Source organism: Buteo buteo, chromosome 7, assembly GCF_964188355.1.
Source record: "Buteo buteo chromosome 7, bButBut1.hap1.1, whole genome shotgun sequence".
NCBI classification, from domain to species: Eukaryota; Metazoa; Chordata; class Aves; order Accipitriformes; family Accipitridae; genus Buteo; species Buteo buteo.
In genome coordinates, this window is record NC_134177.1 from 20,769,360 (window position 1) to 20,841,448 (window position 72,089).

The 72,089-nt window shown below is 44.6% G+C and overlaps 1 protein-coding gene across 3 annotated transcripts; it reads left to right on the plus strand.

Moving 5' to 3' along the window:
• Positions 1-2,057: 2,057 nt before the first annotated feature.
• Positions 2,058-40,502, plus strand: SCG2 (secretogranin II). 3 transcript variants are annotated; one of them, XM_075033261.1, is made up of 2 exons: positions 2,058-2,122; positions 38,230-40,502. In XM_075033261.1, the coding sequence occupies exon 2, from the start codon at positions 38,244-38,246 to the stop codon at positions 40,128-40,130; it is 1,887 nt and encodes a 628-aa protein (XP_074889362.1). In that variant the 5' UTR covers positions 2,058-2,122; positions 38,230-38,243; the 3' UTR covers positions 40,131-40,502. The 3 variants fall into 3 exon arrangements, with proteins under 3 accessions (XP_074889362.1, XP_074889360.1, XP_074889361.1); XM_075033259.1 differs by lacking the exon at positions 2,058-2,122 and adding an exon at positions 20,906-20,969; XM_075033260.1 differs by lacking the exon at positions 2,058-2,122 and adding an exon at positions 34,706-34,767.
• Positions 40,503-72,089: the final 31,587 nt, after the last annotated feature.

Genomic DNA, 72,089 nt, shown 5'->3' on the forward strand with positions numbered 1-72,089 from the left:
GAACATTAAAAGTATGACAAGTCATCATGAGTGAGAGGCAAGAGTGGCAGGATCTCACAGGATTCATGAATTCTTATAATTTCTGTTTCTTTTTTCATTATGCATCTCTGAGTGTTGTGGCTCATTAAAAGGTGTCGAGTCTTACAAATAAGTGTAGGAAAATTGACATTTAGGTTACCTCCTATCAGCCTTTGTTTAACAAAAAGCCACTGAAGGTGAATCTTCAACACCTCCCCCTAGCTGCTCCTTCAAAAACCCCTGCGCTTTCAGAAACCCATCCAGGTGGGAAACTTATTGTAAAGTTTAGGTATGGTTCTGTGTCTGAATTTATGCTGGACAGAGTAATGCTGTACTTGTGAAAGGATGAATTACTATTTTTTCATTTAGTTTACAGTCCTTTCAATAGACAATGCATTTTTTTATCCTTTGCTTAGCACTGTGCTGCATTGGAGTAATACAGCATGCCGTAATAGTACATTAGGCGTCCGGAGGGATAGGTTTATAAGGAAAGATTACAAGAGTTTAACAGTGTGAGCGAGGCTTTCAAAGATAGCCAGAGATGTTCCATCAACAGTCCCCTCAAAATAACAAGGCTCAATACAGTTCATAGAGAAAACTCCTATCCGTGCCTGTCCATGATGTTCTACTCCACTGAAAATGCATTTGAAAATATTTCTGTTAGCACAGCTCCTGTGTGAGGGGGACGTTGCTCTCACCCTGTATAAAATGACTAAACCCAAAGGTCTCAATTCTGCAGTTAATCCCTATGGTGGGATTTTCATTAACTTCGTCTGATGCCTTTATGAGCGTGGAGTCTGCATCATCATCTTACATCATTATATTTTTGTTCTAGATGGCTGCCAAGAACTTGTGAGCTCAGACCAGGTAAAAGCATCCTTCTGGGGAATTTGATGACATTCCTACTGAATTCAATAGTGTGCATGTTCCTTAGCGAGACCATAGTACAAATAAAATACAGCTGTTGATTTAAATGTCTATTAGGATTTTTCAGGGATTTTTTTCTTGAAGATAGCTGGTCTAGGTTAAAGTACAGTAGTGAAAGCTTAGTGTTTACAGCAGAAATAACAGGCTGTGCTGCAAGAGACTTAATGTTTGCTGTCATGGAAACCTGTTGCCTTGCAACATGACTAATGAGACCCAGGCTAAGGGAAAGGAAGAAGCTATTCTTGAAATTATTCTTCAGCAAACCCTAAGGAAGACCAGCAATATACATTAACATAAATTATAGTTATTTCAAGTTCTGTTGTCTAGTCCACTTAACGTTGTCTTTTTGTTTACTTACTTTACAGCTCTTGTAACTACATGTTTTCATACAAAGGATGCTATAAAATAGTTCAGAGCTAGTCCTTTGGCCGTCTAGAAGTAAATAGCATCTTATTTGCATTCCTCTTTCCCAGTACACTACAAAATTTGTCCAAGTTTTGTGGAAAGGACACACTGAAAACAAACTTGTGGCTGGTCTGGAATGCACCAGTAAGCCGGAGGATGGTTAGCAGTTTAGCTGAGGGGTTTTGCCTTTGGTTGTAGTTGTATGTTTTAAAGACAGTCCAGGTCCATGAGGTAGACAACATTTCTGTGTACATATCCATATGGAAAAATCTGGTTACCCCTGTGTGTCAGTGTGGTAAGACTGCTGCTCTCTGATGTTGAAAGGAAACTTGGTGTGGGGGAACATACAGAAGGTATCTTAAAGTTTATTTTACCCTTCTGTCATCTTCATTTAAAATTCCCTCTGAGAATTCTCTCTTCTGGAGCTTCCTGCTCCAAACACAGTATGTACCATTACACATCAGATTCTGCAATGGAGAATAAAGTTCTTTTCCTGCAAAGGTGAATTTCATGTGTCTGTTGTAAAAAACAATGCTGAATGTAGAATCCCTAGTTACACAGGGTGACAAATTCATTATGGATTGCTGTGGATTTCAGCTGCTGTCTGGACCAGGATCTTGCATGAATAAATTGTCAGCAGCTGTGTAAGTCTGCCTGCCTTGTGGAGATCACGATTCAGGGTCCTTCTGGAAGCTAACAGTGAGGAGTCAGCCTTAGCTGAGCAGAGCCAACAATGACAAATCACAGAGGAACACCTTCACAGCAGTTTCAGGTGAAAGAATATGTTCTTTTTTGTTTCTCAAGAGGGCTTAGGACGTGGTCCTAGGTGAGTATTATGCTGGATAACAGCTCTGAATTAACAATCTGACAATGTGGCAAGAAAGGAATACTCTGGGAAAAAGAAAAAGAACTGGCTGGGTTTGTAAGCTGACAGCTGCATTTGGGGCGAAGAAGGATATTTTCTGGTGTCTGTTAGTGACAAGGTGATCCTTGTTTTCAGAGGAAAAACTGGCTTGAGTAATCGGTTCTTGTTTGGCAAGGACTGACAAGAGTGTTAGGTTGGCAATGACAAGAATGTTCTGCTGGCAAAAAAGGTACTGCAGAGGGCAATGAAATATTATAAATTATTTTTGAATATGATAATAAAACTTTGATTCATTCTGGCTGGGTTAATGTGAGGAAACCTCAACATTTAGCATGACAGTTCTGTCTGAATGATGATGAAAATAATTAGTATGTCAAAAATGTTATGTTGTAATGTATACTCTAGCATTTATGTTTAAGCCTGGCATAAGAGTGGAAAGCCTAGGACCTCAAGAAATCTTGATCATCCTTCAGTTGCAGGCACGATCAGCTGCACCTAAATCATATCTGAGTGATGTTTTTCTAACTTCTTCAAATCAGCCTGTGGTGCAGATCCCAAAATGTTCGTGGACAGTCTGCCTGAAACTAAACTCCCCTCTGAGTTGAAATGCTCTTCCTAATGCCGGCTCCGATACTGCGACATAAGCCCAGAAATGCTACTTGTGACATCAAGCATAGATACAGAGATACCTTCATTACATTTCTCTTTGCAGCAGCCTCTTAAGGGGTTCTGGTTTGCTGTCTAACTCCCAGGTAATGCTGAGGGAGCGATGAAGTACAAGGACAGCTGTGTCTTCAGTATGGGGGTGTTGGGTGGTTTTAACCTTGATTCTGTTGTGTGAACCATATTCAGTTGTGGCTCATTGGTAGTCGGTCAGAAAATTTAAATAGCAACTAAACTGATGAAAACCAGAAGCACAATTCCTTTCTCTTTCTTCTGTTTTCTTATACTCTGAAACTGCTCGTAACAACTGTGCGTGAGGCCTGGATTCAGCAAGTACTTTGGGGTGTCCTCTGTTACAAGTGTGTAAGAATGCTCGGACTGCTTTAATGGAGCTACCTGCATTTTTGAGGTTTAAATTAATGCCCCTGCCTTGCTGGCTCAGCACTGGGGAAACAGCTGTTTCTTTTCAAATGTAGGAAAGGGGAGTTCTCTTCACTATTACAGCTCAGGAGTCATGCTTTAAGATAAAATTAAGGAGAAATAAAGTTTGTTTAAATTCTAACAGGTGATGGGTGTGGGGGGGAGGTTCCTGCACATCATTTTCCAGCTGGAAAGCAGCAGCACAGCTCACCTCCAACAGGCAGGGCTCTTCTCGGGGCGGGGGGGGCTTGGTGAGGGAACTTAAAATATGAAACTGGGTATGTTTTGAAGCCAAAGAAAACGGTGAACTGAGGCGTTACAAAAGGGCTGATTTCTGCCTTGCCTGGCTTCTCTGCTGGGGTCAGCAGGGCTGGGGCAGTCTGTGAAGTGCTTCAGCTGCCTTGAAGCGGGCACAGCTGGGCACAGCTGTCCCTGCGGGCGGGGGCCGGGGCTCAGCCTGGCCCCTGCGGAGCGCAAGGAGAGGAGCTGCGCCCGCGTTACGGTGCCTTTTGGGAAGGGGAAGGCAGCGTGCGCAGCCTGCGACAGACCCTGAGAACACGCCGCAGGTCGGGTTGCCGCCTGGCAGGACCGGGCAGGAATCGCTTGTGCTCGTCCTTCATCCCCGCGCTCCCCGCTGCACCGCGGGGCCCCGGGGTGAGCTAGGACGTGCAAAAGCTTTAAAGCCTTAGGTCCAACTTGCTGTGGCTTTTGCAACGGCAGTGAGGGCTGGGCTAGAGCTCAGACATGCAGTTTACTGAGACGCAGCTGTGCTCCGTGTAGGACTCGGCCTCGAAAAAAGTATATCAACTTCAAATGCTTTGACTCTAAAATTGTTAGTGTTTCACCGCGTGGGAAGGGCGAAGAGCACACGCAGACAGCTCACCTCTGAGAGAGCGTGGCGGTCGGGTTAGTCCCATTCGGTGTATAAGCACCCGAACAGTGCCCCAAGCCGCTGTGTTGGCTTCCAGAAGAAATGGGAGATGAAATCCTTTGGGACACTGGGAGGAGTGGAGGAGCGGGCTGGGAGATACAAGGGTTTGCTGTTGGTTGACTTGTCCTGCCACGCGCTAACAAGCTGAGCAGCCTGTGCATCCTGTGCCAATAAGGTTGTCCCAAATATTATAGCCATGTTGGAGCATCCAGTTCTCTCCTAAAGAATGGGAAAAATCTGAGACCCTAAATATTTGTGGATACTCCAGGAAAAGGAAAAACTAACAGGAAAGCAAAGGGGTGCTTAGAGAGGGAGGAGAGCCTCTGTTTTCCTTCTGTTCCTTAATGAAGATACAAGGACCATATTTGCTTATAAGAAGGTACTGATGGCAAAGATGGGGTTGTTGAGGGGGTTTTGGTCATTTTTTTAAATACTGACTTTCTACAGCTGCAGAAGGCTGTATATATCAGGCCAAGCACTAATAGTGCGGCACAAGTAAACAGGAGTGAAAGGGCTTACTGCTCCCTTTCTGCTCCCAGGTGGTCCTGGCCAGGAGAAGGAGGGAGGTCCTCCAGGACTCTGGCATGCAGCTTCCCCTTGGCACAGCTTGGGGAAGCAGGAGATCTCTTAGTCAGGGATGGCTGCCAAGAGCATTAGAGAAGTCCTCAGTGCCAGCTGGTGGCGGGAGCGATGGCAGCCTCTCCTGCTTCCAGCATCCCTGCGGGAGCAGGGAGCAGGGCAAAGAGAGGGTGAGTCGCCCGACAGGCAGGAGAGATCTTTTGCAAGAGGGAGGAGTAAGAAAGAGGTCCTTCCAGATGCAGCCTCCACACTATTTAGACAGGAATAGTTCCAGTAGTGTTATCCATGGCTTTCAACTCTTTCTGCTCTCTATTTCTGCATGGGCTGCTCCCCCCATACTCTCATTACCACTTTTTTACAACCCTTCCCTGTTTTCTCCAACCTTGTATTTCTTCCTTTCCTTTTCCTGCTGCTGCTCTTGCATGAACTCCCCTTCATCTCCCGTCTCTTCCTTTCTCTACTCACTTTTAACTGACTTTCCATGGAGGGAAGGAATGGGTCTGTCTCACCAGGGAAGGCAGAGCAGTGGAGCCCAGGAGCCATGTTCGGCTCAGCCCTCAGCTCCTGCTGCCAGCCCTTCTGTGAGCTTTTCCTCTCTTTTCTGCATTTCTTTCTGCCAAGAATGCAAAGTCTTTTGGAAAGCCTTATTTGAGGAATGACCATGTTTCCGGTATTGTATTCCCCCTTTGTCCTTCTTAAGTAATTACAGCGCTCGGTCGGTCTAGCGCGGATGACTTTTGCAATGCAGTGATGCTTTGCACGGTGTGTTACTGTCACTAGGTAAGATGGCAGCTAGGTGCTTTTTCAAACTGAAATGTTATTTAGGGCCTAAACTTAAGATTATGAGGCACGTGCAAAACTCAAGTCCATTAGCGCTTCATTGCTAATTGATTCTAGAAAGATAAGCAGTAAGAGTATTTTCACTCCTATTTTAGAGTGCTGGTTGTCCAGAGTTAACTCGGACACCCAGGGGCCATTTTTGCTGTGAACTTTCCATCTCTTTGCTGCATATCTATCTGAGAAAACAACTTCTGATTCAGCCTGCAGCTAGGCAGAGACCCCACCAAAAAATAAACAGTCAAACCAAGTCAAGGCTAAGAATACTAACAGAGCCAAAAGGTCATACAGTAAGCCCATTTCTGCAAAATGACATAAGGATTATGTTGAATTTTTTTTTTTTTTAATATAGGAGCGTGTTGGGCAGAGCCTCCTGTCACGGCAACTCTCGGCCTGTGTGTAACACTGTTTTTTCTGCATCTTTTATGTTACATATGTTTGGTCAGTCATTTCAGTCATCCTTGGGGTTTTTTATCATATCTGTGGCCTCACCAAGTATCAGGGGAAGGAGTGCAGGTGGGAGCACAGCTGTACTCAAGCGGCATTTTCCAGCTCTGGCACAAACCCCGTGTGTGCAGACAGCCCCCGCGTTGCCACGGTCTCTTTCCAAACCTCCACTTTCTCCCTAATTGAGTGCCTTTGGTGAAGAGATGGAGCTAGCAGCAGTATTTCTGCTTCCAACACCATGCTGGGGGAAGTCGGGAGTCGCGATGCTGCCCTCCAGGCAGCCAGGAACGGAGCTAAATATATCTCCTGTGCCCTGCCGCGGCGGTTCACGGCTGAAGAGCGAGCCGCTGCCGTCTGGGATGCGCTGCCGCAGGAGCTGGGCTCAGAGGAGGCTGAGGCTTGGCTTTGCAGCCTAAAGCTAGCAGAGAAAATGAAGTATCACAGATGTTAGTAATTAATCCCATGTAAGAGCTAAATCTCAAATTACCCGGCTTGTTTCCCTCTCCGTTACTTTGCAGATTTTCTGGGTAAAATGCCGTTGTCCCTGTGACAGAAGGACTTGCCGTCTGGAGTAAAAATCTGAATTTTAACTACAGACAAACAGCCCCTCTCTAGATTACTTCTTCTGCCTCTAACTTTCATGGCACTGGGCGCAGGTTTCTTCTCAAAGATAAGGAATCATGGCTGCGTTCACATGGGTTTTTTTCAGCGCATTTCAGTGCAACCTTAGTGAGGCATGGAGGCAAGGTGGGTCGAATTTGGCAGCACTGGGCTCATCGATGCTTCTCTGCATGTCTGTTTGGGCAGCCTTATGGGGCGTTACTGGGAAGTATTATCTGGGCAATTTCAAGGACTGCTTAACAGCTACTTCGGGTTGTGTAAACATCTTGTGAAAGTACTCCCACCTTGCTATGAGCACTGGGTGCTCACCGCCCCGCCGAGCTCTGCTGAGTGGGGAAGCGTTCCTGCGAGATGCACAAGCAGGGTTTACTAAAAGGCCTAATGCTGGGGGTTTGTTTTGATTTTTGAGTCAGTATCTAATAAATCAGCTTGCCTGAGGAGGTATGTTTTATGTTTTTAGCATTCAACAGAAACGTTTACCCTTTGAAGGAGCAGGCAGTGTGTCTGCACGGTGTAACTCTTCAGGCAGCAGCAGCAGAGATGACCCCTGACCAAACCCCGTGTGTTTGGGAGGAAGTTCAGGCTGTTATGTTGATACCTTTTTTTATCTCTTTAATGAAACCTCCTTCCTGCCATTTCAGAGGAGAGGAGGGTTTGACGTCATGTGCTGATGAGTCACTGCTTTTAACAGGCCAGCAAGCAGGGATTGAGAGTGCTGTCTGGAGCAGTCGCTCTGTTAATCATTCACAAAAAGCCCAGAGAAAGCTCAAGGGGAATGCTTGTGAATAATTAAATTTCTGTTTTCATTATGAAGATGCAGTTGAGTTACCTGGATCTGCTAGAACGCAGGTATTGGGAAGTGAGGGAGGAGGACAATGATCTCACCGATTTACTGATACCACTGTAAATAGCCTTTGGATAGTCATCGGTGTCAGTCAAGCATCTACATGATTTAACAATTTCATGCAAAGCTTATGCAATATAGCTCTGGCCATCAGCTACATCTCACTTGCTGCAACCACTTCAACCATACCCATGTTTTCTAGAAGAGACTTCTTGGGGAAGAAAATGCCCTTGGTAGGGCAAGGCATGGATTTTACTGGAAGGCTGAAGATCTGGCATATCTCATAGCCTAAATTCATGTATTCTCAAAGGAAGCCGAGTTGTCCAGGTTTGTTCACTGATGATTCTCCTGCTCATAAAAACCTTCTGGGGATGACTCCATCATTTTGAGTTAATGCTGAATCAGTATCTTGGCAAGATATGTTGCACTCATCCTTGTTGTGATGAGCTTTACTCATCCTTGTTGTGATGAGCTTTAAACTTCAGTTGCCAACATGCAATGATCATAGAGTTCATTAGATTCTGGTTTGGATGAGCAGGACTGTTATTTCAGCCAAGGTCCAAACTGGATAGATTCCTACATGGTGAATTATTCACTGCTCAACTCTTCCTCTTCTAGGTTGTTTAAGTGTCTTAGACAAGAGCTGCTGCCTTTTACCCAGAGGTAGAATAAGATGGGCAGTTTTTCTCCCAAAGAAATCCCATCCCCTAAGTGGTCGGTTGAAGCTGCCTTAGAACAGAAGCATGCCACTTGGCTTTGACAAAATGTTAGATTTAGCTTCACCTACACAGTTGGAGTGGTGGGACCATTAGGGGAGTGGGATTGCTTATAAACATTTACTTTAATTACCTATATGATGTGAGTAGAAAGTTGTTATTCTGGCTGACAGAGGAATAATGAGAAAAAAAACCACACTATGAAACCATTTGAGTCTGAAGAACCTTTCTGTCTTTGGGCATTGTTTTCATGGATTTATGATATCCCACCAAAGTTTAGGCAGAACCTAATTAGCTACAGCCATTGAAAGAGCAAAATTTTAAATAATTTGTTGAAAATGGAATATGTTTTTCTTCTTTCAGCACTGTGGCCAATTTACTGTGGATTTACCATCTTGAATTGATTAGTAGAAAAGTTTAACTGATTATATCAACTTCTCCATACGCACATTAGAGCCAAATTTTAAAGCGTCTTACCACAGTAAAATGCACTTATTCAATGGGCTGCACTATTCTTGATAGATGGAAAAAAAATGTTGATAGCTGAAACCAGATAGTATCACTGTGGAAGAGAGAGTTACACTAGAAATGCAATAGCTAATGATTTGCCATTTCTGTAATGGCAAAATTTCTGGAGCCCACCTCTCCGTCTGCAGGTACAATGGCCAGTCCAGACCCTCTCAGAAGAGTTGGCCTCCTGGTGGGGTAGAAGAGTGGGGTGGCTATTTAGATAGTTAGGGGGGACAGCAAAGGACCAGCAGAGATGATACATGAAATCTTATGGGGGGAGCAGGGGCTTTCATTGGAATGGGTTGAAATCTGGGGTGCCAGCAACAGGCTGACTGTCCTGAGCTGGGAAACCAGAGCCAGAAGGATGGGGAGAGTGGTGGGCTAAATAAGCAGCTGAGATGTAGCTCTTCTGAAAAGCAGCAGAAGTAGAGATAAATGAAGGCCAAGGGAACATTGGAAAGGCTTCTCTGCAGACCTGTAGGAATTGGTGTTGGTAGAGAAAGAAGGAGGCCCCGGCTGAGGAGTTCAGAGGATGGCTGGACTGGCTTTTTCCCAAGAGGACCGGAGATGAGACTGAGCAATAGTAGGTGCTGCAACCAGGACAGCTAATGTGTCAGTGTGGTGATTTTGGGGTTGTTAAGGTTTGTGTGCTGTCTGTGAGCAAGTGAGAGATGGTGGGTGTACCTGGGTCATCACGTAGCACAGGAGACTAGCTGTGGAGAGACTGGGAACAAACCGGGACTAAAGTGGGAGAGCAGGATGGGAAAACCAGAAATGCTGTGCCCTTTTCACAAGGGTTACCTGCTATCTATGAGGGGACATGGGAGGGAAAATTTTGGACTTCACATGGCAGAGCAGAAGCACTGAAGATACTGTAAGTGAGCAGGTTGTATTTAGCTTTTCAGATCCATGCTGCAGCAGGTAGGGTTGTCCATGCAAACCCATGGAAGATGTGATCAGAAGGAAGTGATGTTTGCACTGATTTTGGCAGTGGTAGAGCTCAATTTACAGATGTTGACAGTGAGAGATTCTGTATATACCCTGTCCCAAGCGATCGGAGATCATGAACCAAGTGTGTGTCTTCACCATAGAATTGCAGCCTGAGAAAAAGGATGCCCAAGGATAGCTGATTTGTAACTTTGGTCCTGTGGCACATCCTTCCCGGAGCTCTTTTTGTTTAACTTCTGCCTTCTGAACCTTTGAAATTCCTCTGTTCGAGTTCCTATTAATTTTAAGGCCTGGAGAAACTTAAATATTGAAAGCTGTGATTCTAATGAATTAATGACTTTTTAAGTATAACTAGCTTTACTAATAACTCCATCTATTGTGAGATTTTAATTCTTCAGCATCACGAGCCACTGAGTCTGAGACGTGGGATAGAGCCCAGTTTGAATATCAAAGCTTAGGGTGGTTATTTATACTAGCAGGGGAAAAGGTATCAGCAAAGCAAATCGTGTTTGCTGATGGAGCATAGTTTGTATGGCATACAATAATAATGAAGGTCATCTTTCAGAGCAAAGTTGCTATTGAAAAGTTAAGGAATATTGAAAATAGAGGCAATCAAGCAGGAACTTACAAAGTATGAGAAGAAAACAAAATCAAAAGGAGGAAAGCAGTTAAAATCTGAAAAGAACACTGTTTCTGAGGCCTCATGTCAAATGTTGATTCTACAAAAGATGCTTTTTTTCAGTTGCTCATTAAAAAGGGTCCTACTGAAGAGTTATTTTTCCCTGAGAAATCAGACGCATTGTATAGTTGCATATCATATTAAAAAAGAAAAGATTTCTGCAAAGATGTGGATGCAAGAAAGCAATAAAGCCTGAAGAAGTTATTAAAAGCCACCCAGAGAAATTGGCCATGTGAGGTGTATACAAAACCGAGAGGCAATCAGCAGCAAGAAATCTTCTGAAACACCAAAGCCTAAGTCTGCACGTAATCCTGAGAACCTGGGAGCCTCTGATCTCCCTCTCCTGGAGGCCTTGCCGTGTGGATGAAGACAGCTGATGCCCTTTGCTCTGACATTTCTATGGCTGGAGGCATTCTCTGTGGGAAGGGCTGGCAGGTTTAAAAATAAGTTTGAAGATTTTCCCTATTCTCCAGCCACATTTTTTTCTCCTAATTGCAAAGCAAGTATAGGTTGGTTTTTTTTAAATAACTGCATTCAGTCAGCCATTTAATCTCTTGTTCTCTGTGCCCAGCAAAAAGGGTGGGTTTGTCTGGAAAAATAATAATTGGAGAAAGATTAACACAAGGGACCCAAACTGTCTGCAATTAAATGATGGGCTCTGGAACCTTTCACCAGCCTAGGTCAACAGTAACGAGAAATTGTCCAGTGAGTTTTGACAAAACTTGTGGTCTCAGGGCAGTGTCCAGGGGTAGGTACCGGCCCTATGACATGAAAGAGTGGGTATTCCCTCCCTCAGGCTCTCTCATCAGAGCGCAAGCCCGTCTGCTCGCCTGCCCTCGTGCTCCTCAGCGATCACAGTGTTGTAGGGTAGGAAGAAGCACAACTGGTTGCTGGTCAAAAAATCAGATTTCTTCCCTCGCTTCTGGCATCTCGATTTGTGCTTGGGAGAGCTCATTGAGACTCCTCGAACCTGCCGGCTCTCCAGGGCTGCAGTCAATGTCTTACTGATACGGCAAAGTGTTAGGGAGTTCTTGTAATGCCATAGCCTATTATGTTAGATTTGTCATTATTAATTATTGACAGAGCGCTCAAAGATTGGATTGTGATATTTCTGTTCTTCGTTTCTTTTATAAGAGAAAGAACAGTTTCTAAATTTAAATTTAAAAAGTTTAACTTTGAAGAGATGCCAGTTGTCCCATGCCTGAGGCTAGGTTTTTTTCTTCTAAGGTCAGGAATAAGTTTCTCTTCCAGCTTCCATCCTTGATCCGACAGCACGTGATATACAAAGACTCTATGTCCCATGTAAGGCAACACATCAGATAACTCCAACACATCAGCTACAAGCTGTTCTCACAGGTACGGCACCAAAGGCAGAAGAGTAGTTCTGACTTTAGTGCTGTTATTAACTCCACCCTGCTTCTCAGAAGTGACTAGCAGGCATCCTCAGAATCTGTCACAGCTTGAGCCAAGGCTCATAAAGATGGAAATACCTGTTGCACCCCTGCTCTGGCAGCCTGATCTTGCCTGTTGCGAGCACTGTCCTTCTGTGTGTTGCAGCAGGGATTCTGAGTGTCCCCGTGAAGCTGTTCTGCATTTCGAGAGCACGGCACTTTATCTCCTGAGAGACAAAGACGTGCCTTTCTCTTAGATCCCAGCCTACTGGAAAACAAGGTCAACCTGATTGTTTTGGAACAGATGGCTTCTTCCATGTAGTGGCATTTCCCTGGCTAAATGGAGCCTGACTATACATAAATATCAAGTGCAGCTATATGTGGATTTATAAGTATAGTAGCAAATCACAGGGTTAGGAGAATTTATAGCTGCTGAAATATGACCAATTGTTTTCCAAAAAAACAGTCAGCACTTTAAGAAAACTACTAGTTTTCTTTATTTTCAATAGTCATCCTTTAAACTAAGCTAAGCTGGCAGGTGACAGGTTATCCCAGTCCCTCCTGGGAAAGGTTTTCAGTGGAAGATGACTGGAAGCAACTGCACAAGAAGAGCTTGATATATTCTGAGCCATCTCCCCCTGTGGAGTGAGGTTTTGTTGGGTTCTGTGGAAATGTGAGCTAAACCACATCTGATCTGTATACTAAAACATGAGATTGACTGTGAAGCATGGGTAATGAGGCTGGAAAGAGTACAGGTGGATTAATTGGACACAGGAAGACTAACTTACTGCTCCAGAGTAAATGCATGCTGTTGTCAGTTTTCCTTGGTTTTTTCAGAATATGGGGAATGCTTGTGCCCCAAATTCTTGTCTGTCTGTATTAGAACATGCTTGGTGGGAGGGTAGGGGGAGTGACCTACGTGCCTTATGCAAGAGAGCTTTATTTGAGATTTCCTGTGTTTTTCAGGATGTCTGCATGCTTTTCCTGGTCCCCCCAAAATAATTTAGGTTATATTAATTAATTATTTCAAATAATATTGTGCAGGAGGGAGGAGGACCATATAACCTCCAGAGGCCCATTCCAGCTCTATTTTCTATAGTTTTAAGAAAGTGGGTGACACCAGCAGTGAATGTCACTGATGCAGGCTATTTACCCCTCTGTGAAAGAGTTAGCTCTGGCAGCGTGCGGAGAGCCCTGCCTTTGCATGGGTGGCATTCAGAGCTCTCCCCTCCAGCTTTATCTCATTAGCTTTTTTCAGAAAATACAGCAGAAATCTAATCCAATCACTTCGGCGTTCAGGCCCTGGCTCAGCTAGGACACTCCAGCTCAGTAAGGAGAGATGCTGCTTCGTGACTCATTTCCTCTCCTTGGCCACAGTCTCCTTGGCCTCCAAAACACCGTGAACTATGTTGATTTAGCAAGCCTGGCTTAAAAATGTACAGGTTTTCTTTGGCTGGTAGGTCGTCGCTAGAAAAGGACTGAACCACAAATACAGGGACTTCAGAGGGGCTCATATATGAGCTAGAGCTGAAATTCTGTTTCATAGCTTAGGCTTGTTTCCAGAGCAAACCAGAACTCAGGTCTGCATTTTAAATACTGTCAGTCTTGTCTGTCAAGTACCAAGTTCAAGCATACAGTCAAGCAAGGACCTTGAGCTAGGTATCTCCGCTGCGCCTAGCCGTAGTTCACATGCCTTTGTGCTTGTGCGTCCGTGCAGGAGGGGAATAGCCCGCTGGAACACCTCCACCCTGCCTGTTTGGCAGCCTGTCAGCTTTCCTCTGCCCAGGTTTCCTTCTGACTATATCTTTGTGTTCTTCTTTTTAACTGCTGGTTCTGCTTCCAGAAGTGCTGCCAGCTCCCCACAAGTCTGTCTTTTCGGTCAGATTTCCTAGTGCTTACACCCCACAAGGCTCCCTGGTCCAACTCTAAGTCCAGAAGCTGATGTGGTCTTGGGACTGAGCCTGCTCGGTCTCTCCTCACGTAAATCAATCCACATATGGCAAGAGATCCAAGGTGTCTTAAAAGCAAACCCAGTTCATTACAAAATAGAGAATTTTCTGAAACAAACACTTGTGTTTATTTTAAGGGTTTTTTTTCTTTCTTCACTCAAAGGTTTTTTTGATCTTTGTCAAAATTAAAGTCATCCTGTTTTAAGAAATTTAGGTTTTTCTCTTTTGAGATGGGAACTAATTTAACACAGTATATCCCAGTATTCTGATAAAAATTGCTTACTTGTTTAAACCTCTTTACAAATCCCAGGGAACAATACCACCATAAGCATTAATAGACTGAAGTGAAGCTAGATGCATCATTTATTTTTTAATAGATTTAGTCTAGCCAACCCCCCAGATTCATATGTTTTCCTCCTTTTTCTTGTGATTTGGTTATCCAAGGTAATAATTCTGTAGTGATGTAATATGATGTAACATTCCTTCATGCAGACCTTGTATTTAGTTCCAGTAGTTCCAAAGGAGACCTCCCATCCTGCTTGGAGCAACCTGCCGGAAGGCAAACTCATTATTCAGAGACCTGCTTTACACAGATGTCCTTTCTGCTCCCAAGTAAAAGCGATCCTAGTCATGAGAGTTGTTGACCCCGTCCATATACTTGGCAGCATTCATCAACCCAACTGTTAGTCCAGAATAGTTTTTTTTGACTTTGTTGAGATTTAGCGACCATTCAAAGTGACCGAAAGAGGGGCAGAGCTGCTGTAGAGTTGCTGGCTGCCTTCCTAGTCCTGTACTCCTGGTGCTTGTGCCTAACCTACTGCACAGCTACAGTGGCAGCAACCAGGAGCTTGGGCCGAGACATTTGTTTACCCCAGTAAGTTGGTACATGCCCCCTGTAATAAACACGCAGACCAGAATATTACCATAAGTAAGCCCATTATGTGAGACAGCTAAGAAATTAGGGGGAAACAAAGCAAAACCTGGCTCCATAAAATCTGATTAGTAGTTTTTGCTAGAAAATGCTGGCAACACAAAGATTTTATTTGTGTTGTTTCATAGAGATCAGCTGAGACTAAATGACTGAAGCTGAGCAAGGATTGACGTATATGCTTGATTTACATGTGCTCTGTCCAAAACCATCTTGATGTTCATGTGCGAGTTTAAATGTTCACAAAGTCTTCGGAGAAGCAAGTCCCTGAAAATTAACTTTCAAATGTTGGAAATGATTTCCCCAGAGCTCATGGATATTTAAATCACTGTTGTTTGGCTTTGCTCATTATAGGATGAGTCCTCCTCTCCTGATTCAGATGTTTATGAGCTATGTATGGTCAGATAAGCACAAATAACTGAGATACTGATTTATGAGTTACCAGCCCTCACGATTGATGCAGTCTTGGCATGGTTTGGATTATATCTCCAGTGCAGCTCCTTGGAGTTGTGTGTACCCTCCTTGCGGCTCTCCTTCCCCTCTGGGAGGGAGAAAAGTCCATCCCTGAAGTCTGAACCTGGCTTCTGAATTTCTGCACTCTTTTAAGTTTGCTTTCATTGGTTGTATTTGAGACACCTCGTGAAGGGACTTAGTAGCGGGGCATTGAATGTCCCTGAATATTGAGGCTTCTTCATTTGGTTTTAGTTGTATAACTGCATTTTAGTTAGTCCTCTTTTCCATCATTTAAGTCATATTAAAAGACAATGTATGTTTTGGAACAGAAAATTAAATGTACCAAAGCAATTTGAAAACTAATCGCTATCAGGAGCTAAATTTAAGTCTGTGAGCAGCCTAGGCATTTGCTGTTTTTGCAGACAAGTTTTCAGAAAACTCTGGATAAGGTGCAGAAAGGTCTCATCATTGCCACAGCTCTGGCTGGCAAAACATGCCATAAGATCAGAATCCCGTTGCTTAGCAACTCTTGAAAGATGATTAACCCTTTCCCAGCACTGCCCAATACTTGTATGGAAGCCCTCCTGAGGCATCTTTGGTGACAATAATTGAATATGAAGGAACTGCTCTAATATCTTTAGCTACTAGATGTATTGATTTATTCATCATTAAAGTTAAATGAAGGACTGTCTTAATCTTACCATTAGTTACTGAAGGAGATCACTTAATCAAAAGCCATTCTTCCATAGTATGACATGCAATTATTCAAAGGAAGGATCATATAATTACAGTAAAGATGGAGTAAGAAGTGATTAAAAATAATTTGGGGGTGATGGTGGTTAATGCTACTGCTGATATTTCTTCATATGAACTCAAGTATTTCTAAAACTTCTGCCAGGTTTAAAGACTGAGCCCAGGTATTGACATTGCTCTTGCACAGGGTGCCTTAAAGCAGAGTTTGGTAGCAACGGTAGTTAGGGAAGTTCCTTGCCTCTCATCTCCTTCCAGTGCAACAGGGAAATTATATAGGCCATTTCAGTCTGAAAATGCTCCTTTTAATTAAAAATGGAATTAATCTCTGAGGTTGATGGGCTGCAAAATTTCAATTTTCTTCTTGGAAAGGTGCCTGAAATTCAGCAAGAATTGATAAGCAGGAATGTGTGGGTGTGGTGGGTGTGTTTGGTTTTACCTGGTGTCGCCCTTTTGCAGATACTACGGTACAGAAATTTTCCATATGGTGTCACTAGTATGTTCCAGCACTTGAGTCAATGTATTTTTCAAATGTGATCACTTTCAATGGTGTTCACCTCATCCAGCTCGAGCTGTCTTAAAATTGGATGAGGAGTCAGTCTAGCCATCTACAGTCAGAGCAAGAGGAGCAATTCTGATGGGTCAGTCATTCCATCTCTTTTAAACATACCCTTGAGTGGGCTAAACTGCCCTGGTTTGCCATCTATTGAAAGCAGCCTGGAAAGACCATTGCACTCCAGCCTATGGCAAGTGCCGGGTGAGATGAGCCCAGCCCTCTGGTTTCAGTGGTGTCTTGTGTAGCGTTATTTCCACAGGGGTGGCTTTCTACTGTTCAGTGCTGCTTAGTAACAGTGACAGAGCAACATGGTTTTCAATTGCAGTGGTGGAAAAAACCGCACATGGGAACGGAGGTTAAGGCATAGATAGAGGATTTTAAATTCCAATGGCCTCTCTTTGTGAAAATAGCTGGTAATAAAAGCAAGAATTCCCCTGCAGCAAGAAACACTCTGGGTTTCACCTCTCCCGTCGCAGTGTTCCAGCAGCAGCAACAGCAGCAATTAGTTTCTGTAACTATTGGCCCTCAGTTCTGGTAGCTTGAGAGTAGGTTGAGACTGTTGACTGCTGAGAAGAGCTGCTCCATACATGCGAATCTGTGTGCAGCAGCATCCCAAGCATCTTTGTGTCTCTGCTGTCATCAATAGAGAAAACTATCTGAGCTAGAAACATTTTGTATTTGATAGTGTTGAGATTGTGTTCTCCTCTTGTTTGCAGGTGGGTTAACTCTGTGACCGTAACAGAGACTTGTAAGGCGTTAGCATCAATCCAGATGACAACCTGCCGTGAATACAACCTTTCCTATGACATACCCGAGTGCAGTCCCTGCGTTGCTTAATCTGTCCTTAGTCGGTAATGTTATGTGTGCTCCTATCAGCCAAATAGAGAAACTGCTGGAGATCTTGTTTCCCAAATGCCTTCTCCTGATGTATCTAAGACTTTTGGCTCGAGAGAGCAGCTCGTGTGATAAACAAGCCGACTGCGTGCCACGTGGTGTTTTGCACTACTGCTTTTCATATGAGTCTCCATGCCACTGGATGATCTTGAGGGAGATTAACGCTGTAACAGAGGCACAAACCAATGCAGATGCTTCTGAATTGTTAGGCGGACTATTTACTGCTGTTTTGAACATGCTTTTTTAACTCGCCAGCAGCAAAAAGAAACTTGTGACACTGATATCTGAGCTGTTTCCTTTTGCTGCTGTCAGTAAGGAGATGGAGCTTACAAACTGGGATGTTTTGGCATTTCACTAGAATGGATGGATTTGACTTGTCTGAAATACGATTTCTGTTGGCGCCTATCAGAGGAAAGAGCCATTTATCTTGCGCTGTGCTAGCTGGCGTGTCACGCAGTGGGGACAGCATGTATTACTAGCCCAGCTTTGTACCTCTCCTTGCATGCGTTAATCATGCGAGTTGTGGTGGTTTGGTTATGAGCAAGTAATCCTGAGCTTGTGCTTCCAGTTTTGTTTCTGGGCAGAGACCAGCCTGGGAAACTGTAACATAAGTGCTGACATACAAAAAAGTCCAGTAGTCCAGTGTGTGCTCCAGAGGAGAAACAAGAAGTACAGTGCTGCTCCTGGGGCTGAGGAGGGGCAGGGCTGAAGCACCAGTGCCCCAAGCTCCCTGCTGAGCCACGGTGAGAGGGCAACGTCTGCCTCCCCGCTCCTTTCTCCTTGCCTGCTCGCTGAGGTTGGAAATCAGACCACTGGCATCACTCAGTACTGATGGGCACACCGGGAGGCAGCAAATACTTGCACCATGTGCTCTTCCTTGGCTAGACGCTAAAGTTCTGTGTTCTTTTTGGTGTGTTTCTAGGGTCAGTTTTCACAGAGCTGAGATGCTGGAACTTAATAACATGCTTTTAAGAGAAACAAACTTAAGCCAGGATTTTTGTGGGCAGTAGGGCCATTGCAAAGTAATATGTGTGGATGAATCTGGTTGCCATTGGGGAAATGCTTGGGATTCTTTGTACCTTTCTGATTCAGATTTTGTATGCAGCGGAAGGCCTCGTGCTTTTGAGGAGCTGTGTGGTTTTGTCTCTGTAGGAGAGTCTGTGCTTCGGACAGGTTGCACCTTCCTTTGATACTGAAACGTAACAGCAAATGGTGCATCCTGCGGGGTATGCGGGCTTTGGGTGAAGGATGGCCCAGGGGCTGAGACGCTTCTGTGGGCTAGGGCAGACTAGGATCCGTTCTGGGTCCCCCGCAGACATCCCGTGTGAGCACATCAGGTACTTGGGGCTTAGACTCCCTGTGAAGCCACGGCTATTTGTAAAGTACTGTCCTCTCCCCTCTCCCCCTTCCCTGCTGCACCAGGGAAGAAGTACTGCGGAGGGGAGAAAGCTCCGATGCCCTGGTGATGGGTGAGGGGGATATTAGCCCCTGAGGGCACGCTGGGACCTCCCGTACGCCTGCGCCTCTGTGCCCTCCAGCCTGGGGGGACCTGGGTCGGCTCTGCTCCAGCATCCACAGGGCTGCGTTAGCACTGTGCTAGATCTGCTGCTCGGCAAATATACAACCGTACCTGCCCACAGGGATCAAATTCTCCACTTCCCATAAATTCTTTAGTTTAGGGGAAAAAATCTGGACTTGCAGATATTCATTAGGTCCAGGGGTGCTTCAGCCATGCGAATTGTGAAGAAAAAAACGGCACGTGAAATTCTAGTCACTAGGATGGGGAAATAAGAGGCAACTAGTCTAGAAATTATTGCTTTGGGTTTTTTTTTTAACTTGTTCTTGGTTAATATTTAGCCACCCCTAGCTGTGCTTGAACACAGTTGCAAACACAAAATGTGAGACAGGCGATAAGGAGTGACTGATCTTATTTTAACATACTTTAATTAGTGCAGAAAGTAGCCCATCTACCATATCTGAAGTGGAAGGGCTGCACACTGAAGCGTTCACTGGGATGAATTAATATGTGATTCCAGGTGAGGCTGTTTCTTTCAGTGTTGTCAACAGTGAGCCCTGGGGAGTTTGTTCTTTCAAACCGGATGACAGCTAGTGACAGATTTCTTAATATTTGTTACAGTGTTGATGCCTTTAACTGTATGGTGCATCTGGAAGAAAAGATTCACTGCTCTGAATAGCTGAACCTGGCCTTTTTGTTCCCACCATTTTAGTGTAATGGTATAGCTTTAAAATGTAAAGCCTGTGATATGAGATTATCAGAAGTTCTTTAGTTAGACTGTAAACTGCCATGTTTTAAATTGCTTTAAATTCATTCAGCTAGAATGAACCTTAATGCCACAATGCTATGGAATGCAGAAATTTTTGCAGGTAACATCTGTACAAAACCAGAGAAAACTGGTTTAGGCACAGTACAGGGGGCTATTCTGTCACATTTCTCATTTTTTGTGGTTTATTTTGAGCAGTTTTCTATCCTGTGAGTTGTTTCTCTTCCTACACCCCTCAAAACCTACTGAAAATTTTATGACATTTTTCATACTGAAGGGGCCTCCCAGTCTCGAATGCTTAATGCTGTGATGGGCAGGGAAACGTATCTGTTCTGCAGGGAAAGTAACCGGGAAAATGATCTGCTGAAGTCCCTGCAGGAAATCCACGGCAGATCGGGGAAGACATGCTCTTGGTTGCCCTGCTAACCCACATGGCCAGCCATGTTCTCAAACTTGCTATTTGGACTTGTGTGTTAAGCATCCCTTATGCTGAAAGGAAGGCTCTTTGTTACTCAGAACAAGCCCCGTCCCTAAGCAAAATGCAGGAAATTCTGGAAAGAGAAAACCCACAACTTTGGGTGGATGTGCCCTCAGATATAGTGCAATAGTGACAGAATACCCGCTCTTCCACCCAGAGCTATCTCTGTGTGCCCGTGCAGCCTCTGCAGCCAGCGTGGTAACATGACGGACCGCTGCTGCACGCTCCTAGCCAGCAAAAAAGGAGCAGAACCTGGAGCCCTGTCATAATCTCACTTGGGAAATAGCAAGCAGTCATTGTGTCTGGAAACCTTCATCGTCTGATTTATTTTCAGTGACGGGGTAAACGTATTGCTGTATTTTGTGTTACAAAGGAGAACCTGCTTTCTGTCTAGGCTCTTCCTCTCGTAGGCTGCCAAGTGTTAGCAGAGACCTAGTAAAAGCAACTCTTAGCAATGTTTCTTTCCACTGGGATGTAGATAACTGTGGAAGGATGGTTATAGGTATTCAGGACTGCCTGTTGGACCTTAGGTTTAGGAGACACTACATACAGGCAGAAAGGCTATAATTGCTGCTTAGTTTCTTCAAAGTCTCCATCCAGTCTGAATCCATTGGCTGGGACATTGGGTGGGTGTTGATGGAGAACAACGCTGTGCTTTGCCTTAAAACATTAGAGAGCAATGGCTTGTTGTCCTGGCAAGTATTTCAAGGTTTTCCAGCCCAATAAACTTGGATGATATTGCAATGGAATGGCTGAAGATAGTGTTTTACAACCATTAGTCAAACTGAAAGTTAGGTACTTTTTTACAGATACTGAAGCCAGCTCCGTTAAAAAGGCTTCCACCTCTGGCTCCAAGAAGTTCCTGGTGATGGTAACAGGTAATAGCTGGGTTTTTTTATTCTGTCTTAAAAACTGATTTCTATAGTATCAAGAGGGAGAAAATACTACAGAATGACGTAGTTCCAGGAAAGTACATATGTAACAAATGCTAAATTGTGAGAAGGGGGCTCTGTTTGCAGATAACAGATATAATTGTTATTGAGAAAGATCAGAAGCAGCCCAAGAAATACATGACTGAAAGTGTATTTGATATTAGGCAAAGACGGTCATTGAAACCAAAAGTCTCCCATACAGATATTCAGTGCACTTCTTGTGATCTGGATCACCTAATTCTGTCTGATAAACATTACCTTTAGTCTGGGAGTGCTTTTTCCTCTCTGTCCCGTGTGAACAATTTAATTTTCCTGGCCCATTTGCAGCAGCATGTAATAGCAAAGCGTGTATCTTAAGATGCCGCACAGGGTTTTATGTCCTGCGATCCTGGCTATCAGTCACAGCTTGAAGCATTGACAATATCCAGTAATGAGGCAGTGCCATGTCAGATACAACTGGATGAGTTATTTGTAGGAAATAACTGATTTAATTTCTTTCCCTCGGTCCCTGAATGATCTACTGTGAGGTTTTGACTGCTGGAGATCGGCGTGTGTGAAATGACAATAACTGTTTTATGCAAATAGGTTTCATGCTCTGGATTGCCTATCAGCTATTCAGAGAAATTATTTCTTATTATTTGCTATTTTGGCTGAATGACAGGCCTTGCAAGTCACGTGGCGTTGAGTCTGAGCCCCGAATGAGTAGCTTCCAAACTCACATGGAGCTTTCAAGATCATCCTTCAACAGGGCCATATTCATGCTCCCAGCATAAACCCTCCTGCAAACAGATTTGCTGTGCTTTCCTCTTCTGTACCGTGTTCTTGTCAATGTTTGTTTATTGCCAGCAAGGCAGGGGAGTGTTGCCTAGCCTCTAGGGCAATCAATTGCTTGTCTTCAGACAAATCTTTGGGAGTACTTTTGGGCAGCATTTTCTCGATTATAAGTATGGGACACACTGGTGCAGGAAGAGAGGGTTGAGCATACAAGCAGTGGGGTAGTGGTCAACAGATGACCTGGTACGGGTTTGCTGGTGCCACAGCAGGCGGGTTGAGCCGACCCATGCCGACAGGGCTCGGGCGCTGTCCCTGCTCCCGCGGGCAGCCGCTGGCACGGCCGGCCACCACGCTCATACAGCCCAGGCTTTGTCTCTGCCCGGGAAGCATTCAACGTTTGCTGTGTTCCTTATGCAGTTTTTCAGCCAGAGGTTGTACATGAGAGCGCTAACGTCATTTGTGACAGTTGTAGCTCTAAATAGGAAATGATTAATATTTCATGATTATTTTTCTGTAAGGCATGATTTTGGGGAGAATGCATCAGTCTGACTTGCTTGAGAGAATGAGCCTGCCTTGCTTAGCTTCCAATCAAAATGTAGTCAGGCACTGCATGCTAATATACCTATATTAGATGAAAACTCTCTGGCTGTCTGACTAATGCTCTGCTGCGAATACGTCAGTACAAAAGTAAACACTTAAGTTTTAGAAACTTCTGTTTCACTTGTCAGTCTTGCAAGTTAGCTGTCTTTCTGCCTTTGTCTTGTGCACCTTCAGTCTAGGTTTTAAAACAGTGCAAGAGGTCATGAGTGTCAGCCAACTGCATCAATTGCAAAATCTCTGATTCTGATCTTTCTTTTTTTCTTATTTACTTATTTTCCCTTTCTTGAGTCATAAGCAAACCTCCTTAAAATATTGCAGGATTGCACTAGAGAATAGCAAACAATCGGTCAAGGAAATGTTCTTGTATCTGTGTGTCATGGTTTAACCCCAGCCAGCAACTAAGCACCACGCAGCCGCTCACTCACTCCCCCCCACCCATGGGGGAGAAAATCAGGAAAAGAAGTAAAACTCGTGGGTTGAGATAAGAAAGGTTTAATAGAACAGAAAAGAAGAAACTAATATGATAATGATAACACTAATAAAATAAGAACAGCAATAATAAAAGGATTGGAATGTACAAATGATGCGCAGTGCAATTGCTCACCACCTGCCGACTGACACCCAGCTAGTCCCTGGCGATTCCCTGCCCCCACTTCCCAGTTCCTACACTAGATGTGACGTCCCATGGTATGGAATACCCCACTGGCCACTTTGGGTCAGGTGCCCTGGCTGTGTCCTGTGCCAACCTCTTGTGCCCCTCCAGCTTTCTCGCTGGCTGGGGATGAGAAGCTGAAAAATCCTTGACTTTAGTCTAAACACTACTTAGCAACAACTGAAAACATCAGTGTTATCAACATTCTTCACATACTGAACTCAAAACATAGCACTGTACCAGCTGCTAGGAAGACAGTTAACTCTATCCCAGCTGAAACCAGGACACTGTGATACGACTTTTCTGTGAATGCTATTCAAAATGCCTCAAGGTAAAATATATTGGCAAATACCTTACAGAACTTTTGATCATATAATAGTAATAGGATGGTCCCAAAGATACTGTTAATTGGCAGCTAGGCCACCAAGACTTTGACTTATGCCCTGGACTGCTCACAAGAAAATCTACAGGAAGGCCATGGAAAGGTTGGTAAGAAAAGTGCAGTGGAAGCCGCTCTTGTCCTTTCTTCTCTGCAAGTTGTTCTGTAGGAACACTTACACAATATTGTAGCAGGATGCTGTTAAGTGCTGCAAATTAGGATGAAAGAAACAGTAGGACAGATTCCTGTTTACATATATAGGTTCTATTCTTTAATCTGGACTAAGTCAGACCAGAAGAAAATGAGACTAAAAGATGATGCATGTTCCCACAGACTGGTTATGATGGCTTAATCCTTGTGCAAATGGCAATACTGGAATATAAATAATTCACAGCAGATTCTGCTGGTCCCAGCCAGGGTTTCATTCTGTTAGACACAGTAGAGAATACTACAAAAACATGGTGAAGGAGAGTTAAGATTGCAGAAAAAACATATGTTAGGAAGTGTCAGCATTAAGGTGCCCTGTGAAATGTTAATTTAACTCCCCCCACCATGCAAGTGCTACACTTGTTCTTAATTACAGTCATGTCTACCCGTCCTATCTGTACAATGGAGTGGATATACTTGCTATAACCAAGCAAAACAAAGACTCCTGGTTCTTTCTAGAATGTTATTTTAGAGCTGGATTTGGTTTTATATCACAGCTGTTCCAGATTTTTTAAGGGCTGTTGATAGCCTCTAAATAAAGCAGAAAGGAATGTGTAGGAATGGCAACTACTTTGCAAGACAACTCTACATTCGTAAGACACTTGAAAATAAGTCTTGGAGAGGAATGATTTACAACACTAGAAGTACTCTGAGACCTCACTGAGAGACGGGGGTCACCTCAGAACTTTTGTCTGCAGTATCCAAGGATTCATGGACTTAGAATTGCTTTGCTTTGCTTTTTTGTCTACAAAACTTGATAAAACAACCCCTTTGGGGTATGTATAATTTTCTGCACGTGTGGGTATATACTACAGTATTTGATGATCCATCTTTTTTAAGCTAATGCAGCTGATACGTCAGGCAAGACTTGCTCAGCATTATTAAAATTCATGTTGCTTTATGAATTTAGGACTTACATCAGCACAATGCAAAGTATGAATTCAACAGCTACTCCTCAGGTCAGAGTAGTCTTCAGATAATAGGCAATATAGCCATGGGAAGATACCGTGTTTATCAGTGGATTGTGGGCACCTTTGTAGATGCTGCTTTCGATGATCAATATAGCAATCAAATTTGCAGGCTTGTTTTATGATCTGTTTGCCTGAAAATCATTGTTTGTTTGTTTGTTTCTTGGGATCTTTTCTCTTAAAGTGTCATTGTTTGGTAAAAGGAGTGGTTGGACTTGGTTGTAGTGATTATAAAAGGGAGGTTTGGTTTGGTTTTGTCTGATGCCACTGGCACAGAAAAGCTTCTGCAGTTCTTTTTGGTTTCCAAGTTAATGCTGTCTGGGTGCTGCTGACTGTCAATAGATGGTCTCTGAGCCCTGGCTGCCTAAGCAGCTGCGAGAAGTAACAACATAAACTTAGCATTAAGAATTGTCAATAGTAATTAAAAATCATGGTTAAGGGCTCTCATTCAGCAAACACTGACTGCTGCTCAAAGCACTTGGGTATGTTTTTAATTTTGTGCATAGTCCAAATTTATTTGGTCTTACTGCGACTGAAGCATATACTTTGAACTCTATTGTTTTACTGCTTTTATATAGCAAATAAATGGCTGTAATTCATATACATACTTGGTGGGTGAAAATCAGGGAACATAACTGTAGTCGTATGTATGGATTTACTTTGGGGAGCAGGTTCTGTATTTCTGCTTCCCTGCAGGTTAATTGTGCTGGGTTTTGCTCTGTTATGCTTCTCACTTCAACTTATTTTTCCTAAGATTTCTCTTATATTGTAAGCCTCATTTCATACATTTAATATCACTGTTCATCAGCCTAATTACCCTTTGGACCCACCTCTTTGGCACAGACCCTGAAAGAGAGACTCAGTATTCCTGCCTCAGCTCCTGCACCATCTGGTCTTTCTAGTTCAGAGCCTCTGGCCATGGTCTCCAGAGGAGCATACGTCTTCTCAGCTGTGCTGGCTCACGTGTTGCAGCTGCATCACTGACAACTGAACTGCTGCTTTTGCTTCCCAGTTTCTGCTGTGTCTCCTCATGTGTTACAGTTCTTCCTTCCCATTTCTTCCTGTTCTGTACAGAATACCTCCATTCTACAAAAAATAAAATGAGATGGGAACTGACATTCTTCACAATGCCTAGCAGCGAGAAAGGAGATCCTTCCACAGGAGCTCAGGGAGGACCGCTTCTATGCAGGACCAAGTCTGTACCCACCAGCCGCTGCCAGGTCCTTGCAGAAGAGAGGATGAGGAATGAGAAAAGGACCTTCGTGCACCGGGGTGAAAACCAGCCAGTGGCGGCTTGTACAAACAGCCCCTGGGCCGGGACAGTTTCTGCAGCCGTAGCCCGAGAGAGACGCCAAGCAGCAGCAGTATGGTGCAGTGTGGAGCACGATGTACCTCCGCTGCAGCAGGCGACAGCACATCAGGAGAAGCTGAGAAGACACCACTTCAACAAACATATGTGGTCATGACTTCCTGATGAAAAGCAAGCAACATCAACCCCGAAGGGTTGTGTTTGGTTTTGTTTGTTTGTTTTTCATATAATAGTATCGTGAAACAGTTCTGTAAAATTGAGAAGCTCACCAATATTACATCTGCAACAGACGGTGAAAACCTCCCTGCACGGACAAGTAATCCGTTTAGTTCTTCAGACAAGATCTCCAGTGCCAGATGTAGTATCTGGCCTTTTGATTCAGCTTTGAGATACAGTAGTGGAAAACCACAGCCAGCCAAACTCCCTGTTGACCCCATACCTACACAGGACCATATGCAAGCCATGCTCTAGGTAAGGCTGACGGTAATTCCTTGCAGTGCTTTGCGACCTGATTTTGAACAGCTGCAATGAATTGCTTCTGCCTTGAATTTCAAACAGTTTATTTTGGGTGAACCAGAACACTTCTGTGGGATCCAGCATCATGCCGAATGCAGTAGCTACAGATGAAAGGATACCTGTCATTTTTTGGAGGATGGCCACCGAGTCCTTGGGGGATGCAGCTTGCATTTGCGAGCAGCTCCTGGGCTGTGTTTTTCTGTGTGTGCAGACCTGCTGCTGGTGGGATGGACCCCGGGGTGATGGTTTGCAGCACAGTGGCAGTGCAGCAGTAGGACTGCTTCAAAATAAAGTTAAGAGCTACAAGTCTGGTGGAATATGTATCATGCCAAGCAGGACCCTTGGGGCTGGGAAGGGCACTCAGTCCTTCTCAGGCACTTACCAGCAAGGTGTATCAGACAGAAAGAATTTGCCTTGGGGGAAAATCGCAGCATTTTCTCCTGATTATATGGATTTTACTTGCCAGTCAAAGCTCTGATAGCTGAGAGAGAGATGCAAGACTGCTATCTAAAAGAGTTTGGGGGTCCAAGCAAATGTTCTTCCCAGCTTGCAGAGGTGTTACTAGTTGTCATGTAGATTGCAGCCTCTTTGGGGAAACAATGCCACCTCTTACATTTTGACTTTTGCTAGAGAAGGAAGCAGCCTGCCTAGCACTTTTTTCCTAGCCCAAGAGACCTTTTCAGGATTGAGTGATAAGAAAAAGCAAATTATAGATGTTAACGGAGCTCTTAATCTTTTCAGTGGATGGACGGGTTGTGCCATGTCCCCAGCTGTAGCCACCCTCTGGCTCTCACCCCATCCCATGCTGGATGGAGCATGGTGGCTTCACCGTGTGCGCTTACGCAGGGTGGCAGCTCGCTGCTCCTGGCTCGCCTTGTTTGATTCCTCTGTCTCTTGTAGTTCAGAATACGCCTCCTGCACATCTGGGCCATGGCATTAAACCCTCGCCGTCCGGGGAGTGTCTCTGCCAGTTGATAAATGGGCCAGGCTGGAGTTTTGCTCGGCTGTACAAGCCGTGGGGCACGCCTGACCACAGCCCCACTGCTTGAAGCAGCCAGGCTGGCCAGGCAGGAGGCTGGTGCAAGGCTGGGAGGTAAATGATTAACCCTGTATCTCTTCTACTTTTTGCACTGACGTTCTGGACTTGCCTTGATCCTACAATCACTAAACTAGTGAAGCTGCTGTTGAAGCCACCCAACTCTCCCTGGCTGCATATCCTGAAATTCAAAGTCAGTGCAGTTCAACCCTGAAAATATAAGCTCTCTGCTTAATGCTGATGTGGCAAATGTTAAATAGCTATAACCACAGGGGATGATAGGAATTTGTGCTCTCATTTTGATGCAATCGCTCATGTTTACATTGAATTAACTTTTAATTTAGTATACATTTTAAAAAAATGGCATGACATGAAGTGGTTCTGCCTTGTCCACACAATCAGTTTGCCCTCTTCTTGGTAGAAGTCGTCTCCAGGGAGAAATTCTGTAGCATTGGCTCTGTGCTGTGCCTTGCACTGAGTCTCTTTTTTCTATTTTTGTCACATTCGTGACCAAATGCTGAATTTGACTTTGACCCAGATCTATATAAATTACTGTAGCAATAGGGTTGGAACCTATGTAGGCACGTAATTAATAAGCAAAGAAGGACAAACTTATGGCCACAAAAAAGGCTGTAATGGCACCGGTGAAACTAATGACACTAGCAAAGACAATGCAAGAGAAAACTGTAATAATGTTTCATGGCAGGGAAGCAGAGCATGGCTTCTTGCCCTCCCAGCTTTAGCAGATAGATTCGTGCATGCTGCGTTGCTAAAGCACCCGTTGCCCTAACAGCTTGGGGGTGGAAGAACATTTGCCCACATGAAGTAACGCAAGCATGCTAGTTCATGCTTTGAGAACAGTTGGATTCTCAAAAAAAAAAAAGAGTAAGAACAGGAGTGTTAATTTTGGGGTGGCAATTTTGCTACTCTGAGTCCTATCCTGTGTTGTCAGACGAGGCAGCAGCTAATGAAACGGAGGATTTTCTGCCAGAGACAGGGACATCCAAAATCACTGAGCTTTTTCATGTTTATGAGTAATTAATGTGAAAATTAATGAGGCTTTAATGCAAGTAAGGGATAGAAGTGGCTTAGCCCCAAGATCATGAAGTTTCTGCAGAGCAGAATTACTGAAATGATTTAGCAGAGGACTAAATAATGTAACTAACCTTATGCACAGCTGTGAAATCACTTCTATCTGTCTATTTAAAATGAAAAATCACACAAGTGTGTGTACAGATCACTGTTGTGCCAACTTTTTTCACTCCCATGTAAAACCTTTGTGTTCTTTCATGAAAAAACATCACTGAAGGTCAATCTTGGCTGACCCAATTGCCCCAAGGTGGCCAATACCCCAGGTCGGACCAGCCAAGGACCTTGACACAGGCAGGTGGCACTCACCCAGGAAAGCAGAGGCAAACTGGTTTTGCTGTCTGCTGGTGCTGGTTGTTGCCACAGCTGCTCTGAAGGGCTTGGAGGTTTTGGTTAAGTAATCTCCAATGATTTTGGGTGAACCTCTGTAGTTTCTCCAACTGCCAAGCCATGGTTGCTTTGTCTCCTTCCCCCGTGAGCCAGCAGTGGGGAGCGGCGCAGCTCCTCAAAAAGATACGACCTGGTTATAAGCGATCATCATTTCTTCTTGACTCAACTTTGGCAAAGGAAAGCTGGCTGGGGCTGGAGTACGGGCTGCATCTTCTGTATCCGAAAGATGCTAGAAGTTGCCGGGTCACGCAAAGTCTCATGGCTGGTGCATCGTTAAAGAAGCTTGTGAGCAGCAAAACTTTCCTGAGCACCATGAGCCCCGCTGCTGAGCTCCTCTGGGTGTCAAGGAAAGGGGAGCCTGCCCCACGCTAATTAAAACTCTTTTCTCAACTTCTCCTTAGCAAGGTGCAAAGAAATCCTCTGTTCATGCTCAACAACTAAAAATAAATCCTATTTTGGGTTTCAGAAGCAGCGCATGACTAAAATGAGCCGTTCAGTTTCATTCATGTTTGCTGTCTATTAATCTGTTCTCCTCACCCTCAGCAGGGTATGACTCAGGGCTTCACATTGTCTTCCTCCCTAAACTATCTGTGTTTTGACTTTAAATTCTGCCGTCTGACGCAAAGCAGTGCTGAAATCATGACAGTTTGATCCAGCCAGCTCCCAGGAGGCTCTTGATCTTTACTGGCTGGTAAATGTAGCACTCAGAACAGCCATGCAGAGCAGATATTGGTATTTTTACACCAAATGTTGGTAAGCAGCTGTCACAGGCTTGTGAAGAGCCTTGAAACTCCACGGAAGAAAATATGTGAGTATGTATGTGGGGGAGGCCTGGAGATAAAAATAATTCAGTAGTTATATGAGAAGACATATATTCCTTAATCTGTTGGGGTTCTGCTATTCCTGGTCATGGTACTCAAACTGGAGGCTGCACTGGAACAAGTATAACAGCAAACTTTCCCTGTCGATTCATCTGCTGCTTTTACATGCTCCTTCCAGAGGAGGCTCCTCTCCTCCTCTAGCCCTAGCTGAGCTGATAGGTCCCATCCACTTGCCATGAGCCGAGGGTCTGTGCTATGTGGTGGACCCCAATTATCCCAAGCTTCAGGCATCCTATAGTAAAGTGTAGGTCATTGGGCAGGGAGGGAGGAACAGTGAGGCCGCAGGTCTGGGCTCCTCCGGCAGTCACTGGGGAAAACGAGAGGCACTTCCAGAGGTGACAAAGCCCTGGGGTAAGACTCACAGGCAGGCACGGCACAGCTGAGCCATAGGTGACCCCAGCCCCGGCGCAGGAAGGCTGAGCTGCGGAGCCGCTGGAGGCGCAGGGCAGTGCTTTCCATTGCAAACCACCACCGATTTGAGTTTGCCGTGAGCGGTTGCAGGCTGAGCGGCTGGACCAGGGTGGCTGCTGTAGGCAGGCTGGTGGGAGTGCGTGGAGGGAGACCCTCCGAGGTGCCCTCAGCAAGGCTGCCGCTCCATCCTGGCCACCCCCTCGGGCCGGGATCCTGCACAGAGGGGCCGCTCCCCCCCAGCATCAAGGAAGCCTTGTGCGTGTGGAGTGCCCGGACCTCAGATGGAGCAGGGTGAGTAAGGGAAACCCCACCCGTGGCATGAGAGGCTTGCGCTGAAATAGTGACATTCGCAAGGTTGTTGGTGTGTCCGCGTTGCAAAGGTGGACATACGCTCATGTCTCAGAGGCAGCAGTCAAATCTTGCCCTAAGGCTCCTCTTCCTAGTTCATTTTTTTCACACGCAGGCAGCCTGAAATCCTGAACACGTAAATGTTGGGTAAAAGTCAGGATTTGGTTGTTTGGGGGTTTTTATTGTTCTTAACAAAATCTGTTCTTGAAATGTCCCTACGGAGTGAGTAGCAAACCTTCAGGGAGGCGTGTCGGTCAGGCTGGCGTTGAACCTACTTAATCTCATTGCAGCGTGGAATAAAGCCCAGTGATCTATGGCCACCAGACGCTTGCCTTGACATCCATGCTTTTAAAGGACTGTGGTTACAAACTGCAAAGCCCTTACTTTTCCTTACAATGTTATATCCCCGCCCCCCCCTTACAGCTTTGCTAATGAAATTTGAGCCATTTATTATGTACTAAATTTAGGGAGGCCAAAAATATTTGCATACAAATACATTTGATCTTTGAAGCATGCAAAATGAGCACAAAATAACAAGTCTAATGTTGGCCACAAGTAGAGTTCAAGTATTTTAAAATTAAAATAATTTAAAAGAATCGATATCCTGTGATGGCAGATGAACTTTTTCTGAGGAAAGGAAACCTCCCCCTTCTCATTACATACAGAATAAATGCAGATATTCAAGTCAGATATGGACTGAATTTTAAATGTGACAGTGACACTTATTCTGCAAGAAATGCCATGTCTGTAATGAATTGTAAACTATTTTTAGTTGCCACTGGAAACGGAGGAAGGAGGGGGAAATAATCAATATTGACACAACCCCACTTTATTTTTAAGCAGTACTGATCTTTGGTGACACCAATTAGAGAAGGAGAGAGCTAGAGCTGAAGTGAATGGCACAAACTGCAAACTATTTCGGTGTTTAGAAAAGAGCTACAACTGCCAGACAAATGTGCTGCCTTCTGCTGTGCATTCCTGCTGGGATGGTCATACCATTAAGATCATTGTTTCATCTTCTCATGCGAACTGGGCATGTGTGGTGGGAGGTTGGTGTCACCGGGAGACCATGGTCCATGAACGGTGGTGGTTCTTGCCACCATTACCCCACCAGTGCTGGTGCTGTCCCGGGGACTGGGCACAAGGGGAACGACACTAAGCCCCACATCAGAGCTTGCTACCTCCTGAAGGCAAGTTGTCTGACTTTTCTCCCTCCATTAACTTTAGGGATAATGATCTTCTAGCTGGGTATGACACAACACAGTGGGCTGGAGTCCTCTTGTCTCTGCTGCAGTGAAGTTTCCCCACCCGCCCCATGCCCTCTTTCTTATATGAAATGAAATAAAACTTTCTGAAGCTTTACTTTTAAGTTAGCATGCAAGATGCAGGGTTGATTGATAGATTAACTTTTAGCTTCTCATGATGCATAACTCTACAAAGGAAGAGCATGTGACAGGGCAAGCTGTTCAGAGAAACCACTGTTTATTGCTGGTCTGTCCCCAGGATCCACCAAAGGATGCAGCATGGTCAAAATGTGCTCAGAAAAACAACATTACCAAGCTACTCTGGTTAAACAGTTGACATTGAGCTAGTTCTAATGCAATTTCCTAAAATTCAGAGAGGCCGTGATGTGATCTTACTCTTGTGTAAAATGCCATGGAACTTCCAATGACAGAACAGATCAAATTTTCTGTTGCATGACTCATTCTGAGGAAAAGAATGCCATACACTCAATATGACAAAAAAAAGGACATTCACTAAGGCCCTCCTTGTAGGACTGTGCGGATGCAATCAATCATAAGCACAAAGTCTAGGCAACACTTTTTGATGTGGAGTAAAATTGACAGCTGAATTGTGGATACCCTTTGGTAAATTTTATCCACTGAACCCAAAATAGCCACAGCAGAGACCTAAGCCAAGTGTCTGCCTGACTTCACACGCTGTAAATCTCAAGTGAGTGGTTAAGGAGCAGAGGAAGGAATCATGCTGATGTGCCAATTAATCTGGATTGTCTGAAATACGCACTGATGCTGAAGATCGGGGATAGATGGATGGGGGGCCAGCAGGATGATTTCATGGGAGAGAATTTGCTAGATAAATGTCAGGCATTTGGTGGCAGAAGGCACAAAACAAGACTCTCTTGGAAATACCTGCAGAGGCACAAGAAAATTCCTGAAAAATCTAAATTGAGCCTTTTTCTTGGGTTTTCGGGCGCTTTTGGTTTTGGGTTTCTGTTTTGTTTTGATCACAATGACTATTTTCTCCATGGACTAACGTGTATTAGCAATAACAATGTCTGCAGCTATATGTTTTGTGGGCATGCAGAGGCTTGCTGAAGGGGGATGTGGTGTTCAGCAATACAGTTCCCAGCTGCTTGGGGGGAACTTGAACCTGCCTTTCTGCTTGCTGGAGCAGATGTCTTCCTGTTTCCCTTCTTCAGGGATGCTATTATGGGTCCTAATGTAACTTCTCTTTTGGCTCTTTTCTTCCTGGGTGCAGTGATGAAAGCGAGCATTTTGGATGGTATCTGGGGCCTGAATAAAGCTGCTGCTGAAGAGTTTCAGCACAAAAACCGGTCCTATATTTCACTCATAACTCTATGTGATGTGAGATGAGAGGCTTCCATATCTCCATTTCAACTACAACAAATGCAGCAAAGATAGGCCTTTTGTCTGTTCGTGGCTGCAATTATTTCTACCTTGCTGTTCTTACGACAATATAATTTTGTAACATTTATTGGTTTGGAAGGTACAGTCATCCTAGTTTTTTGCATTTTCTGCTGTAAAAGGTCAAAATTGTCAGGTAAGATTTATTTTGGGGGAAAAGTAGTCCTTATTTAAAAGCCAAAGTAAAACAACCTTTCTGGAATAGAAAGGAAGCAGCAGGAACGAGCTAAAACCCAGAGCAGCAGCTGAAGCAACGTGTTACATTTCATGTGTTCTGATTTATGGCCCAGCGGTTTTTACTCACCCTAGTGATCTAGGTGTGCAAGCGCCGGCCTTTTTGCGTGCAGAGTGCTGAGAATGGAGTTAAAACTGCAAGGGCATGGCCAGCAGTGCCTGGCAGTGGTGCCATAGGTGGGTAGTCCCTCTCTGGCTGCATCTGCACCTGGGGGAGCGGGGTGAAGCCCGGAGCGTGGCAGCAGGGCCCCGGTCCCACGCCGCAGCCACCGGCAGAGCCCTGCAGGAGTGGGGTGCTCGCCCCCTCCTGCGCCGCTGCCCACGCGCCTTTTGCCTTATCTTTCCCCGACATGCTTCAGTTTTTCTATCTATCTATGTCTCAGGCATACAATGGAGGGGTTTCGTTCCCCAACTCAGCCCTCCCCTCCTCCCTGGGAGGGCCCAGCCCTCGGTAGGACGCTCTAGTTGGTGCAGAGCTCCCGGGCCTCCCGCGCCTGACGACGAGGCCACGGATGCCGGGAATTGTCCCTACCCTGTCACAAAGCCGGAACCGTGCTACAATGGCTCACTCGGTGGACAAAAAAAAAATAAATAAAAAATCCACACACAGACTAGCTGCTGAAAGCCCAGCTCCCGCAAAAGGCGCGGGCACAGCGGGGCGCACGCCGGGGCCCACACGCACGCGCTGACCCTCGCGCCCTCGCTGCGCTCCTGGCCGGCACACCGGGCTGCGTGCCCCTGCTGCGGCGCGGCCCCCACCTCCACACCCGAGCCGGTGGTCAGCTTCACAGAGTTGCCCCCTCCCCGCCCCTGGGCTGTGGGGCTGAGGAGCAGAAGGCGCTGGCTGTACCCTGCCCGGTTCTTTTCTTTCCGCCCCGTTTTTTCGTCCCCCCCTCTTTCTACCTTTCCCCCTCTTTTCTCTCTTTTCCTGTTTTGGGGGCCTGTTTTCTTTTTCCCCGTTCTCCCCTTTTTTCTTTTTTTTTGCCCCTTTTTTGTCGCATGCCCCCCGTCCCCGTCCCCCTTTTAATTTATTTGCCCCTTTGAACACCCGCTCCTTGGCGGGGGTGTGTTGCTCCTCAGCCTGCCCCGGGGAGGGTCCCGCCGGCCACCCCCCCACTGCCCCCCCCCCCCCTTTCCGCCGGCGCGGCCCGGCCGAGGCTCCGCCGCCCGGGCGGGGCGTGGCGGCGCGGCTGACGTCAGGCGCGGCGAGGGCGGTATAAGCGGGCGCTGTCCGGGTGCTGAAGGCGGCGGCGGCGGCGGCGGCGGCGGGAGCGGCGGCGGCAGGTAGGGGCTGCGCCGGGCTCCGCGGGGCGGCCGGGGCGAGGTGGGGTGGCGGGGGGCTGGGGAACCGACCCTTGCGCCGCCTCCCCTCGGCCGCCCGGCGGGGCTCGGCCGCCTGCCGGGTAGGAACCCGCAACCGAAAGGCGAGAGGTTAAGCGCGACGGCGGGTTAGGGCAGAAAGTGGATGGGGTGGCAGCCGGTGTGTGCAAGGACACACGTGTCTATTAAATATGGACCTATAATTACCATGTGTCTGAAATATCTGTGTCTTACCAGCATCGTTCGTGGCCGAAGCTGGGAAGCGTAGCGTTTCTGTTCGCAACTGGGTTCGGTCGCGCTGGCTCGCCGACGCGGCACTTCAGCCGCGTCAAAATATAGGAGGAGAGGTTGCCTTGGGTGCAAACACAGTCTGACTAACTCGCCAGATGTATACTTATAGAAACGGTCATGATAGTCATTCAGAACTGCTTGGGGTTTGGGTTTTTTCCCCCTCTCCTCGCCCCGTCGTTATCTTGTTCGCATTTTGAGTCCCTCGGACAGGGTAAAGGGTTAGATATGCTTTAAACAAAAGCAGATTTACTGCGGTCATGTTATTTATTGCAAATGTAAAAGGGAGGAAGAGTGCGTGATATATTTCTTTGTTTTCCTTGTGGAAAACTGCTGTCGGATTCCCCCTCAGACTCTCAGGGCAGGGACTCATCTATAGGAGAGCTTATGAGTTTTCAACACAAATTTTCACTGGAAACATTACATTCATATCAGAGACAACTGCTGAGAGAGATCGAGAGAGAAAATTACAGCTACCATGGAAACATCCCAGAAAGGACATTTATTTTTTTGTCTGTTTTGGGGGGAACTTCTGTCAGTCTGTATTGCCTTTGTACGTGTTGTTAAATTGCAAACTCAATTGCCTCATCTTGCAAATAGGAACTTCCACATTTGCTGGCCAAAAGATGATTTTCCCGTTTGTTAGGTGCTAATAGAGGAGAAAATATGCTCCCCATCTAGGCTAGCTTGACAATTATCCATCTGTAGACAAAACAGCCATTTTAGCATATTGTCCTTTGAGAGGCACAGAAGAGAATATTTTGCTATAGATCCTAAAGATAGTCTAAAATGTCCTGTTTTCCAAAAAATATGGAATTAAAGTCTGAAAGACTGGGGAGGAGTCCTCTTACCCTAGATAACGCAGTATATTTAATGACAAGGCTTTATGACCTGAACTCAAAGCTTTTAAAAGACATCATTCCCAAATCCATTTGACAAGGCTTTCAAGTATCATCTAGCAATAAACTACAAGTGAAAATTGATCTAGAGACAAATGCACCCAAAATATTTAGAGAGGAGCCAATGACCTGTTATTCCTGCAAAGGAAATAGCCAGTTGAGCACCATCCTTGTGGAACACTAAACGAAACTTTGCCTGGCTATGCACAATTTGATTTTAACGGGATGCTGAAGACTCTTACAAAGGCTGTAACAATACATAATTGTGTGCAGTGAGGGAGGTTGAGTTCCTGGTCTCTGTGAGTGGGAGGTGCCTGGCAGATAATTATGGAACAACTCTCCCTTCCCCCACCCCTCGGAAAGGACCGTTTCTCATGCACTAATCAAACTAACTCTGTTAATAACCACTCTCTCTGCTGGAAAAGAAAGTCTTAACTTCATTTATTTGCTACAATAAGCAGCAAAGTGCTTTTTTTTTTCACAGAGATATACATTTAGGTATAGGACTAGTGCCTTTTCTGTGACAGAAAATGAAGCGATGTGTTGGCTTTGTTTCAGGGCAAAGTCAGATCTGGAGGGTGGGACCTTCTTATCAGCTCTTCTGAACTAATCCTTCGTGAAATCAATGCTCAAACATATCCAGGCTTGAGTAGTCAGAAATGTTTGGGGAAATAGTTTGCTAGTATGGCTGTTAGCTTGCCCAGGCATACTGAGGGGGAAAAAGCAGGTCTCCGAACTGATACTGCTTTAATTATTTAGTTAAGTCACATTATGATAGGAACAAAAACTGAGCAGAAAAATCTACAAGTGAGCTGAAATGAGCATATTCACGCTCACTTTCTACATACAGCAGTGGGTAAATAGTGGTATACATAGCTCTTTCAGTCTGCCATGAATCACCAATGTCTCAACAGGATGCTTTTTACCAAGCCAAAAACCAAAGGAACCAAAATAGGTCAATTAATCAAAAAGGTTTCTATCTTTATCTTTTCTTTCTCATTATTGTACTTCATCTGTTAATGTAACTGGATCAGAAAAGAGTCTAATCTGTCTCATGGCCCCAGCATATCAGTGCCCGAGCATCTCCTAGGAAATGAGTGATGGCAATTTTTCCCTTCACTGGGTGGAGGGTGCTCAGCTCCCTGCATGACTGGGCTTGTGCAGCTGTATCCTCACAAGCAGCAGTGCTGTAATCTTCTTAATTCAGTTGGAGGCATATTTTTCCCACTTCTGTTCCAGAGTTTATTGTTGGCTGGCGTAAGCTGGGCAGACTGACTAGACTTGGGCTTTTACTGATCTATTCTAAGTGAATTTAGCTCACTTTTGCCAATGGTCACGTTTCTGCCTGTCCTGGGACCTGATTCAATTTCTGCTGAAGTCAATGAATGAATGAAATCACCACTCAGAACCTACCTACTCGAGCTCATTTCCAAGATGGGTTTTAAAGGATTCAGTAAAATGATATTGGTCCTTTAGGATAAACTGTAGTTTGTCCTTCTTATAGGGGATCATTGCCCGTAGGAAAATGGTTCACTCATAGAGCCTCTTAACTAAAATTTACCTGTAATACAAATAATGTATTTTTTTAATGAAAGAGCAAAAAAGGAAGTAATAACACTAACAGTAATGACAGAAATAAACTTCCAAGTCATTTTATATGCCATGTTCTCCACATTATATTAATTTTATTGCAGTCTAGCACCATTCAGCAGTATGATCCTGGCATGAAATTAGATGCCCTATGGAACAATCTCAAAAAAGAATTCCTTATGTAGTTTTAATATTAATATTTTGAGCGGCATTTAAATATATGGATATACTGATTTTACCATTTGAAGCCTTCCTTTTCATAATCAAAATGACATTGAGATTCCTCTATGGGCATTTCACGAGCTATACAGCTTTGTATTTTATACTTTGGTGCTGCCGTTGTTGGAAAACTGATGTACAGTGAGCATAGAGATAAGAAATTTCTAGCATAGGAAACCAATAGTTCCCAGTAAACTGAGGAATCATAGGAAAGATTCAGAAAAATCTCAGATTTCCACCACAATATATGGCTTCCATGTACAAGTTATATTAGGTTTATATAACTATAAAAAGTATGTGTAGTACTGGTGGTATTCTTCATTATGAGTTCCAGTTTAAAATAACAAGCTCTATTTTATTTCTCAGCTTCCTAAGTCTGTCTCCATATGTTAACAGCTTCTTTTTTCTTCTTCTTCTTCTTTATTTCAAGGAAATACTTTAAATATGGCAGAAACTAAAACCTTCCAGCTTGGAGCAGCCTGCACTCTCACCTTTTTCTTTGTCCTAATCTGTTGGGTTGATGCAGCTTCCTTCCAGCAGCATCAGCTGCTTCAGAAAGATCCAGACTATGTAATGAAAAACTTACAAAGGTTCCCAAATCCCGATATGATCAAAGCTTTGGAATACATAGAAGATCTTCGCAAGCAAACTAACAAGGGAGAAAGCAGCCCTGATGATTACAACTCTTATCAAAGTGTCCCGTATCTCCTGCAGCAGAAAGAAAGCAAAGATCAGGTTCACCTACCAGATAATGTAAGGGATTCTTTGCCTGAAGATGAGTCCCAATGGGTTAAGGTAATGTTGGAAGCCTTGCGGCAAGCTGAGAAAGAGTCAAAAGCTGGCCCAAAGGAGAATAAACCTTTTGGTCTGAGTCCAGATAACAACTTTGCAGCTGGAGTAGCTGATGATTACGAGGCTTACAAGTGGCCTGAGAGGTGGCAAAAATATCTCAAAATGCCACTTGGGCACTATGAAGACAGTTCAAGAGACAGTCCTTTCAAGCGTACTAATGAAATAGTGGAAGAGCAATACACACCCCAAAGCCTTGCTACGTTGGAGTCTGTGTTTCAGGAGTTGGGGAAGATGGCAGGAGCTAATAACCACAAGAAAGAAAGGCTGGATGAGGACCAGAAATTGTATACAGATGATGAAGATGATGTATATAAAGTGAATAACATTGCCTATGAAGATGTAGTTGGAGGAGAAGATTGGAATCCCATAGAGGAAAAAGTGGAAAGTCAAACCCAGGAAGAGATAAAAGATAGCAAAGAGGAAATCGATAAACATGAAGAGGAGATTGATGACGAAATGAAAAGATCAGGGAAACTCGGCTTACTTGAGGATGAAATAAGAAGAGACAATAAAGATCAAATGTCAGAGGATGTTTCAAAGCTAATGAATTATTACCTGAAGAGGCTGATCGGCGGTGCTGGGAATAGGAAATTAAGGACTGGAGGAGAACTTGAGGAAAAAAGAGCACCCACATTTTTGGATAAGCAACTCGATCCTCAGTCTATAGCTCAGCTGATAGAAATCTCAAGGAATTTACAAATTCCTCCTGAGGATTTAATAGACATGTTGAAAGCTGGAGAAAAAAAGCAGCTTCAGAGTGAAAGGTTGGAAGCTGAGCCGGAAGTAGAATTCCCAGAAGACCTCGACGCCATTGTTGAAAGCAATCTAGGACAGAATGATATATTTAAAAATAATGTAAACTCTAAAAATGGGTACATGAAGCAGCCTCTTAATGTTATTCCAGAAAATCTACCTGAAGACCTCAATATTGAAGATATTGTCAGTCTTCTGGGAACAGACAACTTAGCTAATCAGAATCCCTCCTACTTACTAAATCGTCTTAATCAAGAAAACGATTTGCCGAGACTGTCTTACATTCCCAGAAGATTGAAAGGACACCCACTTCCTAAAGCTGCCTGGATGAATGATTTGGAAAGGCGACAAATGGAGTATGAGAAACTGAACGAGAAGGACGAAGAGCTGGCCGATTACTTGGCAAAAGTGTTGGCAAAATATCCTGAAGTAATCAATATGAACCAGATGAAACGAGTCCCACTTCCAGCTTCTGAGAGCGACCTGCAGGAGGATGACCGGCTGGAGCAGGCCATCAGAGAGCACCTGAGCCGGCTGGGGCCACAGGAGGCTGCGAAGTTGGCTTCGCTCGGCAAAAGGCTTTCCATGGCCGGCGAAACCGACGACACGCAGAACAGGCAGTATCTGGATGAGGATATGCTAGCAAAGGTGCTAGAGTATCTAAAACAGGAGAAATCAGAGCTTGAAAGAGATCACATTACTAAACGGGCAATGGAAAATATGTAATTGTTCCCCAAATATTATTTCTCTTCAATGTGTTGACTTCTCTCCCAATTCAGTTGTGATTTATTCCCACTCTCCCACTAAACAACCTATGGTAGACTACTTACCATTGAACAGTCTGCATATCTTTCTCAGAGCTGTTATATTGTTTATTGATATATATGTTATAAATTATGGGGCAAACAACAAATTGCTTCCAGTGTTTTAAGAAACAATTTAATGAAATCAAGTAAAACTATAATATGTAAACAAATGACCTTCGCATTGTTAATAAAACATGATAAATGAAGAGTGACAATTATAATTTGAAATTTTTAAGATTAATTGGATTATTTTGTTACTGTCTGTAGTGGTTTTTGTGGAGTATCAAATAAAAAAATAAAGCATTATATATATAGTTTTATTTACAAGGTTTTTTCTATTCAGTGTTTTATTGTTGATGAATAAATTATTTCTGGACAAGAGGCTGTGTTTCTTTGTGGCAGTTGATAAAGTCATACTAATTTGAAACGGAAACATACATTTTTACTTCTACGGACAACTCTTCTGCAGTCTGTTATTTTACCGTAGAATAAGTTGGTAGCATATACTGCTGGTTTTGCTGGCTATAAGAACACTGACTGGCATTATCTTTAAGAGCAGTGCGTACCTGAAGAGCTTGCTGAAGTCAACCAGGGCAGTAAATGCATTATCTATAGTGAAAACCGGGCCCCGCTTAATTAATGGTTATGTATCTCTTGGCAGCGGGAGGAAGATAAATGTTCTGTCCAGCTAAGACAGGTTCTATGATGAAACTCTAAAAAAATACAAAATTGAACCTTTGTGTGTGAGTAGCAGCAGCTCTGGGAAGCGCCGATGAAGTAGAGGGGAAGCCCTGCAGACAGGTTCCTCACCCTCTCTCACAATGGCTACCACGAAGAACGAGGCAGGCTCCAAGGCAAGGCAAGCAGAGAACTCACCCTGTAGGTAACATCACGTTTTTGTCTAATAAAAATATTATTTCCAATTTCATGAAATGGCTGTTACATGTATACATAAGTATACGCAGAGCCTTTATTATTCAGTAGATTACCTGGACACTTGAAATGTCTCTTGAGCTCCTGTTAAGAAATGCAGTGAATGTTCTGGAAAAGCTCCGGCTCTTTCACAGAAGGAGATGTGCTTGCGTAACTCTGTGAGTCAGACGTGGTTTTCACTAGGACAGCTCAGGCATAAGCATTTCCAGGATTATAGTTTTAAAGTGGTTTTTCATTGTGGTATTCTTCAGCAGCTCATCTCTGCTAAGTGGGGTGGGGATGATTTTTGGTGAGGCAATGTCTGATGAAGCAAACTACAAAGGGTGCAGAAATAAGACTTCATCGTCAGTGTCACCATTACCCTGAGCAATCATCGCAGACGACAGTTCAGTCAGAGCTCTTGCTTTGGGCCACAGCAAAATCCTTCAGTTCCCTGTTACTTGGATGAGTCGAAACATTAAACATAAAATTGAAAAAATACCAGAGTTAAATTCAGTTCTGTACTCTAAAGAAGGACAAACCTGTTGCCGTTCAAGATGCACTCGCTTGTGACACTGGGAACTTGGAATCATTGTATTTTATTCAAAACAAAATTGTGCTTTAAATAAATAACTTTTTTGTATCACCTTGATTCCTAATACTATTATTCTCCCTGGTCCTAATACTGCTCCTGCAATCCTCATAGTCCGTAAAATTTTCTTTCGGTCAAATCAGTAACATTTAATACTTAAATACTTAATATGTAAAAGTGGGGAAGAGTAATAAAAGCAAGAGTACTCAGACTTAAATGAATGTTTGCTGGTTTCAGTGAACAAGTTTCACAATTTTATATTTGCCTTCCAAGACCATATTTTAACAGGAGACTTTACTTACTGCCCTTATTCACATACACGCACAGAGCCAAAGCCTAACTCCATAGCCAACTTGCTAGACACTGTTTTTTCCAGGGCTGTAGTTAAATGCCTTTTTTTTTCTTTTCTTAGGGGAGAAAAGAATTAACTTACATAAACGTTTTCATAAAAGGATATAATGGGCAGCCAGAGAAGCACAAGGTTGCGTGAAGGCCTGAGATGCCTGGCTGGCGCAGGCACTGTGCCGCAGGTGATAGATGCTGGGAGGGGACTCAGCACTCGGCTGGCTCTCCTGGGCGTAGTAAGGGCATTTTTCCCACCACTTCATCACACGCACCAGGTGAGGAATGGTTTGTCAATCTCTGCAGAATATCTCTCCCAGAAGAAGGGGTTTTTTGGAAAGGATGGCTGCTCAGACTCTGCTGCCATCCAGGGACAACGGCTCCTCGGGAGCAGGCTGCTGTCCCATGGCTGAGCTCAGCGAGGGACCGAGGGCTCTGTGATGATGACACAGAAGGACTTGTGCTCCTGCAGCCTCCCAGGCATGAGGATCTCATCTCCTGGATGTGGCTGCAACCTGCGTGCTGCAGCATGGGGCTGCCAAGCAGCCGGAGGTTGTGCAGGGCCTCGGGCACTCACAGCTTCAATGAAAATGTACCGTGGTTGCAAACATGCTGTTCAGCGCACTTAACAAACACCATCGCGATAGCAGACTAAATAATTAAAAATATTGTCAGCAGGGCTTGGGCAAAGCTCACCAAAGATGACAGTCTTCTCCCTGCCTCTTGCACAGATCCTGAAACAGCACATTTCTCCTGCCTCAGAGAGCTCAAAGTATGAGCAGGATATCAAGGTGGTTCTGAATGTGTTTTCTTTTTGTAGCAGTAACCTTAAAGCACATGTGTGTAGGTGTACCCTCTGTCCCCAGCTCTGGGCAAATACCAGAGTCACACATCAAAGCTAACGCCTTGCACCACTTGTGCTACCACCCAGCCATGGTACAGTGCATGTTGCTGGTTTTGTCCTCGTGGCTAAAATAGATATGAGTTTATCTATTTTTTTTTCACAGTGAAAAATTAAACCGGCATTTTTTCCCCTTTAGCTGCCCTCCTTTCTTTCAATGGTGACATACAATGGTGCTTTAAAAAGGAGCTTTTCCATTCCCCCCTTCCTCCCCCCAGCAGCTGCCGAGCCACAGGCTCGGAGGAGCATCACCCTAGCCCCTGCGATGCAGGGCAACACGTTGCTATGGCACCCAGCAGCGCATTGTAGCGCTGAGGAAACGAAGATGAAAATGCTTGAAGTGCCAACCTTCGCTTCTGCTTTGTCCTAAAATTGTGTTCGGGTGGCCTCTGCCACAGCCCAGCCAGCCCTGCCGCGGGTCTTTGCGCTGCACCATGATGTGCCTGTTCCCCTTGAGCTGATCCTTGCGGCACTGCAGTTCCCCTAATGCCACTGAAGGTGCCCAGACCTGAGTGCCTTCCTAAGGAACTTGGCTCAGAGTGTATTCAATGTTCTCTTCAAGTGGAAAACAAAACCAGCAGGCAGTGGGGTTTATGGTTTTAAGGGGTTTGGGGTTTATAAAGTCAATGTAAAAAGTTGACTGCGTCAAAACAATGATGTTTTACAGCAGGTACATTAAAGTAGTGGGCTATTATTATTCCTGCTTCTTTAGCTGATCTCATTCTTTTCAAAAGAATGATTCCGATGAGGGGACAGAGGTTCACAGGTCCCTGTTTCAGCCATTACTCCTTGAGCACATACCAGGCTATAATATATCTGATTTACAATGTGTGCGGAGGACCTAGAAGAGATGCTGCACAAAAGAAACATGGTCAAGCATGACTGGTGGTAGTTTTAAGTTTCTTAGTTTCATTCCCCTCTTACCACAGCCCATAGCACTCCCTTCCCCTGGGTTACCCAGGCTCCTGAGCTGACCAGGGGAGCTATTTGGCATAAACACTGCCCCAGGCTCTTATTCAAGGAGAGGTCAATGGGTACCAGAATGATTTTGGATCTAAGGAACCGGAGGTACAAACCTATGCATAAAAGGACATATATTTTCAGAGACCGTGTAGAAGAAGAAATAAGCTTTGGAAAATCCAAACCTTGGCATGAGTAACTACATCACTTTTTTAGAAGACCATCATCTCACAGGGTGTGCAAGCCATTAGGGACTTTGTTGTTTGTGGTTCAGCTTCATAAAGAAGAGCAATGTTGAGCTTGAAATAACAGAATTGCACATTGTATAACAGAACTACATAGAAGTTTCGAGTTGATTTCAAGCTAAAAAGTTACATCAGTACCTTTTGCTCTTCTAGCCACAGAAAGCAGACAGCTAATCTCCCTGTGAAGTAGTTTATTTCTAAGAAATGAATCTCTAACTCCACTTTGAAATGAAATGAAAGGAGCAAATATTAAATAGGCAGCACCCTCTTGGTAGCCATGGCTGCCTCTTGCTATGTAACCAAAGCTCCTACAGAAGAGCAGATAGTTATACCTGAATATGCAAGACAGCATTATCAAAATGTGCATCATAACATGAAATCTCCTCCATTAAACCACTCCAGAGGGGCCCCCTGCAGAGAGGCTGCAGAGAGTGCTTAATCGGTTTTAATAGCCACAGCCACTTCTGCTTTCATTTGTGTTTTATATTTTCCTTATGAGTGTAGTGGGACAAACAGTCATGTTGTTAATAATGCACACAGAATACATAATCCATATTAGGTACACTACCAATCTTATTATTATAATTGTATACACAATAAAGTGACCACCCTGCAATTTTTACTCAGGCACAGTAACGAGTAGATTTTTAATTCCTCTTTTGTGCTGCAATTTGACAGCATCCCAGATGCAGCTGGTTTTTACTCTCTGTTTATCAGTGGCTTTTGCCCAGCAAAGAAAAATGTTTCTGCTCACATCTTTCTCTTAAAACCTGCAGTAAGCTTCATTGTGTCCTCATATTTAAGGTCCTCCCCAACAAGCAGATTGAACAGAAATTCTGCATTTGGTCTGAATATAACAAGCTGCTGAACAACTTCCTCAAGACCTGAGGGAGTCCTTCTTTGTACATATACCATAAGAGTTAATACCTTTTTGTTTTTTCATTAATTCACATGCTACTGCAAGTGTTTTATTTACATGTGCATCTTGATGGCTCCATTATTTTGTCAGTTGAGACTCTTAAATGAGAACATTCGTTGATTCAAAAATTAATATAACCACATTACTTCATCTGAAGAAATTAGATTGTTGCAATTATTTTTTTTGTAAAGGGCTATTTCCACACTGCAGTGGAAGGGGTTTGAGTCGCATATATGACAGTCGTTAGTATTTCTCAAAGTACTTTACAAGATACCTTGTTTTGCAGGTGAAGCGACATAAGCCATCTGTGATTTTCTTAACATGGCAAAGGGCAAGCCAAGGCTGGAACCTGGGCATCCTGAGCAGTGCTTTGCTTCACAGCTTTAGTCTGCCAGTCTTGCTGTTGCTAGCTAATGAGAAGACTCACGACTCAAATCTGCTTCTCCAGGCAAACCTTACCCAGACCGATCTTCTATTACATCAGGTCAAATGTAGCATCGTGGCAGTGGAGGACTTCTGTGGACAACAGTCATGTGCAGTGATGACTGCCATGTGGGAACTGCAGTCCGTGGAGCATCCCTTACGAGGTGCATCCCCCCAAGATGCACAACACCGATCAGTGGCTATTTACTACACGATGCATAAATCTATACAGACACAGCTGGATGCCAGCTGCACTTTGCATTTGTTCAGCTACCCAAGCATCTCCAGAGAGGTTTATCCGAGCTGCAAGGAGCTCCAGTTAGCAGCAGCAGGCAGGTGCGGAGCCTCTAGTGCATAAAGTGGAAAGGAGAAGCCCTGAATCAGAGCTGATTATCTGAAAAGCCACGTTATTCCTGACTTTTGGATCACTTGAAAACATTTGAGATCGTTAATAATTCATTTGCAGATGTTGCAGAGCTCTAAAGGTGGCTGATTAAATGCATTTGACGTTCCTCTTGAGAGAGGCTGTTATTCCAGGAAACCACTCAGTATCTGCAAATGTCTTGGAATTAGCGTACTCAAAATTACGGGTTCACTTACAATGTTTTCCCCTTGCAAAGGAAGAAAAGCGACCTCCGATTCCAAATGTAATGTACATTGGTGAATAGCTATAGTACAATTCTTTTAAATTCACCACAGCCATTCAGCAGATCTGCTCTGTAATGACTAGCGGTCCAATGCAGAGAGCTCTGCCTTCCCCTGCTAAGACAAAAACCTGCAGACAATGAGCCATGCAGGTGGTCGCGCCTGGGGGAGGAGAGCTAGAAAATGGTTGTTTGGCAACTCCCCAGCTCCTACAATTGCTACTCCGTGACATGCTTCCCAAAAACCTCCCTGGCGTCTGCCTAAAAATAGAGCCCCTGGCTTTATCCTGGCGGAAAAGCCAGCCTCTCACGGGGCGACTCGGTGGGAATGCCACAAAGCAGCCAAGTGCTCTGGGTCGGATGACCAGGATCCAGGACAGGCTCTAAAAGAAATAATGAGCTTTCTACCACCTTTGTGGCTCCCTGATTATGGCACCAAGCCTGAGTCCGCTGGATTTGTTTGCCTTCATGCCTAAGTTAGAGTAAATCTCTTCTAGTGTAGCTGTGGGGTGCATTTTGTACCACGCTGTTTAAATGCTTAAATGAGAACTAAGTATTTATGCAAATCTGAGCATGTATTTTTCAAGTGGGTGACCCACATCAGGGCTGTTCTACTACTCTGCTTGCTGCTGTCGCCACCACTGGGGCATCTCATCAGCTGGAGATGATGGGACCCACCCCTGCCAGAACTTTGCTCAGGGTCACCTTGGTAAAGCCTTTTGGGGTTATTTTCCTACTGCCCTAAGCTTATGCCAACACACAGAAGAGGAGGCACACTGCACCTGTCTGTTGAGATTTCTAGGTGAAACACACAGTCATTTTTTATTGTCTATTAAAACTCTTTCCAAAACCATACTTCCTTTAAGTGCATCTTTTTTCCAGCTCAAATTTTAGATTCCATTTAGATTCACATTGTAAATCTGTTGCCCCTAGATGCAAAAAGAAACCTCCCATCCCGACTTATCTCTCTTCTCTTTGACCTAAAAAGTGTCGGACTGTTCGGATGAGATGCAACATGTAATTTCTGCAAGGAACACACTTTCTACCGTGGCTATGTGTTTTGCCACCTGCTAATAAATGTCATAGCAGAGCAACAAACCACTTACTTAGACACTACCAGTACTTGTACTCTGGTATCAAGTACGTAAGAGCCAGGCCAGGAACACTATGTACAGACACAGAAAAGATAAAAATAAAGATAAATCACTAAAGGGGATAACCCCAATGTTCCCTGTTTGTCATTCATGTGGTACGTCAAGGGGAGATATGTTAAATCCCTGCAAGTAAGTTTGGCATGAAAAAGTAATCTGACAGGAAAACCGTTTTCTGCAAGGTTAAATTTACTCAGATCCAACATACAATCAATTGATTTTCTTCTTACAAACACGAGTGCAACGAGGTAGAAACTTTGTGCTAGTGACTAGCATGCTGAAGGAGACTAAGAAGAAAAAAAACAACTGAAAATTTTATTCTGTATGTAAGTCTGCAACCACCATCCTATTCCACCATTTAATTTAGACAACAGTAATGTTGTTACTGTACAAACTCACAACTCCTTTAGTCTCACCCATGGCCCTGGACTTCTCTTTCCTAGAAGCAATAGTCAGGTTGAACTTTGTTTACACATATTTTTGGCTTTCTAATTTCTCTTGAAAAACCACCAGCTCCCCTGGCCCTCTCCTCACTGGAGTGCATGGCCTGAAGCTGGTGCCACCACAGTCACACAAACCTTTAGGGATGGCTGGGGCACAGTGGCCACTTTAATGCCACGACATTCTGTCCTCTGCACTCCTGAGCCTCCCCCTTGCAACTAAGGAGTTGCTTCATCCAGAGGATCTTTAACTGCTGGGAAGAGCTCATGGATATTTTTATTCTAGAAAAAAAATTACTGTTGAAAAAGTTACAGCTATGAACAATTAAAAAAATTTTGAAAGGAAATTTATCAAATCCTCAAACTTTATAATGTCTTTCGTATTACAAAAATACTGACTTTGTTTTAGTTTTATGCTGTTCCTCCTCTGCTCCTTTTAATTGGCATGTTGTGCTTTGCTGATCCTATGCAAGAGTTCAAAGCTACTGGCTGCTTCCCAATTTGGCAACACGTTTTTACATCAGTCTTACAAATCTGACACAATGCAGATGAATCGAACAACTTCACATAATTCTGTACTGTATAGCGTTATTTGTTTCCACGCCAGTAAATTTGGTGATATTCCACATAATAAGGCCATATTTAAGCTGAAGCTCATCTGCAGCCCAGAGAAGATGCGGGGGCAGGAATCGGAAAGCCAGCCTCCACCACAGACAGACCAATGTTCAATGCCACCTTTGCAGCCCCATCTCCCTAGTTTGGGGAAAATCAGGGACACCAGTGTAAATACTTTGAGACACACCAACAAACGTATAGCTAAAACTTATAGTTTAATATGTAGTTTAAAAAACCACTTTGCATGAGGAGGCACAGAGCAAGTTGGATTTTCTTCAGTGTTGCTTTGGCCATGAAGTTCCTTTAAGATTAGTGTAAGATGCCCTCTGTGGAGCTGATCGCTGCTTCACGCATAGATGGCCACATCAGACTCCAAATCTCTTGGCTCCAAACTAAGATGCTATTTATAGATCACCCTTAGCCCTCCCCGCCTGCCTTCCAAACCGGCTGAAGTATCAACTCTGAAAATACAAAACTCTGTTCAAGCACAGAGATGAGAACAGGGGGGATGTTAAGTAGTTTGGGCATCAAAAATGTGCTAAGATACATAGTGGCAGGCAGGTCGAGTCCCTGAGAAACAATATTTTGATAACAACTTTCCAAGAAAATTCTGAAGTGCAATCAATACAATCAATATTATGCTCAAACACCTTTTCCCATCCTCCTGATCTACAAGTAGACTGCCAGAAAATCAGATTTCATTTCAGATTTATTTCAATAACCCTGCTAAAGGCAACATTTACATTTTTAACTTAATACTGGATGCTGACCGAAGTGTTCTCCAAAGCCAGGTGATAAATGTGGCTGGGGAGGCCTCCCACCCCTATCACTTGGCTACCACCACCTGCCACAGAGAAGACAAATGATAACTGGCAGCCTGGCATTGCTGCAGACTGATGGAGGTGTCTGGGGGAAACCAGACTGGCGACTGCTTGGCGATCAGCAGGAGTGCCAAGGAACCTGGTTCCCCTAGGCAACCTTAGGCTTCTGGGGAGCCTTCTATCTTTGAGCTGACACCTCGGTGGTTACTGCCTTGGCTAACTCATTTGTTAATCAGGTTGTGTAATTTCCTTTTCCTCCATTTACCATCCTCCTGGCTCAGCTCAGCTCATGACTCAGTAAGCCTGGCTTAATCATCTTCATTATAAATTCTGAGTCTATTTCATTGCTGATAAAGTTCTTGCTGACCAGATCCTACAGCTAAAATATCCAGAATGAAAAAAAAAAGTGGGACTTCAACTTTGGATTGTGGGTATTTTTAAAAATTAATTCATGTGCTAAAGCACCTTTCCAAAGAAGCAACCAAAGAAAATAGAATCTTCTTTCCAGGTGTTTCTGTGGCCGACAGCATCTATAAGAGGCTTTCTGTGTTCCTTCGCACAAGGGAATTATTGAAGTATTAAATATCATACAAACATGTTGAGACAGCACTACAGCCCAATGCAAAATATTCTACATCAAAAGTATCCTCCCCTCCAAGAAAGCACTGTGATTCCAGAAAAGTCTGACAGGGATCATTGATGATTTCAACATATAGCAGCCGTAGTTCTGTTCCCCGGAACAAGGCAGTTTGCTTTCTTCACCTGTGATCTGAAATTTGATATAATTTTCAATTTTGCAATCCTGGGAGAGCAGTTCAGCTGACTTTTAAAGTTAATTTCAGGAATACAGTTCAATTTAGCAAGTAATTTGCAGACACCATCCTTCTGATTGCAGTATGTTTTCCTCCCCATTACAGAAAGCACAAAGAGAAGAGGAAGGCAGACAGCGGCATTAGCGACCCCACATAACCCACTCTAACACAAAACGTGATTGTAAGCGGATATATTAAAGTGTTGAGATGCCAATTAGCTACTTGAATGCAAATTATTCTTTTATTTACAGGGTGGTTCTTCCTTAGACCTGAAATTGCTGTAGCTCTGATGCCAGCACCGAGTCATGAGATAAATGAATCACAGAGTCAGATTACTGTGTCTGCAAAGGATGTCATGTTCTTGAGTCTAACCTGATGCTACAGTACTTGCAGGAGAGCTATGCGTGTGAGCATGTATCCCTCAGGTGAAGCAATTCCCAAGGGATGTTTTGGTGGAGCATCTCCTGTGTGCTCACAGGGCTGGAGGGCAGGGGGCTCTGCAGGAGGCACAGCCCCTGCTCACGTGAGCGGCTAAGAGCTTTGGGTCCCCCAAAGGGGTACGCATCCTCCCCTTCTCCGCTCTTCCTGGCGAGTGCCGGGGGCCCTTTTTGGTGAGTTGACCCCTTCCCAGGCACTTTAGCGGCTCCTCCAAGCCCAGAGGTGAATCCCATCTCACTGGGGCAGGCAACACAGCAGTTTCGTGGGGCAAATGCCAAGCGTACCAACTTTACCAGAGGGACCCTGATCAGGGAAGCTTATCCATCTGTTCCTGCTCTATCAGACTGGTCCAGGTCCTGGTCCCTACATTCCATGCCCACCTTTAGAAAGCCAAGTCTGTAATTTAGCAAACATGAGCCAGCAAAGAGGAAACAGGCTGTGTTACTTTTAAAGAGAGACGGCTGGAGGCCTTCCAGAAAAATCCGGAGTTTGCTCTATTGTTTTCTTCGCGACACCCGAGCTGAATGCAAACCCACAGGGTCAGCTTTCCGCACCACCACGCGAGCTTTCCTGGCCGTGCTCCCCCATGTCCCCCAGGAACACAAGCTCTTCTCGCCTGCGACTCGGCACCCACCAACTACGGCAGCCCACGGACTACTAGTAGCCAAGGATCCACGGCAGTCCAGGAGGCAAACACGTCCATTGCTGGCCAGCTTGAACAGACAGTGCTGCGGTCCACGCTGACCTCAGAAAATGGCTAGGACACCACAGACTGAGCAAGACATGATGCTATGCAATGTACACACAGGCAGAAATAGGCTGATCAGCTCTTGGCTGAGGTCATATAACACAATAAATACAAAAATGGGATTATAACCGCATCAGACTTGTTTTTTTCAGTTCAGTTTCTAGGAGTGGAAATACTAAAAGTACCCATAAGCACTCTGGCCGTTAGTTACCAAGTAACTCAATTTTAGTTACCAAACGTTTCTGCGATATCTAAAGCCACATCACATGTCTGTAAGACAACTCACAAGTCCTTTTCTGAATGGGGTTCGGAGTATTTGTTGTTATTGGGAAAATATTTTGATTTTACTACATTCTGGTTTCATCCTTTACAGAGCTGTAGCAGAGTCCATTATCACTCGCCAAGCTAGCTGTGCTCTGCTCTGCTAATAAATACCTACAGAGAAATTTATGGTGAAAAACTGATTGCACTAAGCTCAGTGGGAGTCCACCACCGCCGTTAGTATCTCTCAGACTTTATCCTGGTCTTTAGAGACCATGTCTGTGAAATAGGTCCTGTCCCTAAGGCAAAGCTCTAAAGCTTCCTCCTGTTTCTAATCCTGTTTCTAAGCTTTTAAATCTTGCATTAAAATCTGCCTTAACTGGACATTAAGTTTCAAATCCTTTCCACAGATCTAGAAAAGATTTCATTATGATCCTGCATTTAAAATAGAAAAATTGCTCAAGGTTTTGGTAAAAACAACGAAGCTGTAACAGGGCACTTATAGCTATCAAGTGGGTGTTTATCTGATGACACAGACAGTGTCAGGACTGGCTCCTGGGAAGCTCTCTGCATGTAGGTAGGGAGGTATGGCTAACGGAGGATCATTAGAAAGCAACAGGACTAAAAGCAGCCAGCGTATGTGGTCACCTCCAGAGACTGCAGGCAGCCATTTCCATCTCCACGTGCAAAGAGGCAGGCTGGTGCCCGACCAGCCCTGATGAGATACCGGCTCCTGTTAGCAGCAGCAGCAGCCTCTGCGCCATTAGTCATTCACACAGGCACACGGAGAACAACCTGGGGAACTTAGGAGAGATGGCAGCATAAACTGTTCTTCAATTTCCAATTTTGTTATCAGCATTCATCTGGTTTGCTTTCTTGTCTCATGTCTCCCAGGCCTGATCTTGAAAGCAATTTTTCTGCTGGGGTGATTCCTTTCTGCAGGACTATCTGCCTTTCTCAGGCTGATTGTGCAAGTGGAAATGAAAATCTGTTGACACAGATTCATTAAAAGAAGATTAGTAAGATTAGTTGAACTATAACTGGTTTGTGCCTTCCTTGTTGAATACAAAAAGAATTGTGCTACGAACAACAGAGCCAAGGGCCAGCCTTTCTCTGGAAGTGTACAACATTGCTCCATCTATTCTGGCCCTAGCAGCAGCTAGCTGCTGGTAAATGGATGGCAGCTTCTGCAAGTTTCTGTTGCTATACATTCACACACACACAGAAAAAAGGACTTCTGTGGCAAGCAAGAAATTTCAAACACGTACAGCGCAGCACTGCTTTGTTTCAGGAAGGTGGGCTCAGGGTGACCGGTCTTGTCAGCACAGCACACCAGACAAAGGGGAGCTTCATTTTTAATGCACTGAAGCTGTGCAATCACCAGTGATTGTTCTATGGTGTCAATGGAAAGACAGAGGTCTTTCTAGGTTCCCTCCCCTAAGACTTTCAAAGCTGGTTTCCAGGAGTGCCTTAGCTACTCACAGCCACTCTCTGAATTGCTTGGGTGATGCATTTCCCAGCCCAGGGCTCTCCGAGAGCTTTTGGGACCGCCTATGGCACTCGACCATGCACACTCACTGTGACCTGTGTCTTCTCAGAAATAGTGTGGTCAGCAGCAGCAGGGAGGTGACTGTTCCCCTGTACTGGGCACTGGTGAGGCCGCACCCCGAGTCCTGTGTTCAGTTTTGGGCCCCTCACTACAGGAAAGACATGGAGGTGCTGGAGCGTGTCCAGAGAAGGGCAACAAAGCTGGTGAGGGGCCTGGAGCACAAGTCTTATGAGGAGCGGCTGAGGGAATTGGGGTTGTTTAGTCTGGAGAAAAGGAGGCTGAGAGGAGACCTTATCGCTCTCTACAACTACCTGAAGGGAGGTTGTAGTGAGGTGGGAGCTGGTCTCTTCTGTCAGGTGGCTGGAGATCGGACAAGAGGAAACGGCCTCGAGTTGAGGCAAGGGAGATTTAGGTTGGATATTAGGAAAAATTTCTTTACTGAGAGGGTTGTCAGACATTGGAACAGGCTGCCCAGGGGAGTGGTTGAGTCACCATCCCTGGAGGTATTCAAAAAGCCAGTGGACAGGGTACTTCAGGACATGGTTTAGTGGGCATGGTTGATGGTTGGACTCGATGATCTTGAAGGTCTTTTCCAACCTAAATGATTCTATGATTCTGTGATTCTCATCCACACACAAACCCATTAGCAGGAGCACCGAGTACCCTAGCAGGAACCCAGCCTTGTCCCTGACACCAGAGCTGGAGAAGCATCGGCATGGCCCCGGGCTGGGTGGAGGGAGGGCAACGTCTAGCAGTGCTTTGAAACAAGGGCAGGAAAAAGGGCTTATCAGACGCGTGCTGCCCCACACCCCCAGCCCCGCCAGCCTCTCTCATGGGCTGCTCCTGCTGTGCCCGGCCGGCCTCACCGCCACGGCGCTTCCTGCTGCCTTCTTGTCCCCAGCAGCAGGAGCAATGGCAGCAGATCCCCAAGCTCAGTGGCAGGAGAAGGGAACGGAGGGTGTTTCAATGTCTGGGGACTGGAAGAGGCCAGGCCTAACCAGGAGCTGTGGATCTCACAGGAAAAAAGTCCTCCCGACTGAATCATGTCTACCTCAGCTGCACTGGAAACTGCTACAGGGCTTAGTTCTTTTTACAAAGAGCTGCAATCTTCCCTCCTTTGCATTTTCTGCTGCCTGCTTTTGTTTCCAGCTGGGGGGGGGGGGGGGGGGGGGGGGGAGAAAAAAAAGACAAACAAAACAACAGCAAAGAAAGAACAAAACCAAAGCGCAGCAGGTCAGGAAGAGCAGAGAGAAGGCAGATCAGGCACTCATGTCCTTCCCATCTCAGAGCACATAAGCAATCAATGACACTAAAAGCAGCAAACACGCAGCTGGTGTAAGGAAGTGCTGTTTCAAGGAACACGTAATTAGACCAAGGAACACAGTGCTGCAGATGAACATCCAGAGAAAGGACACCATCTATGTAACAAGAATAACAGAGTTTTAATAGTTAATGATCTCGTGTGTGTGGAAATGATGTAACATGGCATGTTCCCCAGTTTAAGCCAGTCAGGATTAGGAGAAGCCCTCTTAGAAATTCAGACTAGCCATAAAAGCTAAAAGCAGGGCTCCCCAGGACTGCCTGGGAGGTGCCTGGAGCTCCCTATTTGCTGAAGACCCATTTGAGCAGACAGACCGTGGGCCTGCTTTGCTGTAGCAACACGCTGCCCTTTTCCCTGTTACGTTCCCATTACACCTACGGTGCATGGAGAGGAGCACAACAGCGGCCATGAACCCATCCTGCTCTGCAGCTAGCCTGCCTGCGCTGCACACCCGTGCCTCTGGCTGCCACCAGCGCCCGGTTGTACCTGCCTTTGGGAAGGAGAATGCATCAGGGATGTTAAAACACTTAGGACGGTATTTAGGAAACAGATTTCATTACAGTATATGCAAACTCCATTTGCAACTTGAGCACACAAGACTATTTATGAGAGGAATTTGTTGCTGGAGATAATGAGCCAGTTTTCACCAAAGCATAAATCTGCAGGCTGCTTGTGGAGGCTCACGGACTGTCAGAGCACAGATCATCGCTACTGAGTGCTCTGCTAATAGTGTAAACAGTGCTGACATTTAGAGTATTGTTTAACTGAGGAAGGAGATTTAAGTCACTTCTACAGTAATATCTAACGGGGAGTAAACCTCTGCAGATCGTACATCACAACTCAGGCAGCAGTCTGTAATGTCTTTAAGCTACATCTTTAAATTATGAATAATGCCTATTAAAAAATCATAACTCTTAGTTGTGGTAAGCATCTCTGAGTAAGACACTGTCAGAATGATTAGAGCCCAGATCATGAATGCAGTATCTGTCCTCATCCCGTGGAACAGTTTGTAGGATTGGCACACCATTATAATAGTTTATTGCACCTCTTAAAACCAACATGCTGCAAAGTGCTTCCCACCAACGATCTTCCCACTTAGGAAGTGAGTTAAGCCTCTTGCAAGTCTACAGCTGAGCATCTGAGAGCATGAGAAATGAGTAGGATGCACATTTTAAAGAGGTGCCTTTGTAACTTTGAAAAAATTATTTCCTCTAGACAAAGACTTGCTTATCTTGTAGCAAGGTAACTTACTGTCAGACAATGTGAGATGAGTGTGGCATCTCTCTTCTTTCCCCATAGCCAAGAGGAAGCCCTCGCTCTGTGTCCCTGAAACCACACTCACGTCTGTGTTTATTTCTGCAGCAGTGCGAGAGGTGTGTGAAAGAAAGCGTCTGAGTGGTACCAGGTTATGTGAAAATTTACCAAAAGCCAGTTAGTCTGGCTTTAAAACTAAAATTAATTTAGCTTTCCAATTGAAGTGCAAACAAGTCTCACGTTGGTGAGAGTTGTGGCATAGGTGTCCCTCAATTTCAGTGAGAGCAGGAACACAGTGTATCCTTTTGTACAAGCTCACAGGGGTCTGGCACCTCTCCCCCGCCAGGCCAGGGTGCCCACAGGCTCCCCGTGCAGAGCCAGCCTCCTTCCAGCTGGTCACCCGCAGAGGCTGTGCAAACAGTGCAGAAGAGACTGACCTGAAGGCTGGTTAGATGGAGAGTCTTCTCCGGCAAAGCAGTATTACTGAAGGCTGTGCGAGGGCTGAGCTGGGTCCACAGGAGGGTGGTGAGACCTCTGGTGTGAGATGCTGGAGGGATTCAGGTATCTAAACCCAAATGTGCAATCTGGCACCAGGGACAGGCACACCAGCATGGTGGAGCAGGACCAAAGGCTCAACCACAGGGATATTTCTTCTCACAGAGAGTGTGTGTGACTTGCAGGCTCTGGGGGTGCGTGGGAAAAGCACTCTGGCTCTGCTTGCACCTGCCTCCCTCCATCCCCGGCTGGGGGGGCTTCAGAGCAGGCACAGTGGCGGTGCCAGTATTTCTCTCATCACACAGACCAAAAACAGCAGCCAGCCTTAATGCAGGCTTTTTCTCTAACCGCTTTTCTTCTAATCAGCTCCATAAAGGCCAACCACCATCCGTGCACCACAGAGCAAGATAGAAATGCTGAGCAGAACTGCCAGGTTATTTAACCTCAAGAGTTTCATCTTCTGACTCTGCCTCCATGAGGGAGGAGTGGGACAGCCTCTGGCCAGGTTGACGCCATAAGTGAATTAGCAGCACCATCCATAGGCTTGCAGAAGGAAAGAAAATCACCGGAGCAGCACCACACGAGGAGAGGAACTTCTGGCAGTTTAGCTCAAGCTTTCTGAAAGAGCAGGCAGGCTGCAGGCAAGCAGAGCAGTCACAGAAAGTGGCAGATACCATTTTCTAATGCCTTTTTTCCCCCTGGCAAATGTAAAGCTTGTTAAAGGTGGGAGACCAACAGTGCTGAGAAATAAAGGAAGAGAAACTGGTAGCAGTAGCACAAGATTCCGCATACCCTCAGTCAAGAAGCCCTCCTCGATCTTGGAAACCCCACTCTAGTGAGAAGCTGTAAGTGATAGTCCCATTTATACGGGGTTAGCTCCTGTTTGCAAGGGCTATCTGGCTGTGTGAAAGCCTGTTTCTAAAGCTGTACCCAGATCTGCCCATTTTCCATACGTAACAGAATGTCTGATAAACAGACATTCTGCTGGACCTCGATCCAGCATACTGGTGCTGGTCGGGCACACCACGCTGGCTGGGGCCTGAGGTCTCACGCAATGCTGGCTGTAGCACTGGAGGATCCCTCCTGCGCCAAGCCTGGTCCCCTGCTGTCACAGCAGCCACTTCATACAACCCCATTCATCAAACAGGTAACCAGCAGGTTCTTGCAGTGAATTGCAAATGCAGTAGACAGGTCCGTCCTCAGATGAACCACAACACTCCTCCAAAGTGGGATGGAACCCCAGGTGAACATCATGCCCACCATCTAGAGGGCCAAGCATCCTTTCAGTCTCTATTACCTTTTCTCAGGGACCCGCTGCTGCTGACAGCACGTGCTCCCATGTGCAGGAGCTCTGTGCCTCCCAGACTACCTCGACCTGGAACAAAGGTGAAATGGTTTCTTGAGAAGAGGTACTGGGTGTTCAGCCCTGTGCAGGTGTGGAGGAGTCATGACGTCTCCCATGGAGTGCTCCAAACATCAGACTGGCATGCCCAAAGGCATCACTGCTGGTACCACCGGTACCTCAGAGCACTGGGGATGAGACATGAGTACCTCTGGGTTCCTGCAGCACACACAGAAAATAGACCAGCACCACTGTGGGACCATTCCAAGCTGCCGAGGAAGGTGCTCCACAAGCCTTAGATTTTAGTAGGCCTCAGGGATGCCAGGATTTTTGGATCTCTCGTGTGTGTAGTCAGAGTCCCAGTTTGACCAGTGTATTTTTGCTCGGAGAATTCAAGTCACGTTTGCCTCCCCAGTCTCTGCTCCAGCTGATGGGGAGATGCCTACAGGACGGCAAGAGTTTTTGGGGAGGGGCTGAAGTTTGCAGCTCATCATCCTACAAGAACACACCTATAATGAGACTATCTCTCAACCAACATTTAATTTAACAGGTTGCATTTACCACAAACCACCAACATTAAAACGAGACAAACCAGCAAACACGCCAGCTGCAATTCCCACTCTGCACAGCATCCAAGATGGCCAGTCTTCCTTTCCAGCAGCTTGTTTCCCCTGAAGAAGCCAGCAGCTGACAATGTCAAGCTCATCTGTTTGGAACAGTAACTCTCTCTAATTCCCACTTCCTTGGTGGGCCTTTGCCATAGAAACCTCCCTTAGCAACAGGGAGGCAGAGCAGCAGCAGCTCCAGCCAGAGGCGTTAATGAGGCAGCTCCAGCCCCTCTGCATGGCACATCGCCTCGTGCCCTGCCTTCCCAACTTACTTTTTCCAGCAGGGCATAACTAATAGGTGAGCATTTCCAGCAGAATCAGGGTGTGGGGCAGGAGGGAAACAGTTGCTTTGGAAAACTATTTGGGACCACTTTGAAATCGCCCTTTAATTAAGTGCTTGTGGCCCCATTTATGACCCAGCTCTCCCAAGGGAATTTCTTGCCCTGGCACATCAAGGATGATTTCTGATGTTTGTGGCCACAGGCACAGGGGGTGACAAGAGGAGCTAAGAGGAAAGTGGGGAGGGGATGACATCTGGAGCATCTCAACATGGGCTCAGAAGCCACTCTGTCTATGTGAGAGAAAAACAAGTAGCATGGCTCAGGACACTGAAAACAGCCCTGTGAGCTTCATGGGGAAAGAATACCCTGACCACAGCCCCATCCTGCACCATCAGTTATGATGCTCACTGGCCAGCAGGCAATGGTCTCTGGTTCATCTAAGACTAGGGATAGCACTGCTGTCAGAGCGATGCTCAGATGCTCTAGCTTTATTCCTACCGCTGATTTCTGCTGTATCTCCACTCAACTGCTATTTCTTTTACTGGTTAGAAAATCAATATTTGCCTCTCTGATGGGAGGGAGGCTGTAAAGAGAAAATCAGTAGCATTTGTGATGTGCCACGTGAGTAAAGGGGCAATCTCTTGTCCCTGTACCACCACTGGTAGATGGCACACAGAAACGCAGGCAAGAGAAGCTGGCACTTCAAATTCCTAACCAAGTGGCATCCAGGCTGTAAAAGAACTGGTGAAGGATCAGGGACAACGCTGTTATTGCTTCTGTATCATCCTACCCCCAGGTCTGGCTTTTCTGTTCCCAACAGCTTTATTTTGACAGACAAAGCAGGATGCGTGTTGCTCTGATTTTTCCACTTCTTTCAGGGAAATAGCTGACTGCTGCTCTGCGGACATGGGCAAGTTGGCTCTGCCTGTGCTGCAAAGCAGGTCTGAAGTAAAAACGTCTCACCAAGGGTGGTCAGCCCAGGTCCAGAGCCAAGCTAAAGCCAGTGATACCCCACTTCCCTTGTGGAGCCTGCTTGTCTTCAGCCACCTTGGAGGCCAAGTGTCCTAACAAAAAGCCTCCCAGCTGCATCCTCTCTGAAGAGCCAGCACAAGGACATGCACTAACCACCACTGCCAGCTTCAGGAACTTTATCTTTCCATTCTCTGACTCATCCTGTCACAAACACACCACGCAAGCACCGTGCTGCTACCAGCATTACACCGTGACTCACTGGTAAACCTGCACTGTTCTCACTTCCAATCCTCCCTGCCAGGTTTTTCATTATCTGCTCTGCTGCCTGTGGGATAATCATCTTGAGGAAGAGCCCTGATGGCCTGCATCTCCAAACACCTCTGCTTACCTGTCAGCACCAGGACATAATTAACTGCAGGCAGCTGACCTGAATTCGCAAACCTGGCTTGTAGGCAATAGGAAACAACCAACTCACCCTGCTTGTCCTATTCTGTGGGCACAAATAGGTTTATCATTATGGGTCGCAGAATCTGCAGAATTTTTATTACATGTAAAATCACAATTAGGCAGGACATTTCTGTTCTTTTTTGTTTGCTAGTTTGGTTTCACATTTTAATGTTCGCCGACTTTTATCCAGTGACAAACATTTCTGCTCTAAGATGCATTTGTTTATGCCTCTGACCAAAACTCTGACCCTGAGAGGGTTTAGATTAAAGCACATTCATTCAACACCCAACTGAAGAACAACAGGCTTGACTAAATGATTTATTGGGTATGTTTGATCTCGAAGACATTTGGAAACTCAATTATATCAAAGGCTGCAATTTATGAAGTCTGTCTTCTCCTAATGTAAAGGCATGATTCTAAATTTTTCCTGAATTAAAGGAATCCAATGGCTTTTATTACACATGCTGGTATTCTCACATGGAGCTATGAGTAATTACACATAAAAAGTTCATGGAAAAATCAAACATGCTGAAGGTTAACTGTAACGTATATTTCACCATCAAAGAGAGAAAGTTTCAAGGCTTAGAATATTCTTGACATAAAGTCAAAAGTGAATATTTGTTCCTAAGAAACAGGCCACACACCGCCTAAGCAGTAAGGATAAGATGCACAAGACTCGGCAGTGCTCAATTCCCAGGATTCTGTTACTGGTACATGCTCAGGTAGCTCCATTCAGGTGCAAGCAATTCAAGAAAATGGAACTGCCTTCAAATCTGGTTTACCCCCTGGGTCTCCATGTGCATGGCAGGTAACCCTGGTAGACCTTTGTTTCTGTGGAGGAAGGGAGGTCTGCAGAGCCATGTGTGTCAAAGTCAGCACTTGCTCTTGCAGGGAGCCAGGCAAAGAAGGCAGAGACAGCCAACAGCTTCATTTTCTGCAGGCAGGAAAACTCCAAAGACCTGTTTTATGTAGAGAATGAAAAAACCTGGAAATGTGATCCAACATAATGCCTATTCTTATTGCTGTATTCTGATCACAGCCTCCTGAAAATATTTTGTTTTCTTTCTTTTCCAAGTATAGTTTAAAAAAAAAGGTGTCATGCTTCATGAGTGTATTTGGAAATAATTTCTACCATTTTAATTCTGATAAAAGTAAAACACATTACTACTTTATTCCTTGTATTTTTGGCTCAAGGGAGGAATAACTCCCGGTTTGCACATAGATTGGCAGGACAAAATCATTTCCCCCTCTATGAGTTCTAACTTTTCCTTTTACGTTCTTATTTTTTTCCTTCTCCCTCACTAAGTTCTCTGAGCTTACAGGCACCTTAGGTATCAGCAATGGCATTTTCTCCTTCAGTATGCCTGCTGGAAAGAGCTGTATCTTCATGGGGGAATGGGAACAAAGTGCATTTTCCTCCATTCCCATTTATCTTGCAGGTGCCCTGTTGGAGCTCTGCAGAGGACGAGCGCTCGCAAGCAGGTGGCTGAAAGTCTCTACACAAGACAGGAGAGATTCCCCACTGCCTCTTCAGATCCCACACTCTCCTTAATCACAAAGTAAGATGACCTCAGCCCTGTTAACACATTGTTTTCTGCCACCAAATTAGGTTTCATAACTGGGTTCAAGCACTGATTTCCAATAAGAGGGTTGGGAAAATTCACAGCAACCTGCAGCTTCCATGCACATGGCTCACAATTTCTCTGCAGGCTGAGTACCAAATCAACAATTTAAATAGGAATCCAGTGGAAACCTGAGTAGCAGAAAGCAAGTAGAAAATGGGGTTCATGGATGCAACTGTTTATCCCTATTTATCTCTCAATTCTGACCCTTTGGAAAGGAGAAATGGAAAAGACAGCTCAATTCATGGCAGCACTGATGGGGCTACATGAGGACTGGACCACATATCATGCTGGGAGGTGCTTACAGTGTCCCTTGTATACATTAAACTTCATGCTAAATGGGAAACCTCACTCCTTGGAGATTTTGGTAACTAGCCAATCACACTATGTATTTGCATGTACTAAACAAAAAATTTACACTGATGTCTGCTGGACTTCTTACTGTCCTCTGCATATCTATCCATCACTCACTTTCTCAGGTACCATTTTATTCAAAGACAGCTACAGTTGTTGCACCTGCATGAAGCAGAGCAGCAAAGCAGGCAGGGCCCACATGCCATGGTAATGGCATCAGTGGAAGGGCCTGAAAAGAAGTCTGTCCCCTCATCAAGAATTACTTGCTCCATAACAGCTCAAATCAGTCTGCTGCTGTTCAGCACGTTCAGCAAAGTCCGTCAGCTTCTGCAACATGTTAGAAGGACATAGATTTCCAGAGAGAGGGGTGGTAGACGTAGCCATGAGCTTCTGTATTGTAACCAGTGGTTAATCAGGCAGTTAAACTGAGCAGTTTGCTTTGGAAACTTCAAACAAAACCCAAAACTCCCCTAAAATGAAGTTGATCTATTAAGTGCATTAGAGAGAACCAATTTTTATCTCTTAATTTTTTTTTTTCAGAAGCTCTATTAAAGACAGGAGAAACTTCAACAACCATGCTACTTCAAACTGCTCTGGAGCTTCTCTAAAGAGCTGAGATGCCAGCACAGCTCTTCTGCAGCCATCCCAGAGCACTAAGGAAGAGCAGATCCCTTGTCACCCGCCCGCCAACCCTTAACCAGGCTACAGACAGCTCTGAGATAGAAAATCTTCCTTTCTAGCCAGGAGGCTTGCTGGAAGGTGAAAGTAAAACCTAAAGAGCACTTCGAAGCTGAGTATGATTTCAGAGAGCCCTGCTGGGGCACCCGCACCATTTCATGTTTTTGTGCTGTTTGACTGTTTATCATTAAACCATTCATTCAGCCAGCTCTACACAATAAGCCCTTTAATGGATCTTAGGCTGAAAAGAGCTCAGCCTGCAGACATACAAAGTAAAAAAGTAATTTGTCTTTCTTAAAGAAAGCTTTGATGTACCTTAACATACCTTATTTTCAGAAGTAATTACATATTCAACATTTTTTCCTTCCTCTGGGCTTTTCAAGACTTAATAAATCTGTGAGCTCCTATTGACCAAGCACAGCAGGTGCATATATTGGAGCATCTCGCTAGAGTCTAGGATGAGGAAACCAGCTCTGAAAATCCACTGCTGGAGTACCATGCACAGACTCACACGGGAAAGTCTTCTCATGCATCTGTAAGTCTAGGAAGCTCTAATCATAGTAACATCTGCAAAATTTTCAACCAGCCTGATTCTCAATGAATCAGTGAAACTTCTGATTATACCATCAAGGACTTGGCTCAATCTCATTAGATTCCAAAAACTAAATTGAAATATGTAAAAAGCTTTATTGGCTATCTGCCCATTCTTGTTATATAGCCTCCATTATCGTAGTACTGGAGTGCTTCATGATTTTTAACATATTTATGCTCACAGTACCCCACTGGGATGGAGAAATGCTCATTTCTTCCTTTTATAGGCTGGAAACTGAGGCATGGAGAGACTAAAGGGTCTAACCCATCAGAGAATACAGGACCCATAAGGACTAGACTCCAAAACTGAGACTTTCAAACTCACACCTTTAAGTGTTTCTGAAAACCCACAGAGCCCTTACGCAAAAGTTTGTCTCCAATGCTTGGTGCCATCATCATACCTTCCGCACAACAGAGTGCTGGAAAAATCCCCGATCAGAAGGTCAATGCTCAGGATAGAAAAAAAATCGGATGCTCTGAAATTATGAAAGCAAGTCAGGTCAGAGAATCCTGTTTAGGACAGTGGGGCATATCCACATTATTTATCCTAACAAATAGGCCTCTTTGGATAATGCAGAAATCTCCTGGCTTTCTCCCTCAGCATCAGCAGCACACAGGCCAGCATGAGTCTATTGGAATATTTTAAACTTGCCTTACCTTCTCAGACACTCAGTGGGCAAAAGTAACAGAAAGTTATAAATGAAAGGGATATTATGTGGTTGTGTGACTGTCACATAATGGAACACTCTCTCTGAGTAATTGCATAAAGAGCAGTTTTGTGGGTTTTATTGAATAACTCAAGATAATTTAAACCTCCATAAAAGGATAGTGAAAATAAAAAATAACTCTTTTACAGGAAGACACGTCCTCACATAAAGAATGCTGGAGGCACAACATTTATGAATGTGTTTTAATTTTAACTTTTTGAGAAAACATTGCAACATTTTACAAGGAGTAGCTTTTATTCAGACAGCCCAATTATTTATATCATAGCACACAAGTTTTGAACGTTGCGCGCATACGATATGTAGCCGCATTCAGTATACAAGTGCTATACATAACATAATGGAAAGGAAAAGCCCTGTTCCAAAAGATATTCCCAGCCACATAAAAGAAGGGGAGAGAGGACAGGAAAAACTTTGTGCATCAAGTCTGTCTCCTTGCTACTGTACCTATACCACCTACCTCCACTCATACACTTACCAATTTGAAAATCAGACAGATTTTTGCCTCAGATGCTCCTGATAGAGGGCTACAGAGCTACACCAGGCCCTCATCAGTGCCACCTAAAGAGTCAAAATACAGAAGTTACATACAGTTACTTCTTTTTTTTGGAAGGGGAGCAATAGCATCAAGAGATTCAGCCATTTACCCCCAATCTACCCAGAATCTCTGTGGCTGATCTGCAGAGTCGATCTTGGATCTTCTGCCTCCCAGGCCTCTGCTTGGCCAAGTAATAACAGAAGTTATTGAAAATGCTGCTGAAGATGAAAGCACTGAAAACGTAGCCTGAGACACAGTGTCCAAATTCAGGGACTGTTTGGTTTTCTGATTTATTTTAGTTCCTTTAGTTTTCCCTTTTAAAGGAAACATCAACTTTGCATCTTTCTCAAGGTGAGGATTTTGTGAGCAGTGCTGTTGTTAATCTCACTGGGGAAAAAAACCCAAGCAAACGATGATGAGCATAATTCAGTTCAGTTCTCGCAAAAACCATATACAGTGGCAGGGAGCCAGTTTCTGATCTCATTTACACTGGGGCAAAGCCATAGCAACAGCAGTGCTAAAGTGCGAGAGCAGCTCCTGCCGTATAAGAGCTGGGCAGCAGGCGCAGCCTCCCTGGGTAGTTTGCGGCACGATGCAGACAGCCTCTCTCAGCAAATGGGAAAGATCTAGATTGCTACTTGGAACTAGCAGCAACGTGTTTATACATCACAAAAAGATTTTCCTGTCTCATTTGGGCATTTTGCTGTTATGTTTTTCAAGCAAATTCTAGAAACCCCAGGTAATGGTTTGATTCAGGCTTTGATTCTGTATTACAAGGTTTCAGAAACGTCTTTCCACCCGTTCTTGGGAAAGCAGGCTATGAGACACCAGGGTACTTACACGCTTGCTTCAGCCAGATGTCAGCGAGACTTTGCCAGGTGCTTGGAAGCAGAAGGATGTCAGGGTCAGGCCCACAGCCACCGTACTCCCCAGCACAGCTGCTTGGCTAAAGTCACCGTACTGAGCCATCAGGGTGCCCTGCAGACTGAGCATGTTTTGTCTTGGGCAGTGACTGGTGTCAGCTGGGAGATGTTCTGGGGAGCGCGGCAGCGCTCAGTGCTGAGTCAGCCTGAGGGGGAATGACTCACCCAGAAACGTCAATGAAAGACGATATTTCTTCTCTCCAGGCTGCCCTTGTGGCTGCTTTTCATCCTTAAGAGCAGGGTCCCTTTGCACCTTTCTAGATAGCAGCTGAACAATTTTTAACAACACAGAGTTTCAAAATGCTGTTCTTGATGTTTCTCTCGTAGCAGATGCTTTGTTCTGTGCCTGTGACACAAGACATCGTGTGCCGCTGCAGCAGCAGAAAGTGCAGCAGGAACCACAAAGCAGGCTAGATGTAAACCAGCGCCTGGTTTGGGAGGCTAGGCTGCATGCTGGAATGGCAGACAGCCGACAGGACAGCCTGACTCCCACTTTTGCATAGCAAATGGCCATGCACTTGTTGCCCTCCGTGCCTCTCCAAATCACTCAGTGACTTGATGTTTGCTCTAGGTCTGAGATGGGAAGAGAGGGCAGGTCATTAAGTACATGCAACCATTATGCGAACATGTCTAATAGAACGAGTCGTTATTTTTCATACTTCATGCTTTCAAGAGATCAAGTTGTGTATCATTGCAACAGAAGAAAGCACAAACACTCTCAAAACCCACAGATACTGTCATTAACTTGCTGTTCCCTGCCCCCTTACTGAGCCCTGTAGCCTCTCAGTAGTCACTAAATGATGGGCTTACCTTTCAGGCACTTTGCTCCTGAGACCTTGCACATACTTCCTGTGTTTTACAAGATGGAGCTCACATTCATCTGGGTCCACCCTCTCAGTCATCTTCCAGGCTTGTGAAGGTGATAACTTCTTTTTGAATAGCCTCATGACACCAATACATAGCATTTGTTCACATGTGTTTCCAGCTACACAAATAAGGGGTACCATCTGCAAATACAGTAAGAACAGGAGAGCTACATAAGAAACAGGAAAAAAACAGGAACTGAAGAGGGTATCTGTGTCACAAACAGGGCTGTAAATCACGGGTTCAGTCCTCAGCCTACCAAAATATCTGAAACACCTCATAGGCCCACACTAAGGTATCTATCTGGCATTGTTTCATGACCCATTTTACTTGACAGGTCTGCAGAAAAACCCTTAATTCTCAACAGTCAAGCTTGAGTTAGAGACTGAAGAGTAGGCGACTACAAGAAAGTTGACTCTAATTGAGGACCTAACAACATTTAGGTTAGGGACACCAAATGTCATGGCTTATTTGAGACAATCCTAAGAACTGGAAGCATGTCCTACCTTTCTGATGATACTGGGATTTTATTTTGCACCAGATTTTAGAGGTGGTGCAAGGAACAAGAAATTTGCTTGCATAATTTTATCCAGACCAGAGGAAAGAGCAAAACCCAGCCTCTCCATTCAAGCTGTGGTCCTAGCAAGTACTCATGCTTTATAGCAGAACAAGAGATCTCTAATCTTTCCATTACAGCACACGACTGGCCATTCAGGGAATGTCCTCTTGGTCCCTACGCTGACACTGAGAGTATACTCAAGCCTGGCCAGTCAGGGGAGGGAGGAGAGAGCATGCCATGCCTCTTGCACCCTCTTTTCTTTAGTCTGCTCTCCTTCATTTAGATAGACTTGCAAGTGTGCACTCACTGTGGGTCACACCTACCCACGAACACATCATTGGGATCCAAAGAGATGTTAGTGAGTTTGTGTGGATTACAGCATTTTTCTTAGAGAAGACACAAATAGTTGACATTTTAATGGTATAATTAACACCAATAAAACCCCTTCATTCTAAGAATAGTCACAAGAAGCAGAATTATGGAGTGGGAGCTTATAAAATTTTATCAGTTTTGTCATCTCTTTGGAGAAAAGCCTTCCAACTGGCCTCAATTCATTATTCAAGGGTATAGTAAATGCTGGAAAGTAGATTTTCAGAACAGTTTTAGTCCAGCCTCCTTAGAAATCTAAATAATTTTTTGTTGCTCTCTCTTTGAACAGCAAAGCTGAAGTGTGTCACCAGAGGTAAAATTAGCTGGTTCATTAATGAATTAGCTAATTGCACTTGGCTGCCATATCTGAGCATTTAAGGACAAAGCAGCAGCATTCAGTTATAGAGCCAACCAGGGTACGGCATGTGTACATTTGCATAAAGGATCTAAGAAGTTGATGAGTAGTAATTGGCAGTGGAATTTGCACAGGTTCATTAAAAGCAAAATTTTCTGCAGATATGGGGTAGAATTTGGGGAGAAAAACAGACATGGGGACTTGGATTAATTTGAGGGCTGTTAGCCACAAAGAGCACATCTTACAACCAAGAGTCAAAATTTAAATCCAAACTTACTTCGCTCCAAAGCAGTGTTCTTCTGCTGCGGCCGCTTGGTTGCATGCCGCAGCGCTGCCCGGTTATCCATCAGGCAAATTGGTTATTGTCCAGACTAGTGAAGAGCAGCTTGCCAGACAGCCCTGCCATGCAGCCCTTGCCCCAGCACGAGGCAAGGCTCTGGAGACAGTTACCTGCATAGCATCCCAATATTGGTGGCTATCAGCCTGTGGTCCTTTGCTTCAATGATGCATTACACAGAATCTGTGTTTGTTGGTCAAGCCTGCCAGTTTTTCTAGGTAACCTAAAACTTAGGTACTCAGCGGTCAGTATTGCAATGTATACATTCCCTTAGGTCCATAATCTTAATCACCCTTCTAATATTGTGCTGTTGATGTGGGATTTAGGTTTCTTTATCACTTTTGTTCTTATCTCTGCTGTTCAGAGTGGGTAAATGCTTTTGGATTGATCCAAGTCACTGTTCTTTTTCTTCACAGCCTAACACCCATCTTTATTCTGTGCATCTCTCTCAAGAGAGGATTAGATGGTAGATTTGCCTGGCTTTTGCACAAGTTAGGTAAACACAGAGAATATAAAAGAGCCAGTCAGCTGAAATGGCTTACTTCTCCCTTCTTCCCCTTACATCATGCATTTTCCGCAGGACACCATGTTTCTAACCCACAGGTCAACCCTTGGTCCAGGCCTCTGCTGAAAGTAAGGTATGGCATAAGTGAACATGAGCTTCTTGGGACCCATGCATCTGCTCATTGTCCCAGGTGCAGAGGTACACACCCACATAATAAGCAGAGCGTAGGTCCACACTGCTTGCCATTTGTATCTGTAAGTTAAGCAACATAGATCACCTTGAAAAAAAACCCAAAATGGCAAAGAAATGAATTAAGAAATCAGTTTCACTATGGTGGCGTTGAATTCACAACAAGGGAAGGAAGCTTTTGGGAAACAATTTATTTTGATAGTTAGGAAACAGTCTTTGATCCCACAGCAGATCACACAGCTGCAAATTACAGTTAAAGATGTTGTAATGAAGATGAGCTAATATACAGCAAGGTGTGAGGATATAGTGGTAAAGCAGTAGACTGTGTTTTTAACAGTGTGCAAAGGCCATTTGTGGGTAGGGCTTATGAGGAGGGATTCAGCACTGGGAAAAAAAGCAATAGGGAAACAACAGCAGTTATTTTTAACTCTGCTGTGTTTATGAGTTTTTAAGTGCTTTATAGACACTACTTTAAAAAAGGGCTCGGAAAGCTGCTTTGATTGCTGGAGTGGAAAAGATCACCTTAATTATTATCTCACCTCCAGCTAAAGCTTAGACGCTGTTTCAGAGGAAAAGAAGCGCTCAATCTATTCTAAGATATAAAGCATCTTACCAAAACACCCAAAATGGGACCATTTCAAGCTATCATAAATTCTTGCAAAGATTTCCCATGATGAAGAACTTGCTCAGTGAAAGGAAAGGCACCATGAATTTCCATTCCTCTGGGACACAGGACAGCCCTGCAAAAGGCTTTGACAGTGTTCCCTAGGATAGGAATCTTAGAAGTTATATTGAGTATTGAACAGAGCCCCTTCATGGAGGGCTGATGACACACTGTATGCTTACCACAATATCCTACTTTGGACAGCAAAATCACAGTCCTACACTGCATCAAACCCAGGCAGGAAATTAAGAATTCCATTGCTACTGGTAGATGTACATTATTATTATCAACCTTTCTCCAAAAATACCTGATCATCTATCATTACCTTAAATAATTCTGCAGTTTGAAAGAAGTCCAAACATAGTTGAGGCTGTTAATTACCCACACAAAGTGAAGGAGCACAGTGTTCCTATGTAGTTTCCCACAGTTAGGAGGTGCTCAGTAACGAACTGGAATGGGAACTCATTGTCGGCTTTCTAAAAAAATCCCAAACTCTTCAGCTGAGAGTGAAAAGAGTCTGAGAGGAAAAAAGAAATGCACAGGAAAACAATAGAAGAATACTCTGCTGAAATTCAAATATCTCACATGGTTTTTGACTCTTCTTGAAGACGGTCATGTTTAAATGCACAGTTCATCAAGCACAACTGCCTCATTCTGTTTGGAGCACTGTGTTTTCCTCCTTCTGGCAATGTGTGGTTCTTGCATTGCAGATCCTTGCATTGCAAGATGACCCTTTGTTCCCTTGTTTCATCCTGAGAAACAAAACACAAAAAATAATTTCCTTTAGGGAACTATTTTATCATGCAGATTTTGAGGCAAACCAAAAAGCACAGACTCACTCTAATTTAATTTTGAAAACTAGCGATAACCTTCCCTGCAAATACGTAGGGGAGAAATGGACCTTTTTGATACATGAGAATATAAGGAAAGGTGGGCTCAAACTCGAACATCCTTGGCCAGCTCCAGATGTGAGTATGTCCAGATTTCAAACAGTTCTGTAAGTGGGATTCTTGGCTAAGCTCACTAGAAATACAAGGGCAAGGCATGAAGGTCCAGGAGAGGCAAACTTTTTTAAATTCTCCAGACAGGAAAGGTGTCAAAGTTGACATCTTAATGTATTAAGCAGGGCAAAGATTTCATCCAGCAAATAGGAACCTTATGAGACACACTCCCATTTTGTGTACCATACAGATGTTCTCCATATCTCCCTAAGTAACTGAGAAATCAAACCAGCAGATAACTTCCACTCTGGCGTGCCAAATCCCTATGAATGTAAGAGCGTTAAATTCCACAACACCAAAGCTGCGGTCAACAGAATTAGAACTCTTAATAAGAGGAAACAGAACATAAATTGTAGCTGGCTTTTAGGCTTCCCACAGATCCAAAAGCACGGATCTCTTACATTCATCACAATACGAATGGTATGACATTTTCTTTCAGAAAGATGAGGGAGTTTTTTGCGCTGTTACTACATAACAGCATTGAAGTTTGCCCAGGTCTTAAGCTTCAAGGCAAGTTATCTTCAGAGATATAAGCTATTAGTACAGGAAAGACAGTGATTTAGAATTTAAGATCACATTTTTTCTCTCTCTGTCATTCCCTTTCCTTCCAATACAGTCTGCAAAAGTGCACTTCCCAAAGGGTCAGATTAATATTAGGCCAACACCTTAACTGGCCAACATTCGTTAATTTCAATGCATGCATCTCACTCTAGACCAGCTGGCAAACCAGTCCAATAATACGCCTCTACCCAACTTTGATTAAAGCACAGTTTGACCTTAAAGATATCTATTCCTTCCTATTACTAGAAATCTTGTGGCTGTGTAGGAAGGAGAGTAAACATCGCAGGGTTATTAAATTTCTACCTCAAGGTACAACTGTGAAGAATGGGTACTTAGCAACCAGAAACAGAGGAGCACAAGATGTTCCATCCTAATGGTGCATTTTGCAAGGAAATACAAAAGTTTACATCAACCTGTAACACCTAGGCCAACGCAACTGATCTCCACAAACAGCTCCAAACTTGTAATCAGCAGGAAATGACCAGATTTAAAAGCCTAACCTGTCTGACAAATATAACTCAGCCCCTGAAATTCCTTGACATTTGCCTCCTTACCATCACTATCTTTTCCAATTGGAATTAAATGAGTAATCTCAGTTTTAAAAGGTTGATTCGATATTTATGTTGGTTATTAAGGTCGAGGAGTCAAGAGATGAGAACGCTAATTTCTGCAAGCAGATTGCTTGACATTTGAACAAGATTGAAAATTCCATCAATATTGCACATTTTCCTTAGCAAGAAGTTAATGTAATTGCTCAGGCATTAATCAGCAGAAGTCAATCCTGATTGACGGAGAAATAACAACAACCTGGATCCTCTATGCCATGTCATCCAGTCTCACTGAAGTGTTCGTGCAAATGGGAGTTACAGATTATACAGCAGAAGACAAATCCAGCATGTCCTCCTGTACAGACCTCAGATCTGATTGGGGAAACTGTAAGGGAATCTGCTTAATGGAGGGGATGAATTTGGGGATGCAGCTAAATGACCAGTCACGAGAAGCCACCGCATAGGCATAGGAGAAGGAGTAAATGGGCTGGGGCCCAGGGGAGCCTGCTGCAACAAGCTGTATCCATGTTTTCACTAAGGCAACATGAGGTATGGAAAAGGAAGGATGTTGTGTTTCAGCCCAGCCGGTAACAAAGGACCACGCAGCCGCTTGCTCACTCCTCACACCCCACTCCAGTGGGATAGGGAGGAGAATCGGAGGAGAGAAAAGGAAAAAAAAAAACGGAACCTCGAGGGTTGAGATAAGGGCAGTTTACTGGGACAACAGAAAAAAAAGAGAAGTTACAACAACAACAACGGTACTAATAGAAGAATATACAAAAGGAGTGATGCACAGTGCAACTGCTCACCACCCGGAACCCAACGCTCCGCCACTTGCCCCACTGAAAGCCGAGAGAGCTCCCCCCAGCCCACTCCCCAGTTATATACTGAGCACGATGGCACACCATATGGAATAGCTCCTGGGCTAGTTCAGGTCAGCTGTCCCGGCTGTGTCCCCCCCACCTCCCAGGTTCCTGTAAAAATTAACTCTATCCCAGCTGAA